Source organism: Pristiophorus japonicus, chromosome 6 (assembly GCF_044704955.1).
Source record: "Pristiophorus japonicus isolate sPriJap1 chromosome 6, sPriJap1.hap1, whole genome shotgun sequence".
NCBI lineage: Eukaryota > Metazoa > Chordata > Chondrichthyes > Pristiophoridae > Pristiophorus > Pristiophorus japonicus.
The window spans coordinates 154,195,870-154,267,204 of NC_091982.1; the positions used below are offsets into that span (position 1 = coordinate 154,195,870).

Below are 71,335 nucleotides of genomic sequence, written 5' to 3' on the forward strand. Positions count from 1 at the left end.
GGGTTCACAGGCAATGAGCAAACTGGTTCATTTTCCATCCCGCTCACCATTCAGTTAGGGACACTCAAAACCAAATGGAAGTGTGTCCCGATGAAATGGGAGCAGAAGGGAAAAGGGATCCTGGGAGCTGATTTTATCATTGGCCACCAGATCCTAGTGGATCTCAGGAACCACTGTCTATGGGGAGCCATAGTGACTGACAGGGAAGGTGAGGTGGCGGTGATCCCAGAAAAAGCGGCCAAGGGAACATTGTGTACCGTGAAGCCAAAGGAGGGTTATGACTTGGAATTACTGGTCAGTAACACCCCAGTGGAGTACCAGGCATATGTACGGGCACACCTTGCAGCATTTGCCACCCACAAAAATGACTGTGGCAGGGTAACGGGGGGGGAAGTTAGTATAGTAGGGGACCCCATGACACGACCACAAAAGCAATATAACTTCCCCAGGGAGGCAGAGGCAGACCTGACAACGGCGCTGGGATCACTGGTAGAGCAAGGGCTGTTAAGACCGATAGCAACCCATGTGAACTCTCCACTGTGGCCGGTTAAGAAACCGGACAACTCATGGAGGGCCACAGTGGACTATCGACTACTAAATAAGAATATCCCTGCCTGTGCACCTACTGTAGCAGCCGTAGCGGATCTCATAGGGAGTATTCCAGCATCTGCGACCACTTTCACGGTGCTGGATATTTCAAATGGGTTCTGGTCCATTCCTTTAAAACGGGAGGACCAGTACAAGTTCGCCTTTACCTTTAAGGGCCAACAATACACGTGGAACTGTCTTCCCCAAGGCTTCCACAATAGTCCCAGCATTTTTCACCAATGCATGGCGAACTGTTTAAAGGGCTTTAGCAGACCCCAGCAGTTGGTGCAGTATGTGGATGACCTGCTTCTGTTCACCGATCAGGGGGAGGAGCATGGCCCACTGCTGGCTGAGCTGCTGGAGCTGCTAAAAGAAGAAGGGTTTAAAGTAAAGCCCAAGAAGGCACAGATCGGCCAGAAGGAAGTCAAATTCCTGGGGCTGACTGTGCGCGCTGGGGAAAGGGCCATAGACAAGGCTAGAAGGGAGGCAGTAGAGGAGTTACCAGCCCCCAACACAGTGACAGGGGTAAGATCCTTTCTAGGGCTCACCGGGTACTGCAGAGACTTCATTGAGGATTATGCAGCCACCGCAGCCCCTCTGCTCAGGCTCCTACACAAGGGTGTAGAGTGGGACTGGGATGAGGGTTGCGAGGCAGCATTTAATCAGACCGCGCCAGCCTTAGGAGCGATAGATGTAGGAAAGGAGTTTTTCCTGGAGGTGGCAGCCAGCGGGGACAGTTTGAGCTCAGTGCTGCTTCAAGAGCGGCTCGGCCAGCTGAGACCGGTGGTTTACTCCTCCAGGATCCTCACAGATGTGGAGAAGGGGTACTCCAACTGTGAGAGACACCTCCTAGCCACACATTGGGCAGTGAAAAGATCCTTGATCTTCACGGGAGGGTCTCCTCTAAAACTCCTAACCCACCACACACCTACTCAGTTGCTCTTAGATGGGAGGATTAAGGATGGGACGGTGAGCAGTGCCAGCATTGCTCGCTGGACCCTGCTCCTCTCCCAGATGGACCTCAGAGTGGAAAGCCCCCGCAAGCTAAGGCTCGCAGCCAACCTAATCTATCCAGGGAAAGCCCACAGGTGCTCCATAGAAGGGGTATGCGAGGTAAACGTTGGCCTTCGGGCTGGGTTACACCCTACAGGCCGGGACATCTACGTGGACGGGTCCAGCAAGGTATCTGCTGGCCAATGACTCACTGGCTGCGGAGTCTATGACCCAAGGGCAGGTATTGCCCTGGTAATCAAGCTCCCCAGCACCATGAGCGCCCAGCATGCTGAACTGTCCGCCGTAATGTACGTGATGACCCACCCCGAGGAATTCCCTACCCCGTACACGATTTGCTCGGACAGTATGTTCACCTGTAATTCATGTACGGAGTACCTGGCTATCTGGTCCCGTCGCGGATACACATCCGCTGACGGGAGACCCCTGGCAATCATGACAGCGGTGGGGGAAGAAGGAAAGGCCTACATACATAAGCTGAAGGCCCATTCAAAAACCGAACCCCGTGCAGAGGGAAACCAACAGGCTGACAAACTGGCCAAAGAAGGTGCCCGCATGGGAAAGCTCTGGGACCCCTATGACACCGGCTGCATAGCAGCGGTCAAGAATAAGAACAGGGCAGCAGAGAGTACAGGGACAGCTTTGGCCCCAGACTTAAATACAGTTCAGCTACAGGACCCGGTCCTGAAAGCTGTCCTGAATGCGTTAGCTAGAGGAGAGAGAGCAGAAGGCCCGTACGGCACAGCAGCCATTACCGTTAAGGGAGGCATGCTGTTTAAAGAGGGACAATGGGTCGTGCCACAGCAGCACCAGAGGGAATTCCTAAAACTGGCCCATGAGGGTCCAGGAGTGGGACACCCCGGGCCTGAGACCACCTGGCAACGGGTGGCACAGGCAGGATGATGGCCGGGACTCAGAGAGGACGTCCGCGAGTTCTGTGCGAACTGCCTGGTGTGTGCTGCGAACAACCCTGACCCCCAGAAAAGGAAGGTGTCCCTAGGACACGTCAGGAGGGTAGAGGGACCATGGCAGTCAATCCAAATTGACTACATCGGGCCCCTACCCACTGCCCAGGGAGGCTACAAATACTGCCTAGTCCTGGTGGACGTGTTCTCAAAATGGGTTGAAGCCTTCCCCTGTCGAACAGCCACCGCACTAGGGACAGCTAAGTGAGGGAAGTGTTCTCCCGGTGGGGACTCCCACAGTATGTGGAGTCGGACCAGGGGAGCCATTTCACCGGGCAGGTAATGCAGGCAACCCTTAAGGTGCTCGGCATTGAGGGGAAATGGCACGTTGCCCACAATCCACAGTCATCGGGCATTGTGGAGCGTTTAAACCGCACCATTAAAGAAAAGCTGCGGAAGGAAACGGGAGACTCACCCCAAAAGTGGGTGGAGGTCTTACCGTTGGTCCTAATGCGGATCCGAACTAGCCAAAGAGCACGGGGTATTCCCCATACAAGCTCATGACTGGCCGAATCATGCGGACCCCCACCCATGTCCAAGCCCCGGTGCTCACAGAAGGTCAGCTCAGAGAGGTGAACCGGGACCGGTTTGTCAGGAACCTGTTTGAACACCTCAAACAGATTCACTGGCAGGCTGCTAGTAACATGGGCAGACAGCATCAGGGGAATCGATTGCTGCTAGAACCCAGCAAACACCACGAATGGGAGATAGGGGACCAGGTCATGGTGAGGAACTATGCTCGGGTCGGGGTTTTTGAAGCATTATATATGGGGCCATACAGCATTGTGGACAAGGCAAGCCCGATGGTCTATGCCATAAAGCTGCCCCGCCGTACTAAATGGTTCCACATCAACCAGTGCAAGCTGTACAACCCAGGGTCAGCCAACCACAGAGGGCAGCCGGGAGGGGTGAACCGTCCTCAGGACAGGGACCCTCCGTTGGCCGCCCCCGACGGTGGAGGGCCCACAGGGTATGGGGCAGGCTCAGAAACCGTGCCTATAGGGGCGGTGAATTGCAGTACTAGAGGGGCTATCTCACCCATCGTTTGGGATTCGGACGCACCCCCAGTAACCCAAGCCCTGAGAAGGACCCTCCGTACACCACGGCCAAAGTTACCATGTTCACCGGCATCTGAACCTCAGCGATTCTACCCTAGGAGAAGGGCAGCCCGACAGGAAAGGCCGAAGGTCAGAAGTACAGAGGCCGCTCAGAGTAGGGACCACCAGCCAGCTGCCTCCAGCGGTGAGGGGCTCACAGGAGCAGTAGCCACGAGCTGTCCCAGAGACAAGGGTCTCCAGCTCACCGGCTGCGGGGAAACCCTAGCATCCAGGCGGTTATCAGGCTGCACAAGGCATGGGCCTGACAGGGACTAACCAGGCCACCTGGAGACGGGTGGCGGTTGTACGTAGCTCTAATTTTAGTTTAAGGCAGCTGACTGCACCATTTTACATTTTAAGGTTTAGTTTAGAATTGAGGTTAATGTTGCAGTAATGTTTAGGTGATTATTTTGAGTTTGTCTTGTGTGTCAGCCAGCCTGAGAGCAGTTCTCAAGGGCAGGATCCAGACATTACCGGGTGATGGACAAACCTCAGGAGACCAATTGATGTTGTTTAGTTTTAATCTATGTTTTTTTCCTTCTGTAATGTGGTTGTACGTTGCCTATATGCTGGTGAATACAATGTTACTGAAATGAAATGTAACTGTACTGAAATGCAATTGTAGTAATTGAACCCCCTCCAAGCTGGGAGGGTATGTAAAAAGTTTGTACCTGTAAAGGGAAAAGTGTGCATCTATGGTGATGTTGCGTAAGTGTAATGCATTTTGGGTATTAGTTTAGCTAATTTACGGGGAAGGTTATCTCTTGGGAGTCAGGAACTTTGCTCACCTCGAAGAATGATACCATAAGTGATATGGTATCACTGGGGGGAATGTAGAATTTACCAATATCTCGCAAAGATTCCAGGTACCTTTCCCCTGCAGAGGAGAAAAATCCCTTTCTGGGCTTTTAAAATGAGTTTAAAGGGGCAGACGAAGCCTGCGGGGGATAAAAGGGGATGCATTCATGGAGACCCCCCCCCCCCACCCAGTGTTTGGACTCATAGGAAAGGGAATTCAAAATGGACCTAAATTACAGAAGCTTGAGATCCCCTGAACATCTATGGGAAGGAGCATATCAATTTTAAGATTCTACAACTGGCTGCAAAAAAAAAAGAGTTACCAAATACAGGAGGTGGGGCCAAATTCGTGTATTAAAGACCCCAGACTATCTGGGGGAACTATTCACCCTCTAAGAGATAATCGAATTACCCAATCAAGCACAATGGAAATCATGGTCAAGAAACTGGACAATTCTAAAACAATGCAAAACCACTGATAGCACATTCTCACACCCTAATCGAGTTACTGCTGACAAAGGAGACATTTGAAAATCAGTGGACAGTACAGTTTAAACAGAGCCCAAGAGATTTGATGGGAGATAACGGAGCCTTTTTTTTGAATATATCTATCCCCCAGTTTTACAAGGAAAGACCAGCAAGGAGCAGCACGCAGACTAGCAGAACACAGAAAGCAGGACACAGACTCGAACAGCAGAACACAGACTCAAACACAGACAGACACAAGTAGCCGGAGGTGGGGAGTGAAGAAATGGAGTAGTGAAGGAAACTACAAGAAATCATCAAGGACCGACCGAGCACGAGGCCCACGAAATGGAAGGTTGTCAGCAACCAAATTGACAACCCGGGCCACCACAACCAGCGAAACAACCAACCAAAACCAACTCAGCAAAAACCGAAGAATCGACATTTATTTCCACTCTACAATCTACTTCGGAACGACCAACGGGTGAGAAATTACAAAAAGGACTAACTAAACTATTCCTAACCAAAGAAAGTGGGTACTTACCCCATACATCCAAAACGCAACTTACCACATCAACGGACGTACCCCAACCGAAGACTACGCAGTCCGAAGTCCTCTCCTCCGACCGGGGTACGGCTCGCCAAGAAGGACAAGTGCAGCGAACCCCAAAACCGCGATTCACCCGCAACTGTCAAAAAGGGGATTGGTAAGCATGGCCCCTGAACCCACAGAGCTATAACTTAGTTAGTTAGAGGAATTGGGGGAGGGAGGCTGGGATAACTTGTGTAAATGTATCTGCATTCTCCTCTTTACCCCATTTAGAGTTTAAGCTGTATTCTTTTCCCCACAGACTGTAATTGGACAATTGATTCAATGTGTTGTACCCCTCAGTGTGTATTGGTCTGTGTGTGTTATTAAAGGTGTGCCTTTTACTTCTTTTTAAACACAATAAAGCCATACCTGCTTCCTACCTTGAAACCGATTGTCTGTCCAAGTCTGTCACAGTCCCTTCATAATTCCAGTGTCTAGAACCAAGGGTGTGGGAGCGATTCGGAACCGTTCATATAAGGTCAGAAGGGAAAGCTGACCCCCTGCAAACCACCCCTTACACGCCACATCACTAATGTGTAAACCAGTGGTATTTTAAAGTAATTTATTGCCATTTATTATAATATATGAATGATGTAATGTTATGCATGTAGCATCTGTACTCTTCTGTACTCTCATGTTAATTATATGTAACGTCTCTCCTTCAGATTTATTGCAGTAGTGTTGCTCTTCGTACATATGCCTGTGCAGCGCAATCATTCTCATGTCTCCCCTTCTCTTCTACTAACCTCAATTATGTTTTCCAGCTCCCCAGGTGCAACAGGAGACCCCTGGAGCATCACCCCAATTGCTGCAGGTCATGCTGACAACGGAGGAAGAAGATCCAACCGAGGAGGATGATGAGCAGTCGAGGAACCTGCAGTACCTGCGGCCACGTCATGCTCAACGGATGAAGTAACAGGTCCAAGCAGCTTGCAGCAGGGCACACCAAGAAGTGCAGTGCCCACGCCGACTCTGCAGAGGTTGGGTCGGCGAGGTAGGCATGAGCAGCGACAGGCAGATGTGAACAAGGACATTGTGTTTCTGTTGAGAGTGAGCGTCGACATTGGTTGAGAGCTCCTCCAAGAAATTGGTGGGTTGACCGGCAACATTGCCACACTATCTGCTCAAATCTCGGAGGAAATGGGGCAGATGGTTGCGGCAATGCGGCAAAAGGCTGGCTCCATCAATGCCATGCGGTAGGCGATGGTTTCAGGATATGGCACCGCACCCCAAGGTGTCATACCACCAACAACGTCGACAGATGCAAGTCAGAAGGAATAGGGGCGTTAGATTTGCACTGGGACCTCTCTAGACTCCAGAGAATTTTGGTAGATTACAAACAATGCATCCAGTATCTCTGCAGCCACTTCTTTTATGACCCGAGGTTGCAGGTCATCAAGTCCAGGGGACCTGTCCACCTTTAGTCCCATTGTACATTCCTGTCTGGCGTAAAAATTAAATGGGGCATGTGGCTCAACCATGGCGAACAAGAGAAATTAGGGATAGTGTTAAATCTAAGGAAGAGGAATATAAATTGGCCAGAAAAAGCAGCAAACCTGAGGATTGGGAGAAATTTAGAATTCAGCAGAGGAGGACTAAGGGTTTAATTAGGAGGGGGAAAATAGAGTATGAGTGTAAGCTTGCAGGGAACATAAAAACTGACTGCAAAAGCTTCTTTAGATATGTGAAGAGAAAAAGATTAGTGAAGACTTGCAGTCAGAATCAGGTGAATTCATAATGGGGAACAAGGAAATGGCAGACCAATTGAACAAATATTTTGCTTCTATCTTCACTAAGGAAGACATGAATAACCTCCTGAAAATACTAGGTGACCAAGGGTCTAGCGAGAAGGAGGAACTGAGGGAACTGAGGGAAATCCTTCTTCGTCAGGAAATGGTGTTCGGGAAATTGATGGGATTGAAGGCCGATAACTTCCCAGGGCCTGATAGTCTGCATCCCAGAGTACTTAAGGAAGTGGCCCTAGAAATAGTAGATGCATTGGTGGTCATTTCCAACATTCCATGGAATCTGGATCAGTTCCTATGGATTGGAGGGTAACTAATCTAACCCCACTTTTTAAAAAAGGAGGGAGCGAGAAAACAGGGAATTAGCCTGACATCGGTAGCGGGGAAAATGCTGGAATCAATTATTAAAGATGTAATAGCAGCGCATTTGGAAAGCAGTGACAGGATCGGTCCAAGTCAGCATGGATTTATGAAAGGGAAATCATGTTTGACAAATCTTCCAGAATTTTTTGAGGCTGTAACTCGTTGAGTGGATAAGGGAGAACCAGTGGATATTGTGTATTTGGACTTTCAAAAGGCTTTTGACAAGGTCCCACACAAGAGATTAGTGTGCAAAATTAAGGCACATGTGATTGGGGGTAAGGTATTGACGTGGATAGAGAACTGGGTGGCAGACAGGAAGCAAAGAGTGGGAATAAACGGGTCCTTTTCAGAATGGCAGGCAGTGACTAGTGGGGTACTGCAAGGTTCAGTGCTGGGACCCCAGCTCTTTACAATATATATTAATGATTTAGATGAAGGAATTGAATGTAATATCTCCAAGTTTGCAGATGACACTAAGCTGGGTGGCAGTGTGAGGAGGATGCTAAGAGGCTGCAGGGTGACTTGGACAGGTTAGATGAATGGGCAAATGCTTGGCAGATGCAGTATAATGTGGATAAGTGTGAGGTTATCCACTTTGGTGGCAAAAACAGGAAGGCAGATTATTATCTTCATGGCGACAGATTAGTAAAACGGGAGGTGCAACGAGACCTGGGTGTCATGGTACATCAGTCATTGAAAGTAGACAGTAAAGAAAGCAAATGTCATGTTGGCCTTCATAGCGAGAAGATTTGAGTGAGACCACACCCTGAGTATTGTGTGCAGTTTTGGTCTCCTAATCTGAGGAAGGACATTCTTGCTATTGAGGGAGTGCAGCGAAGGTTCATCAGACTGATTCCCGGGATGGCAGGACTGACATATAGAGAAAGACTGGATCGACTAGGCTTATATTCACTGGAATTAGAAGAATAAGGGGATCTCATAGAAGCCCATAAAATTCTGACGGGACTGGACAGGTTAAATGCACGAAGAATGTTCCCTATGTTGGGGAAGTTCAGAACCAGGGATCACAGTCAAAGGATAAGGGGTAAGCCATATAGGACCGAGTTGAGATTAAACTTTTTCACCCAGGGAATTGTGAACCTGTGGAATTCCCTACGACAGACAGTTGTTGAATCCAGTTTGTTGGATTTATTCAATAGGGAGTTAGATGTGGCCCTTACAGCTAAGGGGATCAGTGGGTATGGAGTGAGGACAAGAGTGGGGTACTGAAGTTGCATGATCAGCCATGTTCATATTGAATGGCGGTGCAGGCTCGGAGGACCGAATGGCCTGCTCCTGCACCTATTTTCTATGTTTCTATGTTTGCCTAGTAATTTTTCTCCAGTAATAGTGATTGCTTTAAGTCCCCTCCCCACCCACCCAGCCCCTAATAACCACTTGATTATCTATTATTGGGATGTTTTGAGTGTCTTCTATTGTGAAGACCGATATAAGCTATTTGTTCAAAGTCTCTGTCATTTCCCTGTTTCCCATTATTAATTCCCCAGTCTCATCCTCTAAGGGACCAAAGATTACTTTAGCTACTCTCTTCCTTTTTGTATACCTGCAGAAGCTCTTCCTGTCTGATTGTATATTTCTTGCTAGTTTATTCTCATAATCTATCTTCTCTTTCATTATATTTTTTTTAACTCATCCTTTGCTGGTTGCTAAAAATCTCCCAATCCTTTGGCCTTCCACTAATCTTTGCAACACTGTATGCCTTTATTTTCAATTTGATACCATCCTTAACTTCCTTAGTTAGCCACGGATGTTTCATCCTTCTCTAAGATTCTTTCTTTCTCAGTGCATGTGGGGTGATGAAGGCCCAAGTCTTTGTTTACATCCCACCTGAGAGGAGGTCTATGAGCGCCTGCCATCTTTGCATGTCTGCCAATATTCATCTACTATCTTACCCTTTAATCTCTTTTCCCAATCCACTTTAGCCAACTCTGTCATATATGTAATCTCCATGTAACCGTAAACTTCATACAACAACACTGTACATTGTATACACCTAAGAAATGCACACCTTGACCACAGGGGGCGAACTTGTGGCACACACTCCTCACCAAGTCATCCAGGTATGTAAAGGTAAATCAACACGCAGGGTCATGACTCATTGGTCCTGTGAATAAAGGTACTGGTCACAGAGTGACCTTGTCTCCAGTATGTGCCTCGTGTTGATTTACAGTAGAGTGTCAGGACACAATATTTGGCGACGAGAAATGGGAATCAATGACTCCCGAGAATGGCCGCTGGTAGCACAGAGGAACGGTATTGTGTTGGTGAGGACTGGGACGATTTCGTTGAGAGGCTCCAGCAGAGTTTTGTCACGAAGGTCTGGCTGGGAGTGGCAGCGGCTGACAAGCGAAGGGCGCATCTACTGACCAGCTGTGGACCTAAGACCTGATGAAAGACCTGCTCGCACCTGAGAAGCCGGCGGACAAGATCTCAGAGGAGTTCAGCAAACTGATCGGTGAGCACCTCAAACCGGTGAACAGTATACACATGGCCCGACACCAATTCTATACGCACCGACGTCGGGAAGAGCAGAGCATACCGGACTTTATGGCGGACCTTCGGCGCTTGGCCAGCCTCTGTAAGTCACAGACGCCTGCAGCGGGGAGATGTTATGGGATTTCTTCATTGAGGGCATTGGTCATGCCAGGATTTTTGGAAGCTAATTCAAACCAAGGACTTGACCTTGGAAGCAGCGACGTTGATGACTCAAACCTGCATGGCGGGGGAGGAGGAAACCAAGATCATATACGCACATAACTCTGCTCCCAATGTGGCGATGGAGCAGGGAATTAACATGGTAAACACGATTCAGAAAACCGCAGGCAGGCAAGGGCAATTCGACACCAACCAGGTAGTAACAGACTCTAGGGTGGGTCCTCAACAGAGACAATGGCAGGTTGGACGGACATTTACACCAGCACGAGGGACAATACGTCCCGGATGGGACCATTGACACCCACTAACAGAGTGCTCAAGGGTAATCAAAGAGACAATCAGAGAGGAATGCCTGGTAATAGCTCTTTTGTTCACAACAATCTCAACCTGCAGGTTTCAACAATTTATCTGCAGAAATTGTAACTTCAGTGGACATTTAGCCAGAATGTGCAGGAAGCCCGCAGCAAGGCTGGTTTACGAAGCGGATGAACCACGAGCAACAGCAACAGATGCTGAAGTTCAATGGGTTCAAGTGGCAAACATCCACAGCTCATACACATAAAGACGCCACCTATGATGATGAGAGTACTATTAAACGGCATCCTGGTACACATGGAGTTGGACACAGGAGCCAGCCAGTCACTTATGAGTGTCCATTAATTCGAGAAACTGTGACCACTCAGAGCTAGCAGACCCAAACTAGAACGCATTGACACGCAATTACGGACGTACACCAAAGAGATCATCCCAGTGCTCGGCAGTGCAATGTTGGTGGTCACACATAATGGATCAGAGAGCCGGCTGCCACTCTGGATTGTCCCTGGAAATGGTTCCGTGCTTTTGGGGAGGAGCTGGCTAGCCGAGATGAACTGGAAATGGGGGGATGTGCACGCCATTTCATCTGTGGGGCGAAGTTCATGCTCACAGGTCCTACAAAAGTTTGAGTCACTATTTCAACCTGGTGTCGGGACTTTCAAAGGCACCAAAGTAGTGATACGCATCACCCTGGATGCCACACCAGTGCACCATAAAGCCAGAGCTGTGCCGTATGTGATGTGGGAGAAAATTGAGAGTGAGTTGGACAGGTTGCTAAGAGAGGGCATAATTTCGCCCATTGAATTCAGTGACTGGGCAAGCCCCATCATCCCTGTCCTAAAAACGGATGGCTCGGTCAGGATCTGTGGTGACTACAAGGCCACCATCAATCGAGTGTCACTACAAGACCAATACCTGCTTCCGAGAGCGGAGGATCTTTTTGCCACACTGTCAGGTGGCAAGCTGTTCACCAAGTTGGACCTCACTTTGACCTACATGACCCAGGAAATGGCCGAAGAATCCAAGTTACTGACCACCATCACCACGCACAAGGGGCTGTTTGTTTACTACAGGTGTCCGTTTGGCATTCGTTCAGCAGCTGCTATCTTTCAAAGGATCATGGAAAGCCTGCTCAAATCCATCCCCGGAACAATCGTATTTCAGGAAGACATCCTTATCACGGGTCGAGACACCGAGGAACACCTCCACAACCCGGAGGAGGTGCCACGCCGACTGGACCAGGTAGGCCTGCGACTAAAGAAGTCCAAGTGTGTGTTTTTGGCCCCAGAGGTCGAGTTTTTGGGCAGGAGAGTTGCCGCAGACGGGATTCGGCCTACCGAATCCAAAACGGAGGCGATCCGTTGTACACCCAGGCCCGGCAACACAACGGAGTTGCATTCATTTCTGGGACTATTGAACTATTTCGGGAACTTTCTGCCGAACTTAAGCACATTGTTGGAGCCGCTACTGCGTAAGGGTTGCGATTGGTTTTGGGGTCACTGTCAGGAACGGGCTTTCAATCGGGCGCGGAACCTGCTTTGTTCTAACAAGCTGTTGACTCTGTACAACCACTGTAAGAAATTGGTTTTGACATGTGATGCATCATCCTATGAGATTGGGTGCATCTTGCAGCAGAGTAATGATGAGGGCCAACTCCAACCTGTGGCTTATGCCTCCAGGTCGCTCTCCCAAGCAGAAAGGGGATATGGGATGGTTGAAAAGGAAGCACTCGCATGGGTCTATGGGGTGAAAAAGATGCACCAATACCTTTTTGGCAGAAGGTTCAAGTTAGAAACGGACCACAAGCCGTTAACATCCCTGTTGTCCGACAGCAAAGCTGTCAATGCCAGTGCGTCAGCTCGCATACAGCTATGGGCTCTCACGCTGGCTGCGTATGACTACACCATATGGCAGGAGCCAGGCACCGAAAATTGCGCTGACGCGCTCAGCAGGCTTCCACTGGCCACCATTGAGGGAGCAGCGGAGCAAAGCGCTGAGATGGTCATGGCTATCGATGCCTTCGACAGCGCAGGCTCCCCCATCACAGCTCGCCAGATCAAAACCTGGACTAACAGAGATCCCCTTCTATCCTTGATTAAGAAATGTATCCTTACTGGGGTTTGGGCACCCGCACACGGAGCATGTCCTGAAGAGGCCAGACCATTTCACAGACGGATGGATGAACTCTCCATCCAAGCCAACTGCCTACTATGGGGTAGCCGGGTAGTCATGCCCCAGAAGGGAAGGAAGGCATTCATCAGGGAACTCCGCAGCCAGCACCCAGGCATTGTGCTAATGAAGGCCATTTCCCGGTCACATGTATGGTGGCCGGGAATTGATGCAGACCTGGAACACTGTGTTCGCAGGTGCATGACGTGTGCCCAGCTGGGCAATGCCCCCAGGGAGACCCCTCTCAGCCCGTGGCCCTGGCCCACCAAGCCATGGTCACGTATTCACGTAGACTATGCGGGCCCGTTCACGGGGAAATGTTCCTCATTGTTGTTGATACGTACTCGAAATGGATTGAGTGCATCATATTGAATTCGTGCACGACATCCACTACAGTGGAGAGTCTCCGTGCGGTCTTTGCGACCCACAGCTTGCCGGACATCCTGGTTAGTGACAACGGCCCATGCTTCACTAGCTATGAATTCCGGGAGTTTATGTCGGGGGTAATGGCATCAAACATGTCAGGACAGCACCGTTCAAGCCGGCTTCCAATGGCCAGGCGGAACGTGCGGTCCAAATCATAAAACAAGGCATGCTCCGGATTCAAGGAACCTCCCTTCAATGCCGCCTATCGCGCCTCCTGCTGGCCGACAGGTCCCGACCGCATTCGCTCACGGGAGTCCCGCCAGCGGAACTACTTATGAAACGTACACTTAAAACTCAGCTGTCCCTCATTCATCCAGTCCTGTCAGACATTGTTGAGGGCAAGCACCAGTCCCAAAATGAGTGCCATGACCATAACTCAAAGGGGAGATATATAGAAATCGATGACCCTGTATTTGTTCTTTATCACGCGGTGGGGCCCTAATGGCTTGAGGGTACTGTAATTGGTAAAGAGGGGAATAGGGTCATTGTGGTCAGACTTAACAATGGACAGATATGCCGCAAGCATCTGGACCAAGTAAAAAAAAGGTTCAGCATGGACACTGAGGAACCTGAGGAAAATCATGAGATGCTGCCCACATCACCGCCAGTGAACGAGCAACAAGAACCTTCAGCAGCATGTACAGTCCCTGCGGCCAGCCCGGACGAGCCGGAATCACCACAGGTGACAAAAACGCATGCCAAGGCTCAACAACCAAAGCCCCAACTGCGGCGCTCCACGAGAGAGCGCCGACCGGCTGAAAGACTCAATCTTTGACCCAAAGATATTGGGGGGTGGTGATGTCATGTATATAATCTCCATGTAACCATAAACTTCATATAACAACACTGTACACGGTATACACCTAAGAAATGCAAACCTTGACCACAGGGGGCGAACTTGTGGGAGACACTCCTCACCTGGTCATCCAGGTATATAAAGTAAGGTCCCACGCAGGGTCATGACTCCTTGGCCCTGTGAATAAAGGTACAGGTCACAGAGTGACCTTGTCTCCAGTATGTGCCTCGTGTTGATTTACAGTAGTGTGTAAGACAACAACAAACTCTGTCTTCATACCTTTGTAATTGTCTTTATTTAAGTTCAGGACACTAGTTTGAAACCCAAGTTTCTCACCCTCAATATGAATTTGAAATTCTAACATGCTATGATGACACTTTCCTAGAGGATCCTTTATCATGAGATCATTAATTAATCCTATCTCATTGCACGTTAACGTTTCTAATTAATCTTTTTATTCTAGCACAGGTCAATTAGCAGCCCCCTCCACTGGGTAACCAAAGGATGAAGATGACTCCTCAGAGGAACCTGCAACGTCAGCGCAGATATGCACCTCAGTGGGTCATTTGAACCACAGAGTAGAGTTGTCACTTGGTGTCTCACAAGTCACAAGTGAGAAAGAGCAGATGATGCTTACAGAGACAACAGTGGAGACTCCTTGCTGGAGGACGCAGGATGCTCCAAGCTCTGCTGAGCTGCATGCAGACGCTGAGCCTCGGGGGGCCATCGAGAAAGAGAGTGATCCTGGAGGGGCAGCAACAAATACATGAGGCTGTGGCATCTTTTTCAGCCATAATGTCTGCAAAATTTAGAGTATGGAGACGTCTACCTCCAACATGAGCACCACCATGTCGCAGGCTCTCCCATGGAAAGGATGGCCATCTGCATGAAGCAGTAAATGCATCACTCGCATGAGCACATGCTAGCTGTGGACAACAGATGGCAGGCACTCATAGACCTCCTCTCAGGAGGGATGTAAACCTAGACTTGGGCCTTCATCACCCCACTGCTGTGCAGCAAGGTGCTCGCCAGCTCCTTGCGAGCAGCGCAGTGTGGGTGGCCCATGAGAGAGATGCTGGTGAAAGGGGACATGGAAGTGGGTGCTCCTCTCAAAGCACCCCATTTCTTCCCCATTGCCTCCCGGTCAGTCATAGCCCCACATTCTTCCTCGGATCACGATGGCCAAGTCTACCTCTGCACAGTTGCAGGAGGAGCTAAAATCAGTCATGATGACCATGAAACTACCTGATTGTCGAAAAAACCCCATCTGGTTCTAATGTCCTTTAGGGAAGCAAATCTGTCGTCCTTACCCAGTCTGGCCGATCTGTGACTCCAGACCCACAGCAATGTGGTTGATTCTAAACTGCCCTCTGAAAGCCAGTATTGATGAAGGTGACTCGCCACCACCTCCTCGACGGCAATTAGGGATGGGCAATAAATGCTGGTCTTGCAGCCAATGCCCACATAATGTGAATGAATAAAAAAAATGTTGGTGGGCCATCTTAGGCTCCAAAACCTGGTGGACATCCGCCAAAAGTGTCTGCCGATTCACAGCAGGGAAGTGAGCAACCTGCAATTACCCCAGCTGAAGCCAGAGGGGTTGCACCTTGCAGAAGCACTCGGAATAGAAAAATGACACAAAGGCATGGACATGGGTGTTTCAAAAAATGTTAGTGATAAGTTTCAGTTATTTTGATCATACACATCAATGTTTTTCTTGGCACTACTTTTGCGCCTTGTCCAATCTTGCCTCAAACCTTGGAAGTGACTTTGTTACTTGGGGCCCAATTTTCCCCAACCCTTTTTTTCAGCGTACTTACCTTAAATGCGCCGACTTTGCGCGCTGGAAACGGCGTAGAAAATAAAGAGCCCCATCCTGCCTGCTCTGCTGACTCTTCGGTGTCCCAGCGTGGCGTAGCTAGTGAAGTGGGGGGCGGAGCAACAGGCCAGCGCAGAAAGCACTGCCGGCAGCTGCGCGCATGCGCAGTGAAGTCTGCGCGCATGCTCCTGTTCTCCCAGCGTGTCCTGTGGGCTGTGAGCAGGACCCGATGCTCGCAGCCCCTATCCCCAGTCGAAGGGATGCCCGATCTCGCCGCACCATATCCCTGGCCGAGTGGCCTCCCGCACCGGCCGGCCGGCTGTGTTCCTGGGCCGAGGTAGGACTTCAGTTTTATTTTTTATGTATTGATGTTTGTGCTTGAGCATTTTGTTTGGGGAGGGAGGAGAAGAGTTTTGCGGGGGGTCGGGGGGGAGAAAGAGTCTTTTGTTGGGGGACGGTGGGAGAAAGAGTGTTTTGATCGGGGCGGGGGGGATCTTTAAAAAAAAACGATTCTGGCATAAAGGTAGGACTTTTATTTTTTATTTGTTATTGATTGATTACTTATTACTTCTTGTGGTTTGTTTAGTGCTTTGTAAGTCTTGGTGCTTTAAATGTACTAACCTGAGCCGATTTCTTAACTGCCCGCGAATTTTTCAGAGCTGGCCACATACGCTGACCTAAGTCGATTTGGAGTAAGTTTTAGCTAGCCAAAGTAGCATAAATGGCCAAAACTGGCGTAAGTGTCTGGGAACGTCCCCTTTAGAAAATAAAACGGAACTAAAAAAAATCATACCTAACTGACTTACTCTGGAGCAAATTTTTTTGGGGAAAAATGGCATTTTTTAACTTATGCCAGAAAAAACAACTTACTCCAAAAAAATTGATGCAAGTCATGGCCAAATTTGGGCCCTTGGGGTGATGGTGAGACATTACTTAACCTCGAGCAATGGGGCTTTGGGTAAAAAGAATGGCTTGGTCATTGTAGGGTTGTTTTATGGTGTTGTTGTGGGTACGGGGAACTTAGTACAGCATGTGGCAGCCTTGCGGCTGCAGTGGAGCAAGTTAAGTAAATCTGGCCATGATGTGGGCATCCCGGGCCTCTCTGGCAGTAATGTGCACTGCTGCTGGTGCTATCTACACCTCAGCTTCCTCCTCTTACTCCTCCTTGTCTTCCTCCTCCTTCTCTTCCCCTGAAGAGGCTGTGCGTTGTGCACCATGCTCCTCCTGCAGCTCCACTCCTGGCTGCTGTGCTATGTTGTGCAGCATGCAGCAGCCAACGATAATTCTGGAGACCCTGTCTGGTGACTACTGAAGGGCACATCCAGATGTGTCAAGGCATCCGAGACACATCTTCCGCATGGCTATTGCTTGCTCTGTGGCGCACCTGGTGGAGATGTGGCTCTCGTTATAGCGCTCCTCGGCCTCAATGCTAGGCATCCTCAGGGGTGTCATGAATCATGTCTTCAGTGGATAGCCCTTGTCTCTAAGCAGCCGGCCGGTAATTGTGTTTGGTGGTGCGACGAGCTGAGGGAGGGTGGACTGGCGCAACATGAAAGAGTCATGACAGCTGCCAGGGAATCTGACGGAGACATGCATAATCAACTTTTTATGCTTGTAGACGATCTTCAGTAGTTTCAATAATCAAACTGGCTTCTTTAGTTCTCTAGACCTGCCCACAGACTTAATTTGTCTTGTAGGATCCCAAATTTGATTAAAGTTCATAGTTTCTTCCATGAGCATTTTAGGACTTCTAACTTTCTGGCAGATGGTTCCAATTTAAATTTCCTTTCCAATGAGTCCAAACACTGCGGTGGGGGTTCCCACGAATCTTGCCCTTCTCTTACACACACATCACTGAGAATGCTAGCAGCCTCGCCCCAGAAGCAACAAGAAATTGAACAAACAGGTCATTATGAAACTGGTTGGGTTGGACACACCCAGTATTGGCATGGATCACTGAGTACACTAGCAGCCTCTCCCCAGAAGGAATTGAACAGACTTACCTTTCCAACAGGTTCATCATTAACCCATTGTAGAAGTTGGGGAAATGCAATGGCTTGATCAGTAATAATTTTCACATGCTGGATCAAACAGAGCTAAATTTTTCTATAAAATTGTGTGTCATTTGAAGAGGCTCCAGCTCCAGTCAGGAGTCATTCACTTTCACTGTAGCTTGGTAGGTTATGGGAATTGATGTCTGCATGAGCAGAGAGGCTTTCTGTACCAGTTCATTTTCCTGTATGCATTAGGGGTTGCTGGTTAGAAAACCAAAATGTGTCAACATGGGCAACTTGAAATTTTCCAGTTAGTTGAAGTCTCTGTTCCACAAATGGGCTGAATCTAATAATTCAAAAGCACAACGATAAATGCTGGGAACCCTCCACAGGTCGGGCAGCTTCTATGGAGAAAGGTAAAAAGTTAACTTTTCAGGTATAACATTCTGTGGGAGCTGGAAGACATTACAGATAAAGAGCTTGTAAGAAGAAACAGAGCAAATGAAATGGGGATGGGGATGGGCCATAATCAGAAAGAAAGGAAAAGGATGACTGATAAAGTGATTAAGTGGAGAACATAATCTTAAAATTATATCCAGCCCATTTAGGAGGGAAATCAGCAAGCAGTTTTCTTACCACATTCTCACTCCAATCTTGGCCCATTTACGTGGGATCAGGGAGGAAGCGCACAATATCGGAAGGCAGAACTTATCCCTCTGCTCTCATTACGCACGCTGTCATTTTGATTGCGGTCTTTAGTTACTCAGCCAAGGCTCCCACTGAAAACAGGCAGGAGCCTCACTATACAATGCAATTCCTGGTCCTATAAAGCAATACCACCCTAATGTAATTTTCAAGTACCATTGGGGAGAACATATGCTGTATGCGCTCTGCACATACACATTTTTTTAGACTGAACAATCCGAATTGGTGCTTGCACTGGGCCTCTCAACCCATTAGGAGCCAAGGCTGACAAGGCAGGTTGTGAGACGTGACAGACCCAAATGAAGGGAAAGGGAACTTCAGGTGTAGGCACGAGTTTGCAGAGAAGTGACAGAGTAGCTCATTCCCCAACACCCTGCTGATGCCTACTGAGGCCAAGGTGGGGTTGCTTGGAAGGATGCCCTTATGCCTCTCCACAACACTATATTGCATATGACTGTTAATGTCCCTGCAGATTTGCAAGTGTTCTATCGCATTAACAGCAGGTGTACTTACAGCAGATGGTACACAATGGTCTTTGCCTCTCTGCTGAATTAGACCTTGAGAAGACTGGTCCCCACATCATTCCCAGCGAGGTTTGACAGTCCATACAGGAGCAGACAAATAGGCAAGACTGGATTTCAATGTCCAAGGCATGCCTTCTTCCATGCAGTACCATGTAAAGCATGACATGCTATCATTAGGGTTCTTCCGAAGAACCTTCCAACAATGGTTAGGCAGGCATTCACATATCATAGCAATGCCATCTGCTGGCACAATCTCCTTTAGAAAGAGGGGTACCCCTCTCTGCAGATGCTGGTTTCAGCTTGTGTACTCCTTGCCTCTTCAATTTCGAACTCTGGATGTCTTCAGCTCAGGACACTTAGATTGAGTGAGGGTGCATGCTAACATTTACTGGCATTGCTCGATGCTGAGGGAGCAGCAAGGGGAGCTGTGCTAACTCCTGGTCATTAATGGTAAGAAATTCCAGCACTTTGGCAGTGTGCGAGGGCAAGTCACTACAGGTGGTAGACATGCTTATTAGACTTTTGTTGACTTTGTTTACTTAGCCTCACCCAGTTATTTTTATTTATTTTTTTTTGAAATTCGTAGCCAATCGTTCCAATTCTTTGTCAAATCACAAACGCCAGAGGTCACCTTGCACACGCCAAGGATCACTCTGCGCCAATGCTCTTAACCAAAAGGCCTAGAGCCACTGCACCGTTCCTGGAAGTACTGCAATACCAGGTTCGTGCCATGGAGGTGGATGGGTCAGGTCCCCCACATACCTCCGTGGAGGTGGATGGGTCAAGCCACCCCACCCACCTCCTGTTTCCAAAAAAGCAAGCATATACCTTCCTGATCCAGGGAGAACCACCCGGAGGTCATGGTGGCTACTCCCCTGTCAGGTCAGTTACGCATGATCTTAGCCAAAGTAGCCTCACCCAGTTAGTTCTTCACTGTGCACCACACCTAGAGGGGAAAAGAGGAAGAGAGGTTAGAATGTTTTTCCAATGTGTGGAACTGACTGGTCATTTTCAGTTGTGGCGCGAGGGTTTCATGATATGGGTCATTGATAATTAATGAAGAGAACAATAACAGGAGAAGCAGAATGTTCTCGGCTGGCACGTGTCCTACTTCCAATTCCCAGCAGCCTCTCAATGGCCAAGCTCTTTTCTTCCAGACTTCCTTAACAACACGTTAGGTACATTGTGCCATGTAGTGCAAGGGTGCAGCTTCAGGCCCATCATTCTGCAGGGAGAGATCATTGGGGAGGAAACCAATTCAAACACTCTCTTACAATCCTGGTTATAGATTGGCTTCCAACAATACCTGGAGCCTCTACAAACTGGATTTGTTGGCAGAGAATGGTCTTTAGCTTAAGGAGAAGCCCCAAAGATTCGAGAAGAAAAAAGTTTAAATGAGATGAAAATGATCATGATGGATTACATTTTACTCTGTCCATTATACCACAGGTAAATACACATTTGGAAAGATATTGGCTCCATGTGCTGGCTGACGGCTGCAGGTTAGCACTGCTATGGAAATACGGTGGCATCTACCTGGATACCGACATTATATCAATGAAGCCTTTGCCATTTGCCAATTTTATCTGTACAGAAGGAGGAGCATTTTTCAGTAATGGAGCAATGGGATTTAATTACAGCCACCATTATTTTACGTGGGACTGCATGGAAGATTTTGTGGCGCATTATATTGGACACAGGTGGGCTCAACAAGGCCCTCGACTGGTAACCAGTGTTCTGCACTGTTGGTGCAAGTCTAATAACCTAGCCAGCCTCGCTGGGAAGGAATGCAATGGCACCTCTTTATGGATCACAATCCCATATTCAAGCTGGGAAAAGTATTATGGTCCCTGGAAAAAGGAAAATATAGAGAATGTCTTCTCGGGTACATATAGAGCACATGTCTGGAACTATATGAATTCCAGCATGAAAAGAAAAATAATTGCTGGAAGTGGATCATTAATGGGATATTTCTTTCAGATGTATTGTCCAACTATATGCAGAAATTTAATTTAATCTATAAATAGTTCTGAGTCACTTAGTGCCTGAGAAAGGATTGCCTAAAATGGAGAGGCGGGGGGTGGGGGGTGGGCGGGACATAGTTTGGGACAGAACATGGAAATTCCATCCTTTACACCTTCATTATGCCCAACAGAACTCTCACCAGCTGAGAGCTGGAGTGAGTTCCATTGTAAAACTAATAAAGGCTCAAAGTCACTAAAATGACCATTTGCTGCCTCAGGAGTATTTGAAAATCTGTACAGCATGTTGTTGGGTTCTATTGTGGTAGAGTTACTTTGAACTATATCTTCTGCAGTTGTGTTTTAAGGCATATTTTGGGGTTCTGGTACATTGTAAAGTATCAATGTTACCTGGGAATGCTTGATGCTAATCTAACATGGAGAGCCAAAAGTAGAAACATGTTTTAGTCTCAAACACAGATTCCCCTATATTTATGAGAACAAAGCTCAGGAATAACATTTTTGCAGTTTATAAAAAATTATTGAAAATATAAAAGAGGAAATAAATACAATCATATTTGAATATAACCTCATTAAGCACATATTTAATGAGGCGTATAAAAGCATGGCCTTACATTAAACACCCGTAAAACAAAGGTCCTTTGCCAACCTGACCCCACCGCACAGCACTGCCCCCTAATCATCAAGATCTGCAGCGCGGCCCTGGACAACGTGGACCATTTCCCACACCTCGGGAGCTTCCTATCAACAAGAGCAGACATTGACGACGCGATTCAACACTGCCTCCAGTGTGCCAGTGCAGCCTGAGGATGCCTGAGGAAAAGAATGTTTGAAGGCCAGGCCCTCAAATCTACCACTAAGCTCATCATCTACAGGGCTGTAGTAATACCCGCCCTCCTGTATGGCTCAGAGACATGGACCATGTACAGTAGACATCTCAAGTCGCTGGAGAAATACCATCAACGATGTCTCCGCAAGACCCTGCAAATCCCCTGGGAGGACAGACGCACCAACATTAGCATCCTCGACCAGGCCAACATCCCCAGCATTGAAGCACTGACCACACCTGATCAGCTCCGCTGGGCAGGCCACATTGCTCGCATGCCAGGCACGAGATGCCCAAAGCAAGCGCTCTACTCGGAACTCCTTCACGGCAAACAAGCCAAAGGTGGACAGTGGAAACATTACAAGGACACCCTCAAAGCCTCCCTGATAAAGCGCAACATCCCCACTGACACCTGGCAAAAGACCACTCTAAGTGGAGGAAGTGCATCCGGGAGGGCGCCGAGCACCTCGAGTCTCATTGCCGAGAGCATGCAGAAATCAAGCGCAGGCAGCGGAAAGAGTGTGCGGCAAACCTGTCCCACCCATCCTTTCCCTCAACAACTATCTGTCCCACCTGTGACAGGGACTATGGTTCTCGTATTGGACTGTTCAGCCACCGAAGAACTCATTTTTAGAGTGGAAGCAAGTCTTCCTTGATTCCGAGGGACTGCCTGTGATGATGATTAAGCACAATGGCAATCACGAAGCCATTCACTAATATAACTGGTTTTATAACCAACTGCTCTTACAATCAGGATACACGCCGCTTCACTTGCTGGCATTTTCCTTCAGTGACTAATACCAAGTACTGCGGCTGAGTCGGGTGTATCTTGACAATAAGAGCAATTGGTCAGTGTACCTGCTGGCAGCTGCTCCACAGTCAATTCAGTGGAGAGAAGGAAAGCACCAGCACTTTACGCATGCACTTGATAAAAGTGAGGATCTGGTGATAGCGGATACCTTTGTGAGCATTGGGGAGCGGGATTTGGGGATATTTAGTCAACCTGGAGCTTTACTGCTCTGAGGTTCGGTAGGTTGGGGTGTTAATTTAGTGCTTTTTCTCAAAGATTATTTTTGTATCTGGCAGAACAACAAAATACATCATCACCTGGGCTTATTGTGATGTCACAGCAAGGAATTCCCAATCACACATTCAGGAAGGTGCCAGGACAGAGATTCAGTGACCAAGGCTACGCAATTCAAGTCAGGATTTAGATGAATAAAAATAAAAGATATCCTGAGGAAATGAAATGTTTCCAAGGCAAGGACAAGGAAAATACCAATGCCGACATAAAGGCTGATTAAACAAAAATAACAGGGATACGATTGACAGAACAGGATGAAAGAGTAAATCAGAGGTTTAATGCTTCAGTGAAATAATTTCAAGGTATTAATGTAACAACAAATGAGTGCCGTTGGGTTATAGTTAGTGCTCCCGCTAAGCTGTATGGCCATGCAGGGGTCTGGAGGTCCCGCGCAGGCCAATCACCAGCTTTTACCCGGAAGAAACCGCGCACACACAGGCCGTGCAGTCAGTTAAAGGGACCATGCACAAAAAAATAATTAGAGGGAACACTGGTTACAATCCTGTGCTCTTTTCATTTTAGAATAACAGAACCAAATACAGGCTAAGTCAGACAATCTTTTAGTTCTAATTCACAATTCTGCTGAAGTACAATATTTCAGGAAATGAAGGAACTGGAATAAGGTTATCATCCGGTACAAATACCTGATGGGTAATGTATATCATGTTCATGAATTTGACACAATTACCTTTGGATCTACCTATATACAATCAACCTATGCCTGTAGATTGAATATAAACATACTGACTGTAGATAATGTTGTGGGGTAGATTTTACTGCTGGTGAAAGTCGGAAACTGATTGAAAAGGCTTTGGAAAATAAAGAATTATACAACTCACTGGCTTACAGGACTCTAATCCCAGGGCCCAGGTCTCTGACCCTGGGAGGGCAGGGCCCAGGACTCTAACCCTGGGAGGGCAGGGCCCAGGACTCTAATCCCATGGCCCAGGACTCTGAGCCTGGGAGGGCAGGGCCCAGGACTCTAACCCCAGGGCCAAGTACTCTAACCCTGGGAGGGCAGGTCTCAGGTCTCTGACCCTGGGAGGGCAGGGCCCAGGACTCTAACCCCAGGGCCCAGGACTCTAACCCTAGGAGGGCAGGGCCCAGGACTCTAACCCTGGGAGGGCAGGGCCCAGGACTCTAACCCCAGGGCCCAGGACTCTAACCCTGGGAGGGCAGGGCCCAGGACTCTAACCCTGGGATGGCAGGGCCCAGGACTCTAACCCTGGGATGGCAGAGCCCAGGACTCTAACCCTGGGATGGCAGGGACCAGGACTCTAACCCTGGGAGGGCAGGGCCCAGGACTCTAACCCCAGGGCCCAGGACTCTAACCCCGGGAAGGCAGGCCCAGGACTCTAACCCTGGGAGAACAGTGCCCAGGACTCTAACCCTGGGAGGGCAGGGCCCAGGACTCTAACCCCAGGACCCAGGACTCTAACCCTGGGAGGGCGGGGCCCAGGACTCTAACTCTGGGAGGGCAGGCCCCAGGACTCTAACCCTGGGAGAACAGTGCCCAGGACTCTAACCCTGGGAGGGCAGATCCCAGGATTCTAACCCTGGGAGAACAGGGCCCAGGACTCTATCCCTGGGAGGGCAGGGCCCAGGACTCTAATCCCAGGGCCCAGGTCTCTGACCCTGGGAGGGCAGGGCCCAGGACTCTAACCCCAGGGCCCAGTACTCTAACCCTGGGAGGGCAGGTCTCAGGACTCTGACCCTGGGAGGGCAGGGCCCAGGACTCTAACCCCAGGGCCCAGGACTCTAACCCTAGGAGGGCAGGGCCCAGGACTCTAACCCTGGGAGGGCAGGGCCCAGGACTCTAACCCCAGGGCCCAGGACTCTAACCCTGGGAGGGCAGGACCCAGGACTCTAACCCTGGGATGGCAGGGCCCAGGACTCTAACCCTGGGAGGGCAGAGCCCAGGACTCTAACCCTGGGATGGCAGGGACCAGGACTCTAACCCTGGGAGGGCAGGGCCCAGGACTCTAACCCTAGGGCCCAGGACTCTAACACTGGGAAGGCAGGGCCCAGGAGTCTAACCCTGGGAGAACAGTGCCCAGGACTCTAACCCTGGGATGGCAGGGCCCAGGATTCTAACCCTGGGAGAACAGGGCCCAGGACTCTATCCCTGGGAGAACAGGTCCCAGGACTCTATCCCTGGGAGGGCAGGGCCCAGGACTCTAACCCTGGGATGGCAGGGCCCAGGACTCTAACTTTGGGAGGGCAGGGCCCAGGACTCTAACCCCAGGGCCCAGGACTCTAACCCTGGGAGGGCGGGGCCCAGGACTCTAACCCCAGGGCCCAGGACTCTAACCCTGGGAGGGCAGGGCCCAGGACTCTAACCCTGGGAGAACAGGGCTCAGGACTCTAACCTTGGGAGAACAGTGCCCAGGACTCTAACCCTGGGAGGGCTGGGCTCAGGACTCTAACCCTGGGAGAACAGAGCCCAGGACTCTAACCCTGGGAGGGCAGGGCTCAGGACTCTAACCCTGGGAGGGCAGGGCCCAGGACTCTAACTCTGGGAGGGCAGGGCTCGGGACTCTATCCATGGGAGGGCAGGGCCCAGGACTCAAACGCTGGATGGCAGGGCCCAGGACTCGAAACGCTGGATGGCAGGGCCCAGGACTCTAACCCTGGGAGGGCAGGGCCCAGGACTCTAACCCCAGGACCCAGGACTCTAACCCTGGGAGGGCGGGGCCCAGGACTCTAACTCTGGGAGGGCAGGCCCCAGGACTCTAACCCTGGGAGAACAGTGCCCAGGACTCTAACCCTGGGAGGGCAGATCCCAGGATTCTAAACCTGGGAGAACAGGGCCCAGGACTCTATCCCTGGGAGGGCTGGGCCCAGGACTCAAACCCTGGATGGCAGGGCCCAGGACTCTAAACCTGTGATGGCAGGGCCCAGGACTCTAACCCTGGGAGGGCAGGGCCCAGGACTCTAATCCCAGGGCCCAGGACTCTAACCCTGGGAGGGCGGGGCCCAGGATTCTAACTCTGGGAGAACAGGGCCCAGGAATCTAACCATGGGAGATCAGGGCCCAGGAGTCTAACTTTGGGAGGGCAGAGCCCAGGATTCTAACCCTGGGAGGGCAGGGCTCAGGACTCTAACCCTGGGAGAACAGGGCCCAGGATTTTAACCCTGGGAGGGCAGGGCCCAGGACTCTGACCCTGGGAGAACAGGGCGCAGGACTCTAAACCTGGGAGAACAGGGCCCAGAACTCTAACCCTGGGAGAACAGGGCCCAGTACTCTCACCCTGGGAGGGCAGGTATCAGGACTCTGACCCAGGAGGGCAGGGCCCAGGACACTAACCCTGGGAGGGCAGGGCCCAGGACTCTAATCCCAGGGCCCAGGTCTCTGACCCTGGGAGGGCAGGGCCCAGGACTCTAACCCCAGGGCCCAGTACTCTAACCCTGGGAGGGCAGGTCTCAGGACTCTGACCCTGGGAGGGCAGATCCCAGGATTCTAACCCTGGGAGAACAGGGCCCAGGACTCTATCCCTGGGAGAGCAGGGCCCAGGACTCTAATCCCAGGGCCCAGGTCTCTGACCCTGGGAGGGCAGGGCCCAGGACTCTAACCCCAGGGCCCAGTACTCTAACCCTGGGAGGGCAGGTCTCAGGACTCTGACCCTGGGAGGGCAGGGCCCAGGACTCTAACCCCAGGGCCCAGGACTCTAACCCTAGGAGGGCAGGGCCCAGGACTCTAACCCTGGGAGGGCAGGGCCCAGGACTCTAACCCCAGGGCCCAGGACTCTAACCCTGGGAGGGCAGGACCCAGGACTCTAACCCTGGGATGGCAGGGCCCAGGACTCTAACCCTGGGAGGGCAGAGCCCAGGACTCTAACCCTGGGATGGCAGGGACCAGGACTCTAACCCTGAGAGGGCAGGGCCCAGGACTCTAACCCTAGGGCCCAGGACTCTAACACTGGGAAGGCAGGGCCCAGGAGTCTAACCCTGGGAGAACAGTGCCCAGGACTCTAACCCTGGGATGGCAGGGCCCAGGATTCTAACCCTGGGAGAACAGGGCCCAGGACTCTATCCCTGGGAGAACAGGTCCCAGGACTCTATCCCTGGGAGGGCAGGGCCCAGGACTCTAACCCTGGGATGGCAGGGCCCAGGACTCTAACTTTGGGAGGGCAGGGCCCAGGACTCTAACCCCAGGGCCCAGGACTCTAACCCTGGGAGGGCGGGGCCCAGGACTCTAACCCCAGGGCCCAGGACTCTAACCCTGGGAGGGCAGGGCCCAGGACTCTAACCCTGGGAGAACAGGGCTCAGGACTCTAACCTTGGGAGAACAGTGCCCAGGACTCTAACCCTGGGAGGGCTGGGCTCAGGACTCTAACCCTGGGAGAACAGAGCCCAGGACTCTAACCCTGGGAGGGCAGGGCTCAGGACTCTAACCCTGGGAGGGCAGGGCCCAGGACTCTAACTCTGGGAGGGCAGGGCTCGGGACTCTATCCATGGGAGGGCAGGGCCCAGGACTCAAACGCTGGATGGCAGGGCCCAGGACTCGAAACGCTGGATGGCAGGGCCCAGGACTCTAACCCTGGGAGGGCAGGGCCCAGGACTCTAACCCCAGGACCCAGGACTCTAACCCTGGGAGGGCGGGGCCCAGGACCCTAACTCTGGGAGGGCAGGCCCCAGGACTCTAACCCTGGGAGAACAGTGCCCAGGACTCTAAACCTGGGAGGGCAGATCCCAGGATTCTAAACCTGGGAGAACAGGGCCCAGGACTCTATCCCTGGGAGGGCTGGGCCCAGGACTCAAACCCTGGATGGCAGGGCCCAGGACTCTAAACCTGTGATGGCAGGGCCCAGGACTCTAACCCTGGGAGGGCAGGGCCCAGGACTCTAATCCCAGGGCCCAGGACTCTAACCCTGGGAGGGTGGGGCCCAGGACTCTAACTCTGGGAGAACAGGGCCCAGGAATCTAACCATGGGAGATCAGGGCCCAGGAGTCTAACTTTGGGAGGGCAGGGCCCAGGATTCTAACCCTGGGAGGGCAGGGCTCAGGACTCTAACCCTGGGAGAACAGGGCCCAGGAATCTAACCCTGGGAGGGCAGGGCCCAGGACTCTGACCCTGGGAGAACAGGGCGCAGGACTCTAAACCTGGGAGAACAGGGCCCAGAACTCTAACCCTGGGAGAACAGGGCCCAGTACTCTAACCCTGGGAGGGCAGGTATCAGGACTCTGACCCTGGAGGGCAGGGCCCAGGACACTAACCCTGGGAGGGCAGGGCCCAGGACTCTAATCCCAGGGCCCAGGTCTCTGACCCTGGGAGGGCAGGGCCCAGGACTCTAACCCCAGGGCCCAGTACTCTAACCCTGGGAGGGCAGGTCTCAGGACTCTGACCCTGGGAGGGCAGGGCCCAGGACTCTAACCCTGGGATGGCAGGGCCCAGGACTCTAACCCTGGGAGGGCAGAGCCCAGGTCTCTAACCCTGGGATGGCAGGGACCAGGACTCTAACCCTGGGAGGGCAGGGCCCAGGACTCTAACCCCAGGGCCCAGGACTCTAACCCTGGGAAGGCAGGGCCCAGGACTCTAACCCTGGGAGAACAGTGCCCAGGACTCTAACCCTGGGAGGGCAGGGCCCAGGATTCTAACCCTGGGAGAACAGGGCCCAGGACTCTATCCCTGGGAGAACAGGGCCCAGGACTCTATCCCTGGGAGGGCAGGGCCCAGGACTCTAACCCTGGGATGGCAGGGCCCAGGACTCTAACTTTGGGAGGGCAGGGCCCAGGACTCTAACCCCAGGGCCTGGACTCTAACCCTGGGAGGGCGGGGCCCAGGACTCTAACCCCAGGGCCCAGGACTCTAACCCTGGGAGGGCAGGGCCCAGGACTCTAACCCTGGGAGAACAGGGCTCAGGACTCTAACCCTGGGAGAACAGGGCCCAGGACTCTATCTTTGGGAATGCAGGGCCCAGGACTCTAACACTGGGTGAACAGGACGCAGGACTCTAACCCTGGGAGAACAGGGCGCAATACTCTAACCCTGGGAGGGCAGGTCTCAGGACTCTAACCCTGGGAGGGCAGGGCCCAGGACTCTCACCCTGGGAGGGCAGGGCTCAGGACTCTAACCCTGGGAGGGCAGTGCTCAGGACTCTAATCCTGGGAGAACAGGGCCCAGGATTCTAACCCTGGGAGGGCAGCACGCAGGACTCTAACCCTGGGAGAACAGGGCCCAGGACTCTAATCTTGGGAGGGCAGGGCCCAGGACACTGACCCTGGGAGAAGAGGGCGCAGGACTCTAAACCTGGGAGAACAGGGCCCAGAACTCTAACCCTGGGAGAACAGGGCCCAATACTCCAACCCTGGGAGGGCAGGTCTCAGGACTCTGACCCTGGGAGGGCAGGGCCCAGGACTCTAACCCTGGGAGGGCAGGGCCCAGGACTCTTATCCCAGGGCCCAGGTCTCTGACCCTGGGAGGGCAAAGCCCAGGACTCTAACCCCAGGGCCCAGTACTCTAACCCTTGGAGGGCAGGTCTCAGGACTCTGACCCTGGGAGGGCAGGGCCCAGGACTCTAACCCCAGGGCCCAGGACTCTAACCCTGGGAGGGCAGGGCCCAGGACTCTAACCCTGGGATGGCAGGGCCCAGGATTCTAACCCTGGGAGGGCAGGGCCTAGGACTCTAACCCTGGGATGGCAGGGCCCAGGACTCTAACCCTGGGATGGCAGGGCCCAGGACTCTAACCCTGGGAGGGCAGGGCCCAGGACTCTAACCCTGGGAGGGCAGGGCCCAGGACTCTAACCCTGCGAGGGCAGGGCCCAGGACTCTAACCCTGGGATGGCAGGGCCCAGGACTCTAACCCTGGGAGGGCAGGGCCTAGGACTCTAACCCTGGGAGGGCAGGGCCCAGGACTCTAACCCTGGGAGAACAGGGCCCAGGACTCTAATCTTGGGAGGGCAGGGCCCAGGACACTGACCCTGGGAGAAGAGGGCGCAGGACTCTAAACCTGGGAGAACAGGGCCCAGAACTCTAACCCTGGGAGAACAGGGCCCAATACTCCAACCCTGGGAGGGCAGGTCTCAGGACTCTGACCCTGGGAGGGCAGGGCCCAGGACTCTAACCCTGGGAGGGCAGGGCCCAGGACTCTTATCCCAGGGCCCAGGTCTCTGACCCTGGGAGGGCAAAGCCCAGGACTCTAAGCCCAGGGCCCAGTACTCTAACCCTTGGAGGGCAGGTCTCAGGACTCTGACCCTGGGAGGGCAGGGCCCAGGACTCTAACCCCAGGGCCCAGGACTCTAACCCTGGGAGGGCAGGGCCCAGGACTCTAACCCTGGGATGGCAGGGCCCAGGATTCTAACCCTGGGAGGGCAGGGCCTAGGACTCTAACCCTGGGATGGCAGGGCCCAGGACTCTAACCCTGGGATGGCAGGGCCCAGGACTCTAACCCTGGGAGGGCAGGGCCCAGGACTCTAACCCCAGGGCCCAGGACTCTAACCCTGGGAGGGCAGGGCCCAGGACTCTAACCCTGGGATGGCAGGGCCCAGGACTCTAACCCTGGGAGGGCAGGGCCTAGGACTCTAACCCTGGGAGGGCAGGGCCCAGGACTCTAACCCTGGGATGGCAGGGCCCAGGACTCTAACCCTGGGAGGGCAGGGCCCAGGACTCTAATCCCAGGGCCCAGGTCTCTGACCCTGGGAGGGCAGGGCCCAGGACTCTAACCCCAGGGCCCAGTACTCTAACCCTGGGAGGGCAGGTCTCAGGACTCTGACCCTGGGAGGGCAGGGCCCAGGACTCTAACCCCAGGGCCCAGGACTCTAACCCTAGGAGGGCAGGGCCCCGGACTCTAACCCTGGGAGGGCAGGGCCCAGGACTCTAACCCCAGGGCCCAGGACTCTAACCCTGGGAGGGCAGGGCCCAGGACTCTAACCCTGGGATAGCAGGGCCCAGGACTCTAACCCTGGGAGGGCAGGGCCCAGGACTCTAACCCTGGGAGGGCAGGGCCCAGGACTCTAACCCTGGGAGAACAGGGCCCAGGACTCTATCCCTGGGAGAACAGGGCCCAGGACTCTAACCCTGGGAGAACAGGGCCCAGGACTCTATCCCTGGGAGGGCAGGGGAGAGGACTCTAACCCTGGGATGGCAGGGCCCAGGACTCTAACTTTGGGAGGGCAGGGCCCAGGACTCTAACCCCAGGGCCCAGGACTCTAACCCTGGGAGAACAGGGCTCAGGACTCGAACCCTGGGAGAACAGAGCCCAGGACTCTACCCTGGGAGGGCAGGGCTCAGGACTCTAACCCTGGGAGTGCAGGGCCCAGGACTCTAACCCTGGGAGGGCAGGGCCCAGGACTCTAACCCTGGGAGGGCAGGGCCCAGGACTCTGACCCTGGGAGAACAGGGCGCAGGACTCTAAACCTGGGAGAACAGGGCCCAGGACTCTAACCCTGGGAGGGCAGGGCCCAGGACTCTAACCCTGGGAGGGCAGGGCCCAGGACTCTAACCCTGGGATAGCAGGGCCCAGGACTCTAACTTTGGGAGGGCAGGGCCCAGGACTCTAACCCCAGGGCCCAGGACTCTAACCCTGGGAGGGCAGGGCCCAGGACTCTAACCCTGGGAAGGCAGGGCTCAGGACTCTAACCCTGGGAGAACAGGGCCCAGGACTCTAAACCTGGGAGAACAGGGCCCAGAACTCTAACCCTGGGAGAACAGGGCCCAGTACTCTAACCCTGTGAGGGCAGGTCTCAGGACTCTGACCCTGGGAGGGCAGGGCCCAGGACTCTAACCCTGGGAGGGCAGGGCCCAGGACTCTAATCCCAGGTCTCAGTACTCTGACCCTGGGAGGGCAAGGCCCAGGACTCTAACCCCAGGGCCCAGGACACTAACCCTAGGAGGGCACGGCCCAGGACTCTAACCCTGGGATGGCAGGGCCCAGGACTCTAACCGTGGGAGGGCAGGGCCTAGGACTCTAACCCTGGGAGGGCAGGGCCCAGGACTCTAACCCTGGGATGGCAGGGCCCAGGACTCTAACCCTGGGAGGGCAGGGCCCAGGACTCTAATCCCAGGGCCCAGGTCTCTGACCCTGGGAGGGCAGGGCCCAGGACTCTAACCCCAGGGCCCAGTACTCTAACCCTGGGAGGGCAGGTCTCAGGACTCTGACCCTGGGAGGGCAGGGCCCAGGACTCTAACCCCAGGGCCCAGGACTCTAACCCTAGGAGGGCAGGGCCCCGGACTCTAACCCTGGGAGGGCAGGGCCCAGGACTCTAACCCCAGGGCCCAGGACTCTAACCCTGGGAGGGCAGGGCCCAGGACTCTAACCCTGGGATGGCAGGGCCCAGGACTCTAACCCTGGGAGGGCAGGGCCCAGGACTCTAACCCTGGGAGGGCAGGGCCCAGGACTCTAACCCTGGGATGGCAGGGACCAGGACTCTATCCCTGGGAGGGCAGGGCCCAGGACTCTAACCCTGGGAGAACAGGGCCCAGGACTCTATCCCTGGGAGAACAGGGCCCAGGACTCTAACCCTGGGATGGCAGGGGAGAGGACTCTAACCCTGGGAGAACAGGGCCCAGGACTCTAACCCTGGGATGGCAGGGACCAGGACTCTATCCCTGGGAGGGCAGGGCCCAGGACTCTAACCCTGGGAGGGCAGGGCCCAGGATTCTAACCCTGGGAGAACAGGGCCCAGGACTCTATCCCTGGGAGAACAGGGCCCAGGACTCTATCCCTGGGAGGGCAGGGGAGAGGACTCTAACCCTGGGATGGCAGGGCCCAGGACTCTAACTTTGGGAGGGCAGGGCCCAGGACTCTAACCCCAGGGCCCAGGACTCTAACCCTGGGAGGGCAGGGCCCAGGACTCTAACCCTGGGAGAACAGGGCTCAGGACTCTAACCCTGGGAGAACAGAGCCCAGGACTCTAACCCTGGGAGGGCAGGGCTCAGGACTCTAACCCTGGGAGGGCAGGGCCCAGGACTCTAACCCTGGGAGGGCAGGGCCCAGAACTCGAACCCTGGGAGGGCAGGGCCCAGGACTCTGACCCTGGGAGAACAGGGCGCAGGACTCTAAACCTGGGAGAACAGGGCCCAGAACTCTAAACCTGGGAGAACAGGGCCCAGTACTCTAACTCTGGGATGGCAGGGCCCAGGACTCTAACCCTGGGAGGGCAGGGCTCAGGACTCTAACCCTGGGAGAACAGGGCCCAGGACTCTAACCCTGGGAGGGCAGGGCCCAGGACTCTGACCGTGGGAGAACAGGGCGCAGGACTCTAAACCTGGGAGAACAGGGCCCAGAACGCTAACCCTGGGTGAACAGGGCCCAGTACTCTAACTCTGGGAGGGCAGGTCTCAGGACTCTGACCCTGGGAGGGCACGGCCCAGGACTCTAACCCTGGGAGGGCAGGGCCCAGGACTCTAATCCCAGGGCCCAGGTCTCTGACCCTGGGAGGGCAGGGCCCAGGACTCTAACCCCAGGGCCCAGGACTCTAACCCTGGGAGGGCAGGTCTCAGGAATCTGACCCAGGGAGGGCAGGGCCCAGGACTCTAACCCCAGGGCCCAGGACTCTAACCCTAGGAGGGCAGGGCCCAGGACTCTAAACCTGGGAGGGCAGGGCCCAGGACTATTACCCTGGGATGGCAGGGACCAGGACTCTAACCCTGGGAGGGCAGGGCCCAGGACTCTAAGCCCAGGGCCCAGGACTCTAACCCTGGGAAGGCAGGGCCCAGGACTCTAACCCTGGGAGAACAGTGCCCAGGACTCTAACCCTGGGAGGGCAGGGCCCAGGATTCTAACCCTGGGAGAACAGGGCCCAGGACTCTATCCCTGGGAGAACAGGGCCCAGGACTCAATCCCTGGGAGGGCAGGGCCCTGGACTCTAACCCTGGGATGGCAGGGACCAGGACTCTAACTTTGGGAGGGCGGGGCCCAGGACTCTAACCCCAGGGCCCAGGACTCTAACCCTGGGAGGGCAGGACCCAGGACTCTAACCCTGGGAGAACAGGGCTCAGGACTCTAACCCTGGGAGAACAGGGCCCAGGACTCTAACTTTTGGAGTGCAGGGCCCAGGACTCTAACCCTGGGAGGGCAGGGCTCAGGACTCTAACCCTGGGAGAACAGGGCCCAGGACTCTAACCCTGGGAGGGCAGGGCCCAGGACTCTGACCCTGGGAGAACAGGGCGCAGGACTCTAAACCTGGGAGAACAGGGCCCAGAACTCTAACCCTGGGAGAACAGGGCCCAGTACTCTAACCCTGGGAGGGTAGGTCTCAGGACTCTGACCCTGGGAGGGCAGGGCCCAGGACTCTAACCCTGGGAGGGCAGGGCCCAGGACTCTAATCCCAGGGCCCAGGTCTCTGACCCTGGGAGGGCAGGGCCCAGGACTCTAACCCCAGGGCCCAGGACTCTAACCCTGGGAGGGCAGGTCTCAGGACTCTGACCCTGGGAGGGCAGGGCCCAGGACTCTAACCTCAGGGCCCAGGACTCTAACCCTGGGAGGGCAGGGCCCAGGACTCTAACCGTGGGATGGCAGGGCCCAGGACTCTAACCCTGGCAGGGCAGGGCCAAGGACTCTAACCCCAGGGCCCAGGACTCTAACCCTGGGAGGGCAGGGCCCAGGATTCTAACCCTGGGAGAACAGGGCCCAGGACTCTATCCCTGGGAGGGCAGGGGAGAGGACTCTAACCCTGGGATGGCAGGGCCCAGGACTCTAACTTTGGGAGGGCAGGGCCCAGGACTCTAACCCTGGGAGGGCAAGGCCCAGGACTCTAACCCCAGGGCCCAGGACACTAACCCTAGGAGGGCAGGGCCCAGGACTCTAACCCTGGGAGGGCAGGGCCCAGGACTCTAACCCCAGGGCCCAGGACTCTAACCCTGGGAGGGCACGGCCCAGGACTCTAACCCTGGGATGGCAGGGCCCAGGACTCTAACCGTGGGAGGGCAGGGCCTAGGACTCTAACCCTGGGAGGGCAGGGCCCAGGACTCTAACCCTGGGATGGCAGGGCCCAGGACTCTAACCCTGGGAGGGCAGGGCCCAGGACTCTAATCCCAGGGCCCAGGTCTCTGACCCTGGGAGGGCAGGGCCCAGGACTCTAACCCCAGGGCCCAGTACTCTAACCCTGGGAGGGCAGGTCTCAGGACTCTGACCCTGGGAGGGCAGGGCCCAGGACTCTAACCCCAGGGCCCAGGACTCTAACCCTGGGAGGGCAGGGCCCAGGACTCTAACCCTGGGATGGCAGGGCCCAGGACTCTAACCCTGGGAGGGCAGGGCCCAGGACTCTAACCCTGGGAGGGCAGGGCCCAGGACTCTAACCCTGGGATGGCAGGGACCAGGACTCTATCCCTGGGAGGGCAGGGCCCAGGACTCTAACCCTGGGAGAACAGGGCCCAGGACTCTATCCCTGGGAGAACAGGGCCCAGGACTCTAACCCTGGGATGGCAGGGGAGAGGACTCTAACCCTGGGAGAACAGGGCCCAGGACTCTAACCCTGGGATGGCAGGGACCAGGACTCTATCCCTGGGAGGGCAGGGCCCAGGACTCTAACCCTGGGAGGGCAGGGCCCAGGATTCTAACCCTGGGAGAACAGGGCCCAGGACTCTATCCCTGGGAGAACAGGGCCCAGGACTCTATCCCTGGGAGGGCAGGGGAGAGGACTCTAACCCTGGGATGGCAGGGCCCAGGACTCTAACTTTGGGAGGGCAGGGCCCAGGACTCTAACCCCAGGGCCCAGGACTCTAACCCTGGGAGGGCAGGGCCCAGGACTCTAACCCTGGGAGAACAGGACTCAGGACTCTAACCCTGGGAGAACAGAGCCCAGGACTCTAACCCTGGGAGGGCAGGGCTCAGGACTCTAACCCTGGGAGGGCAGGGCCCAGGACTCTAACCCTGGGAGGGCAGGGCCCAGAACTCGAACCCTGGGAGGGCAGGGCCCAGGACTCTGACCCTGGGAGAACAGGGCGCAGGACTCTAAACCTGGGAGAACAGGGCCCAGAACTCTAAACCTGGGAGAACAGGGCCCAGTACTCTAACTCTGGGATGGCAGGGCCCAGGACTCTAACCCTGGGAGGGCAGGGCTCAGGACTCTAACCCTGGGAGAACAGGGCCCAGGACTCTAACCCTGGGAGGGCAGGGCCCAGGACTCTGACCGTGGGAGAACAGGGCGCAGGACTCTAAACCTGGGAGAACAGGGCCCAGAACGCTAACCCTGGGTGAACAGGGCCCAGTACTCTAACTCTGGGAGGGCAGGTCTCAGGACTCTGACCCTGGGAGGGCACGGCCCAGGACTCTAACCCTGGGAGGGCAGGGCCCAGGACTCTAATCCCAGGGCCCAGGTCTCTGACCCTGGGAGGGCAGGGCCCAGGACTCTAACCCCAGGGCCCAGGACTCTAACCCTGGGAGGGCAGGTCTCAGGAATCTGACCCAGGGAGGGCAGGGCCCAGGACTCTAACCCCAGGGCCCAGGACTCTAACCCTAGGAGGGCAGGGCCCAGGACTCTAAACCTGGGAGGGCAGGGCCCAGGACTATTACCCTGGGATGGCAGGGACCAGGACTCTAACCCTGGGAGGGCAGGGCCCAGGACTCTAAGCCCAGGGCCCAGGACTCTAACCCTGGGAAGGCAGGGCCCAGGACTCTAACCCTGGGAGAACAGTGCCCAGGACTCTAACCCTGGGAGGGCAGGGCCCAGGATTCTAACCCTGGGAGAACAGGGCCCAGGACTCTATCCCTGGGAGAACAGGGCCCAGGACTCAATCCCTGGGAGGGCAGGGCCCTGGACTCTAACCCTGGGATGGCAGGGACCAGGACTCTAACTTTGGGAGGGCGGGGCCCAGGACTCTAACCCCAGGGCCCAGGACTCTAACCCTGGGAGGGCAGGACCCAGGACTCTAACCCTGGGAGAACAGGGCTCAGGACTCTAACCCTGGGAGAACAGGGCCCAGGACTCTAACTTTTGGAGTGCAGGGCCCAGGACTCTAACCCTGGGAGGGCAGGGCTCAGGACTCTAACCCTGGGAGAACAGGGCCCAGGACTCTAACCCTGGGAGGGCAGGGCCCAGGACTCTGACCCTGGGAGAACAGGGCGCAGGACTCTAAACCTGGGAGAACAGGGCCCAGAACTCTAACCCTGGGAGAACAGGGCCCAGTACTCTAACCCTGGGAGGGTAGGTCTCAGGACTCTGACCCTGGGAGGGCAGGGCCCAGGACTCTAACCCTGGGAGGGCAGGGCCCAGGACTCTAATCCCAGGGCCCAGGTCTCTGACCCTGGGAGGGCAGGGCCCAGGACTCTAACCCCAGGGCCCAGGACTCTAACCCTGGGAGGGCAGGTCTCAGGACTCTGACCCTGGGAGGGCAGGGCCCAGGACTCTAACCTCAGGGCCCAGGACTCTAACCCTGGGAGGGCAGGGCCCAGGACTCTAACCGTGGGATGGCAGGGCCCAGGACTCTAACCCTGGCAGGGCAGGGCCAAGGACTCTAACCCCAGGGCCCAGGACTCTAACCCTGGGAGGGCAGGGCCCAGGATTCTAACCCTGGGAGAACAGGGCCCAGGACTCTATCCCTGGGAGAACAGGGCCCAGGACTCTATCCCTGGGAGGGCAGGGCCCAGGACTCTAACCCTGTGATGACAGGGCCCAGGACTCTAACTTTGGGAGGGCAGGGCCGAGGACTCTAACCCCAGGGCCCAGGACTCTAACCCTGGGAGGGCGGGGCCCAGGACTCTAACCCCAGGGCCCAGGACTCTAACCCTGGGAGGGCAGGGCCCAGGACTCTAACCCTGGGAGAACAGGGCTCAGGACTCTAACCTTGGGAGAACAGGGCCCAGGACCCTAACCCTGGGAGGGCTGGGCTCAGGACTCTAACCCTGGGAGAACAGAGCCCAGGACTCTAACCCTGGGAGGGCAGGGCTCAGGACTCTAACCCTGGGAGGGCAGGGCCCAGGACTCTAACCCTGGGAGGGCAGGGCCCAGGACTCTAACCCTGGGAGGGCAGGGCCCAGGACTCAAACCCTGGATGGCAGGGCCCAGGACTCTAAACCTGTGATGGCAGGGCCCAGGACTTAACCCTGGGAGGGCAGGGCCCAGGACTCTAACCCCAGGACCCAGGACTCTAACCCTGGGAGGGCGGGGCCCAGGACTCTAACTCTGGGAGGGCAGGCCCCAGGACTCTAATCCCAGGGCCCAGGTCTCTGACCCTGGGAGGGCAGGGCCCAGGACTCTAACCCCAGGGCCCAGTACTCTAACCCTGGGAGGGCAGGTCTCAGGACTCTGACCCTGGGAGGGCAGGGCCCAGGACTCTAACCCCAGGGCCCATTACTCTAACCCTAGGAGGGCAGGGCCCAGGACTCTAACCCTGGGAAGGCAGGGCCCAGGACTCTAACCCCAGGGCCCAGGACTCTAACCCTGGGAGGGCAGGACCCAGGACTCTAACCCTGGGATGGCAGGGCCCAGGACTCTAACCCTGGGAGGGCAGAGCCCAGGACTCTAACCCTGGGATGGCAGGGACCAGGACTCTAACCCTGGGAGGGCAGGGCCCAGGACTCTAACCCTAGGGCCCAGGACTCTAACACTGGGAAGGCAGGGCCCAGGACTCTAACCCTGGGAGAACAGTGCCCAGGACTCTAACCCTGGGAGGGCAGGGCCCAGGATTCTAACCCTGGGAGAACAGGGCCCAGGACTCTATCCCTGGGAGAACAGGGCCCAGGACTCTATCCCTGGGAGGGCAGGGCCCAGGACTCTAACCCTGGGATGGCAGGGCCCAGGACTCTAACTTTGGGAGGGCAGGGCCCAGGACTCTAACCCTGGGAGGGCGGGGCCCAGGACTCTAACCCCAGGGCCCAGGACTCTAACCCTGGGAGGGCAGGGCCCAGGACTCTAACCCTGGGAGAACAGGGCTCAGGACTCTAACCTTGGGAGAACAGAGCCCAGGACTCTAACCCTGGGAGGGCAGAGCCCAGGACTCTAACCCTGGGAGGGCAGGGCCCAGGACTCTAACCCTGGGAGGGCAGGGCCCAGGACTCAAACCCTGGATGGCAGGGCCCAGGACTCGAAACCTGTGATGGCAGGGCCCAGGACTCTAACCCTGGGAGGGCAGGGCCCAGGACTCTAACCCCAGGACCCAGGACTCTAACCCTGGGAGGGCGGGGCCCAGGACTCTAACTCTCGGAGGGCAGGCCCCAGGACTCTAACCCTGGGAGAACAGTGCCCAGAACTCTAACCCTGGGAGGGCAGATCCCAGGATTCTAACCCTGGGAGAACAGGGCCCAGGACTCTATCCATGGGAGGGCAGGGCCCAGGACTCAAACCCTGGATGGCAGGGCCCAGGACTCTAAACCTGTGATGGCAGGGCCCAGGACTCTAACCCTGGAAGGGCAGGGCCCAGGACTCTAACTCCAGGGCCCAGCACTCTAACCCTGGGAGGGCGGGGCCCAGGACTCGAACTCTGGGAGAACAGGGCCCAGGAATCTAACCATGGGAGATCAGGGCCCAGGAGTCTAACTTTGGGAGGGCAGGGCCCAGGATCCAACCTGGGAGGGCAGGGCTCAGGACTCTAACCCTGGGAGAACAGGGCCCAGGACTCTAACCCTGGGAGGGCAGGGCCCAGGACTCTGACCCTGGGAGAAGAGGGCGCAGGACTCTAAACCTGGGAGAACAGGGCCCAGAACTCTAACCCTGGGAGAACAGGGCCCAATACTCCAACCCTGGGAGGGCAGGTCTCAGGACTCTGACCCTGGGAGGGCAGGGCCCAGGACTCTAACCCTAGGAGGGCAGGGCCCAGGACTCTTATCCCAGGGCCCAGGTCTCTGACCCTGGGAGGGCAAAGCCCAGGACTCTAACCCCAGGGCCCAGTACTCTAACCCTGGGAGGGCAGGTCTCAGGACTCTGACCCTGGGAGGGCAGGGCCCAGGACTCTAACCCCAGGGCCCAGGACTCTAACCCTGCGATGGCAGGGCCCAGGACACTAACCCTAGGAGGGCAGGGCCCAGGACTCTAACCCTGGGAGGGCAGGGATCAGGACTCTAACCCCAGGGCCCAGGACTCTAACTTTGGGAGGGCAGGGCCCAGGACTCTAAACCTGGGAGAACAGTGCCCAGGACTCCAACCCTGGGAGGGCAGAGCCCAGGACTCTAACCCTGGGAGAACAGTGCCCAGGACTCTAACCCTGGGAGGGCAGAGCCCAGGATTCTAACCCTGGGAGAACAGGGCCCAGGACTCTAACCCTGGGAAGGCAGGGCTCAGGACTCTAACCCTGGGAGAACAGGGCCCAGGACTCTAAACCTGGGAGAACAGGGCCCAGAACTCTAACCCTGGCAGAACAGGGCCCAGTACTCTAACCCTGGGAGGGCAGGTCTCAGGACTCTGACCTTGGGAGGGCAGGGCCCAGGACTCTAACCCTGGGAGGGCAGGGTCCAGGACTTTAATCCCAGGTCTCAGGACTCTGACCCAGGAAGGGCAGGGCCCAGGACTCTAACCCCAGGGCCCAGGACTCTAACCCTAGGAGGGCAGGGCCCAGGACTCTAACCCTGGGAGGGCAGGGCCCAGGACTCTAACCCCAGGGCCCAGGACTCTAACCCTGGGAGGGCAGGGCCCAGGACTCTAACCCTGGGATGGCAGGGCCCAGGATTCTAACCCTGGGAGGGCAGGGCCTAGGACTCTAACCCTGGGATGGCAGGGCCCAGGACTCTAACCCTGGGATGGCAGGGCCCAGGACTCTAACCTTGGGAGGGCAGGGCCCAGGACTCTAATCCCAGGGCCCAGGTCTCTGACCCTGGGAGGGCAGGGCCCAGGACTCTAACCCCAGGGCCCAGTACTCTAACCCTGGGAGGGCAGGTCTCAGGACTCTGACCCTGGGAGGGCAGGGCCCAGGACTCTAACCCCAGGGCCCAGGACTCTAACCCTGCGATGGCAGGGCCCAGGACACTAACCCTAGGAGGGCAGGGCCCAGGACTCTAACCCTGGGAGGGCAGGGATCAGGACTCTAACCCCAGGGCCCAGGACTCTAACCTTGGGAGGGCAGGGCCCAGGACTCTAAACCTGGGAGAACAGTGCCCAGGACTCCAACCCTGGGAGGGCAGAGCCCAGGACTCTAACCCTGGGAGAACAGTGCCCAGGACTCTAACCCTGGGAGGGCAGAGCCCAGGATTCTAACCCTGGGAGAACAGGGCCCAGGACTCTAACCCTGGGAAGGCAGGGCTCAGGACTCTAACCCTGGGAGAACAGGGCCCAGGACTCTAAACCTGGGAGAACAGGGCCCAGAACTCTAACCCTGGCAGAACAGGGCCCAGTACTCTAACCCTGGGAGGGCAGGTCTCAGGACTCTAACCTTGGGAGGGCAGGGCCCAGGACTCTAACCCTGGGAGGGCAGGGTCCAGGACTTTAATCCCAGGTCTCAGGACTCTGACCCTGGGAGGGCAGGGCCCAGGACTCTAACCCCAGGGCCCAGGACTCTAACCCTAGGAGGGCAGGGCCCAGGACTCTAACCCTGGGAGGGCAGGGCCCAGGACTCTAACCCCAGGGCCCAGGACTCTAACCCTGGGAGGGCAGGGCCCAGGACTCTAACCCTGGGATGGCAGGGCCCAGGATTCTAACCCTGGGAGGGCAGGGCCTAGGACTCTAACCCTGGGATGGCAGGGCCCAGGACTCTAACCCTGGGATGGCAGGGCCCAGGACTCTAACCTTGGGAGGGCAGGGCCCAGGACTCTAACCCCAGGGCCCAGGACTCTAACCCTGGGATGGCAGGGCCCAGGACTCTAACCCTGGGATGGCAGGGCCCAGGACTCTAACCTTGGGAGGGCAGGGCCCAGGACTCTAACCCCAGGGCCCAGGTCTCTGACCCTGGGAGGGCAGGGCCCAGGACTCTAACCCCAGGGCCCAGTACTCTAACCCTGGGAGGGCAGGTCTCAGGACTCTGACCCTGGGAGGGCAGGGCCCAGGACTCTAACCCCAGGGCCCAGGACTCTAACCCTGCGATGGCAGGGCCCAGGGCACTAACCCTAGGAGGGCAGGGCCCAGGACTCTAACCCTGGGAGGGCAGGGATCAGGACTCTAACCCCAGGGCCCAGGACTCTAACCTTGGGAGGGCAGGGCCCAGGACTCTAAACCTGGGAGAACAGTGCCCAGGACTCCAACCCTGGGAGGGCAGAGCCCAGGACTCTAACCCTGGGAGAACAGTGCCCAGGACTCTAACCCTGGGAGGGCAGAGCCCAGGATTCTAACCCTGGGAGAACAGGGCCCAGGACTCTAACCCTGGGAAGGCAGGGCTCAGGACTCTAACCCTGGGAGAACAGGGCCCAGGACTCTAAACCTGGGAGAACAGGGCCCAGAACTCTAACCATGGGAGAACAGGGCCCAGTACTCTAACCCTGGGAGGGCAGGTCTCAGGACTCTGACCCTGGGAGGGCAGGGCCCAGGACTCTAACCCTGGGAGGGCAGGGCCCAGGACTCTAATCCCAGGTCTCAGGACTCTGACCCTGGGAGGGCAGGGCCCAGGACTCTAACCCCAGGGCCCAGGACTCTAACCCTAGGAGGGCAGGGCCCAGGACTCTAATCCTGGGAGGGCAGGGCCCAGGACTCTAACCCCAGGGCCCAGGACTCTAACCCTGGGAGGGCAGGGCCCAGGACTCTAACCCTGGGATGGCAGGGCCCAGGACTCTAACCCTGGGAGGGCAGGGCCTAGGACTCTAACCCTGGGAGGGCAGGGCCCAGGACTCTAACCCTGGGATGGCAGGGCCCAGGACTCTAACCCTGGGAGGGCAGGGCCCAGGACTCTAATCCCAGGGCCCAGGTCTCTGACCCTGGGAGGGCAGGGCCCAGGACTCTAACCCCAGGGCCCAGTACTCTAACCCTGGGAGGGCAGGTCTCAGGACTCTGACCCTGGGAGGGCAGGGCCCAGGACTCTAACCCCAGGGCCCAGGACTCTAACCCTAGGAGGGCAGGGCCCCGGACTCTAACCCTGGGAGGGCAGGGCCCAGGACTCTAACCCCAGGGCCCAGGACTCTAACCCTGGGAGGGCAGGGCCCAGGACTCTAACCCTGGGATAGCAGGGCCCAGGACTCTAACCCTGGGAGGGCAGGGCCCAGGACTCTAACCCTGGGAGGGCAGGGCCCAGGACTCTAACCCTGGGAGAACAGGGCCCAGGACTCTATCCCTGGGAGAACAGGGCCCAGGACTCTAACCCTGGGAGAACAGGGCCCAGGACTCTAACCCTGGGAAGGCAGGGCTCAGGACTCTAACCCTGGGAGAACAGGGCCCAGGACTCTAAACCTGGGAGAACAGGGCCCAGAACTCTAACCCTGGCAGAACAGGGCCCAGTACTCTAACCCTGGGAGGGCAGGTGTCAGGACTCTGACCTTGGGAGGGCAGGGCCCAGGACTCTAACCCTGGGAGGGCAGGGTCCAGGACTTTAATCCCAGGTCTCAGGACTCTGACCCTGGAAGGGCAGGGCCCAGGACTCTAACCCCAGGGCCCAGGACTCTAACCCTAGGAGGGCAGGGCCCAGGACTCTAACCCTGGGAGGGCAGGGCCCAGGACTCTAACCCCAGGGCCCAGGACTCTAACCCTGGGAGGGCAGGGCCCAGGACTCTAACCCTGGGATGGCAGGGCCCAGGATTCTAACCCTGGGAGGGCAGGGCCTAGGACTCTAACCCTGGGATGGCAGGGCCCAGGACTCTAACCCTGGGATGGCAGGGCCCAGGACTCTAACCTTGGGAGGGCAGGGCCCAGGACTCTAATCCCAGGGCCCAGGTCTCTGACCCTGGGAGGGCAGGGCCCAGGACTCTAACCCCAGGGCCCAGTACTCTAACCCTGGGAGGGCAGGTCTCAGGACTCTGACCCTGGGAGGGCAGGGCCCAGGACTCTAACCCCAGGGCCCAGGACTCTAACCCTGCGATGGCAGGGCCCAGGACACTAACCCTAGGAGGGCAGGGCCCAGGACTCTAACCCTGGGAGGGCAGGGATCAGGACTCTAACCCCAGGGCCCAGGACTCTAACCTTGGGAGGGCAGGGCCCAGGACTCTAAACCTGGGAGAACAGTGCCCAGGACTCCAACCCTGGGAGGGCAGAGCCCAGGACTCTAACCCTGGGAGAACAGTGCCCAGGACTCTAACCCTGGGAGGGCAGAGCCCAGGATTCTAACCCTGGGAGAACAGGGCCCAGGACTCTAACCCTGGGAAGGCAGGGCTCAGGACTCTAACCCTGGGAGAACAGGGCCCAGGACTCTAAACCTGGGAGAACAGGGCCCAGAACTCTAACCCTGGCAGAACAGGGCCCAGTACTCTAACCCTGGGAGGGCAGGTCTCAGGACTCTGACCTTGGGAGGGCAGGGCCCAGGACTCTAACCCTGGGAGGGCAGGGTCCAGGACTTTAATCCCAGGTCTCAGGACTCTGACCCTGGGAGGGCAGGGCCCAGGACTCTAACCCCAGGGCCCAGGACTCTAACCCTAGGAGGGCAGGGCCCAGGACTCTAACCCTGGGAGGGCAGGGCCCAGGACTCTAACCCCAGGGCCCAGGACTCTAACCCTGGGAGGGCAGGGCCCAGGACTCTAACCCTGGGATGGCAGGGCCCAGGATTCTAACCCTGGGAGGGCAGGGCCTAGGACTCTAACCCTGGGATGGCAGGGCCCAGGACTCTAACCCTGGGATGGCAGGGCCCAGGACTCTAACCTTGGGAGGGCAGGGCCCAGGACTCTAATCCCAGGGCCCAGGTCTCTGACCCTGGGAGGGCAGGGCCCAGGACTCTAACCCCAGGGCCCAGTACTCTAAACCTGGGAGGGCAGGTCTCAGGACTCTGACCCTGGGAGGGCAGGGCCCAGGACTCTAACCCCAGGGCCCAGGACTCTAACCCTGCGATGGCAGGGCCCAGGGCACTAACCCTAGGAGGGCAGGGCCCAGGACTCTAACCCTGGGAGGGCAGGGATCAGGACTCTAACCCCAGGGCCCAGGACTCTAACCTTGGGAGGGCAGGGCCCAGGACTCTAAACCTGGGAGAACAGTGCCCAGGACTCCAACCCTGGGAGGGCAGAGCCCAGGACTCTAACCCTGGGAGAACAGTGCCCAGGACTCTAACCCTGGGAGGGCAGAGCCCAGGATTCTAACCCTGGGAGAACAGGGCCCAGGACTCTAACCCTGGGAAGGCAGGGCTCAGGACTCTAACCCTGGGAGAACAGGGCCCAGGACTCTAAACCTGGGAGAACAGGGCCCAGAACTCTAACCATGGGAGAACAGGGCCCAGTACTCTAACCCTGGGAGGGCAGGTCTCAGGACTCTGACCCTGGGAGGGCAGGGCCCAGGACTCTAACCCTGGGAGGGCAGGGCCCAGGACTCTAATCCCAGGTCTCAGGACTCTGACCCTGGGAGGGCAGGGCCCAGGACTCTAACCCCAGGGCCCAGGACTCTAACCCTAGGAGGGCAGGGCCCAGGACTCTAATCCTGGGAGGGCAGGGCCCAGGACTCTAACCCCAGGGCCCAGGACTCTAACCCTGGGAGGGCAGGGCCCAGGACTCTAACCCTGGGATGGCAGGGCCCAGGACTCTAACCCTGGGAGGGCAGGGCCTAGGACTCTAACCCTGGGAGGGCAGGGCCCAGGACTCTAACCCTGGGATGGCAGGGCCCAGGACTCTAACCCTGGGAGGGCAGGGCCCAGGACTCTAATCCCAGGGCCCAGGTCTCTGACCCTGGGAGGGCAGGGCCCAGGACTCTAACCCCAGGGCCCAGTACTCTAACCCTGGGAGGGCAGGTCTCAGGACTCTGACCCTGGGAGGGCAGGGCCCAGGACTCTAACCCCAGGGCCCAGGACTCTAACCCTAGGAGGGCAGGGCCCCGGACTCTAACCCTGGGAGGGCAGGGCCCAGGACTCTAACCCCAGGGCCCAGGACTCTAACCCTGGGAGGGCAGGGCCCAGGACTCTAACCCTGGGATAGCAGGGCCCAGGACTCTAACCCTGGGAGGGCAGGGCCCAGGACTCTAACCCTGGGAGGGCAGGGCCCAGGACTCTAACCCTGGGAGAACAGGGCCCAGGACTCTATCCCTGGGAGAACAGGGCCCAGGACTCTAACCCTGGGAGAACAGGGCCCAGGACTCTATCCCTGGGAGGGCAGGGGAGAGGACTCTAACCCTGGGATGGCAGGGCCCAGGACTCTAACTTTGGGAGGGCAGGGCCCAGGACTCTAACCCCAGGGCCCAGGACTCTAACCCTGGGAGAACAGGGCTCAGGACTCGAACCCTGGGAGAACAGAGCCCAGGACTCTAACCCTGGGAGGGCAGGGCTCAGGACTCTAACCCTGGGAGTGCAGGGCCCAGGACTCTAACCCTGGGAGGGCAGGGCCCAGGACTCTAACCCTGGGAGGGCAGGGCCCAGGACTCTGACCCTGGGAGAACAGGGCGCAGGACTCTAAACCTGGGAGAACAGGGCCCAGAACTCTAACCCTGGGAGAACAGGGCCCAGTACTCTAACTCTGGGAGAGCAGGGCCCAGGACTCTAACCCTGGGAGGGCAGGGCTCAGGACTCTAACCCTGGGAGAACAGGGCCCAGGACTCTAACCCTGGGAGGGCAGGGCCCAGGACTCTGAACCTGGGAGAACAGGGCGCAGGACTCTAACTTTGGGAGGGCAGGGCCCAGGACTCTAACCCCAGGGCCCAGGACTCTAACCCTGGGATGGCAGGGCCCAGGACTCTAACCCTGGGAAGGCAGGGCTCAGGACTCTAACCCTGGGAGAACAGGGCCCAGGACTCTAAACCTGGGAGAACAGGGCCCAGAACTCTAACCCTGGGAGAACAGGGCCCAGTACTCTAACCCTGGGAGGGCAGGTCACAGGACTCTGACCCTGGGAGGGCAGGGCCCAGGACTCTAACCCTGGGAGGGCAGGGCCCAGGACTCTAATCCCAGGTCTCAGGACTCTGACCCTGGGAGGGCAAGGCCCAGGACTCTAACCCCAGGGCCCAGGACTCTAACCCTAGGAGGGCAGGGCCCAGGACTCTAACCCTGGGAGGGCAGGGCCCAGGACTCTAACCCCAGGGCCCAGGACTCTAACCCTGGGAGGGCAGGGCCCAGGACTCTAACCCTGGGATGGCAGGGCCCAGGACTCTAACCCTGGGAGGGCAGGGCCTAGGACTCTAACCCTGGGAGGGCAGGGCCCAGGACTCTAACCCTGGGATGGCAGGGCCCAGGACTCTAACCCTGGGAGGGCAGGGCCCAGGACTCTAACCCTGGGAGGGCAGGGCCCAGGACTCTAACCCTGGGATGGCAGGGACCAGGACTCTATCCCTGGGAGGGCAGGGCCCAGGACTCTAACCCTGGGAGAACAGGGCCCAGGACTCTATCCCTGGGAGAACAGGGCCCAGGACTCTAACCCTGGGATGGCAGGGGAGAGGACTCTAACCCTGGGAGAACAGAGCCCAGGACTCTAACCCTGGGATGGCAGGGACCAGGACTCTATCCCTGGGAGGGCAGGGCCCAGGACTCTAACCCTGGGAGGGCAGGGCCCAGGATTCTAACCCTGGGAGAACAGGGCCCAGGACTCTATCCCTGGGAGAACAGGGCCCAGGACTCTATCCCTGGGAGGGCAGGGCAGAGGACTATAACCCTGGGATGGCAGGGCCCAGGACTCTAACTTTGGGAGGGCAGGGCCCAGGACTCTAACCCCAGGGCCCAGGACTCTAACCCTGGGAGGGCAGGGCCCAGGACTCTAACCCTGGGAGAACAGGGCTCAGGACTCTAACCCTGGGAGAACAGAGCCCAGGACTCTAACCCTGGGAGGGCAGGGCTCAGGACTCTAACCCTGGGAGGGCAGGGCCCAGGACTCTAACCCTGGGAGGGCAGGGCCCAGAACTCTAACCCTGGGAGGGCAGGGCCCAGGACTCTGACCCTGGGAGAACAGGGCGCAGGACTCTAAACCTGGGAGAACAGGGCCCAGAACTCTAAACCTGGGAGAACAGGGCCCAGTACTCTAACTCTGGGATGGCAGGGCCCAGGACTCTAACCCTGGGAGGGCAGGGCTCAGGACTCTAACCCTGGGAGAACAGGGCTCAGGACTCTAACCCTGGGAGGGCAGGGCCCAGGACTCTGACCCTGGGAGAACAGGGCGCAGGACTCTAAACCTGGGAGAACGGGGCCCAGAACGCTAACCCTGGGAGAACAGGGCCCAGTACTCTAACTCTGGGAGGGCAGGTCTCAGGACTCTGACCCTGGGAGGGCACGGCCCAGGACTCTAACCCTGGGAGGGCAGGGCCCAGGACTCTAATCCCAGGGCCCAGGTCTCTGACCCTGGGAGGGCAGGGCCCAGGACTCTAACCCCAGGGCCCAGGACTCTAACCCTAGGAGGGCAGGGCCCAGGACTCTAACCCTGGGAGGGCAGGGCCCAGGACTCTTACCCTGGGATGGCAGGGACCAGGACTCTAACCCTGGGATGGCAGGGACCAGGACTCTAAGCCCAGGGCCCAGGACTCTAACCCTGGGAAGGCAGGGCCCAGGACTCTAACCCTGGGAGAACAGTGCCCAGGACTCTAACCCTGGGAGGGCAGGGCCCAGGATTCTAACCCTGGGAGAACAGGGCCCAGGACTCTATCCCTGGGAGAACAGGGCCCAGGACTCAATCCCTGGGAGGGCAGGGCCCTGGACTCTAACCCTGGGATGGCAGGGACCAGGACTCTAACTTTGGGAGGGCGGGGCCCAGGACTCTAACCCCAGGGCCCAGGACTCTAACCCTGGGAGGGCAGGACCCAGGACTCTAACCCTGGGAGAACAGGGCTCAGGACTCTAACCCTGGGAGAACAGGGCCCAGGACTCTAACTTTTGGAGTGCAGGGCCCAGGACTCTAACCCTGGGAGGGCAGGGCTCAGGACTCTAACCCTGGGAGAACAGGGCCCAGGACTCTAACCCTGGGAGGGCAGGGCCCAGGACTCTGACCCTGGGAGAACAGGGCGCAGGACTCTAAACCTGGGAGAACAGGGCCCAGAACTCTAACCCTGGGAGAACAGGGCCCAGTACTCTAACCCTGGGAGGGTAGGTCTCAGGACTCTGACCCTGGGAGGGCAGGGCCCAGGACTCTAACCCTGGGAGGGTAGGGCCCAGGACTCTAATCCCAGGGCCCAGGTCTCTGACCCTGGGAGGGCAGGGCCCAGGACTCTAACCCCAGGGCCCAGGACTCTAACCCTGGGAGGGCAGGTCTCAGGACTCTGACCCTGGGAGGGCAGGGCCCAGGACTCTAACCTCAGGGCCCAGGACTCTAACCCTGGGAGGGCAGGGCCCAGGACTCTAACCGTGGGATGGCAGGGCCCAGGACTCTAACCCTGGCAGGGCAGGGCCAAGGACTCCAACCCCAGGGCCCAGGACTCTAACCCTGGGAGGGCAGGGCCCAGGATTCTAACCCTGGGAGAACAGGGCCCAGGACTCTATCCCTGGGAGAACAGGGCCCAGGACTCTATCCCTGGGAGGGCAGGGCCCAGGACTCTAACCCTGTGATGACAGGGCCCAGGACTCTAACTTTGGGAGGGCAGGGCCCAGGACTCTAACCCCAGGGCCCAGGACTCTAACCCTGGGAGGGCGGGGCCCAGGACTCTAACCCCAGGGCCCAGGACTCTAACCCTGGGAGGGCAGGGCCCAGGACTCTAACCCTGGGAGAACAGGGCTCAGGACTCTAACCTTGGGAGAACAGGGCCCAGGACCCTAACCCTGGGAGGGCTGGGCTCAGGACTCTAACCCTGGGAGAACAGAGCCCAGGACTCTAACCCTGGGAGGGCAGGGCTCAGGACTCTAACCCTGGGAGGGCAGGGCCCAGGACTCTAACCCTGGGAGGGCAGGGCCCAGGACTCTAACCCTGGGAGGGCAGGGCCCAGGACTCAAACCCTGGATGGCAGGGCCCAGGACTCTAAACCTGTGATGGCAGTGCCCAGGACTTAACCCTGGGAGGGCAGGGCCCAGGACTCTAACCCCAGGACCCAGGACTCTAACCCTGGGAGGGCGGGGCCCAGGACTCTAACTCTGGGAGGGCAGGCCCCAGGACTCTAATCCCAGGGCCCAGGTCTCTGACCCTGGGAGGGCAGGGCCCAGGACTCTAACCCTGGGGGCCCAGTACTCTAACCCTGGGAGGGCAGGTCTCAGGACTCTGACCCTGGGAGGGCAGGGCCCAGGACTCTAACCCCAGGGCCCAGGACTCTAACCCTAGGAGGGCAGGGCCCAGGACTCTAACCCTGGGAAGGCAGGGCCCAGGACTCTAACCCCAGGGCCCAGGACTCTAACCCTGGGAGGGCAGGACCCAGGACTCTAACCCTGGGATGGCAGGGCCCAGGACTCTAACCCTGGGAGGGCAGAGCCCAGGACTCTAACCCTGGGATGGCAGGGACCAGGACTCTAACCCTGGGAGGGCAGGGCCCAGGACTCTAACCCTAGGGCCCAGGACTCTAACACTGGGAAGGCAGGGCCCAGGACTCTAACCCTGGGAGAACAGTGCCCAGGACTCTAACCCTGGGAGGGCAGGGCCCAGGATTCTAACCCTGGGAGAACAGGGCCCAGGACTCTATCCCTGGGAGAACAGGGCCCAGGACTCTATCCCTGGGAGGGCAGGGCCCAGGACTCTAACCCTGGGATGGCAGGGCCCAGGACTCTAACTTTGGGAGGGCAGGGCCCAGGACTCTAACCCCAGGGCCCAGGACTCTAACCCTGGGAGGGCGGGGCCCAGGACCCTAACCCCAGGGCCCAGGACTCTAACCCTGGGAGGGCAGGGCCCAGGACTCTAACCCTGGGAGAACAGGGCTCAGGACTCTAACCTTGGGAGAACAGAGCCCAGGACTCTAACCCTGGGAGGGCAGAGCCCAGGACTCTAACCCTGGGAGGGCAGGGCCCAGGACTCTAAACCTGGGAGGGCAGGGCCCAGGACTCAAACCCTGGATGGCAGGGCCCAGGACTCGAAACCTGTGATGGCAGGGCCCAGGACTCTAACCCTGGGAGGGCAGGGCCCAGGACTCTAACCCCAGGACCCAGGACTCTAACCCTGGGAGGGCGGGGCCCAGGACTCTAACCCTGGGAGAACAGTGCCCAGGACTCTAACCCTGGGAGGGCAGATCCCAGGATTCTAACCCTGGGAGAACAGGGCCCAGGACTCTATCCCTGGGAGGGCAGGGCCCAGGACTCAAACCCTGGATGGCAGGGCCCAGGACTCTAAACCTGTGATGGCAGGGCCCAGGACTCTAACCCTGGAAGGGCAGGGCCCAGGACTCTAACTCCAGGGCCCAGCACTCTAACCCTGGGAGGGCGGGGCCCAGGACTCGAACTCTGGGAGAACAGGGCCCAGGAATCTAACCATGGGAGATCAGGGCCCAGGAGTCTAACTTTGGGAGGGCAGGGCCCAGGATCCAACCCTGGGAGGGCAGGGCTCAGGACTCTAACCCTGGGAGAACAGGGCCCAGGACTCTAACCCTGGGAGGGCAGGGCCCAGGACTCTGACCCTGGGAGAACAGGGCGCAGGACTCTAAACCTGGGAGAACAGGGCCCAGAACTCTAACCCTGGGAGAACAGGGCCCAGTACTCTAACCCTGGGAGGGCAGGTCTCAGGACTCTGACCCTGGGAGGGCAGGGCCCAGTACACTAACCCTGGGAGGGCAGGGCCCAGGACTCTAATCCCAGGGCCCAGGTCTCTGACCCTGGGAGGGCAGGGCCCAGGACTCTAACCCCAGGGCCCAGTACTCTAACCCTGGGAGGGCAGGTCTCAGGACTCTGACCCTGGGAGGGCAGGGCCCAGGACTCTAACCCCAGGGCCCAGGATTCTAACACTAGGAGGGCAGTGCCCAGATCTCTAACCCTGGGAGGGCAGGGCCCAGGACTCTAACCCTGGGATGGCAGGGCCCAGGACTCTAACCCTGGGAGTGCAGAGCCCAGGTCTCTAACCCTGGGATGGCAGGGACCAGGACTCTAACCCTGGGAGGGCAGGGCCCAGGACTCTAACCCCAGGGCCCAGGACTCTAACCCTAGGAAGGCAGGGCCCAGGACTCTAACCCTGGGAGAACAGTGCCCAGGACTCTAACCCTGGGAGGGCAGGGCCCAGGATTCTAACCCTGGGAGAACAGGGCCCAGGACTCTATCCCTGGGAGAACAGGGCCCAGGACTCTATCCCTGGGAGGGCAGGGCCCAGGACTCTAACCCTGGTATGGCAGGGCCCAGGACTCTAACTTTGGGAGGGCAGGGCCCAGGACTCTAACCCCAGGGCCTGGACTCTAACCCTGGGAGGGCGGGGCCCAGGACTCTAACCCCAGGGTCCAGGACTCTAACCCTGGGATGGCAGGGCCCAGGACTCTAACCCTGGGAGGGCAGGGCCTAGGACTCTAACCCTGGGAGGGCAGGGCCCAGGACTCTATCCCTGGGATGGCAGGGCCCAGGACTCTAACCCTGGGAGGGCAGGGCCCAGGACTCTAATCCCAGGGCCCAGGTCTCTGACCCTGGGAGGGCAGGGCCCAGGACTCTAACCCCAGGGCCCAGTACTCTAACCCTGGGAGGGCAGGTCTCAGGACTCTGACCCTGGGAGGGCAGGGCCCAGGACTCTAACCCCAGGGCCCAGGACTCTAACCCTAGGAGGGCAGGGCCCCGGACTCTAACCCTGGGATGGCAGGGCCCAGGACTCTAACCCTGGGAGGGCAGGGCCCAGGACTCTAACGCTGGGATGGCAGGGACCAGGACTCTATCCCTGGGAGGGCAGGGCCCAGGACTCTAACCCTGGGAGAACAGGGCCCAGGACTCTATCCCTGGGAGAACAGGGCCCAGGACTCTAACCCTGGGATGGCAGGGGAGAGGACTCTAACCCTGGGAGAACAGGGCCCAGGACTCTAACCCTGGGATGGCAGGGACCAGGACTCTATCCCTGGGAGGGCAGGGCCCAGGACTCTAACCCTGGGAGGGCAGGGCCCAGGATTCTAACCCTGGGAGAACAGGGCCCAGGACTCTATCCCTGGGAGAACAGGGCCCAGGACTCCATCCCTGGGAGGGCAGGGGAGAGGACTCTAACCCTGGGATGGCAGGGCCCAGGACTCTAACTTTGGGAGGGCAGGGCCCAGGACGCTAACCCCAGGGCCCAGGACTCTAACCCTGGGAGGGCAGGGCCCAGGACTCTAACCCTGGGAGAACAGGGCTCAGGACTCTAACCCTGGGAGAACAGAGCCCAGGACTCTAACCCTGGGAGGGCAGGGCTCAGGACTCTAACCCTGGGAGGGCAGGGCCCAGGACTCTAACCCTGGGAGGGCAGGGCCCAGGACTCTAACCCTGGGAGGGCAGGGCCCAGGACTCTGACCCTGGGAGAACAGGGCGCAGGACTCTAAACCTGGGAGAACAGGGCCCAGAACTCTAAACCTGGGAGAACAGGGCCCAGTACTCTAACTCTGGGATGGCAGGGCCCAGGACTCTAACCCTGGGAGGGCAGGGCTCAGGACTCTAACCCTGGGAGAACAGGGCCCAGGACTCTAACCCTGGGAGGGCAGGGCCCAGGACTCTGACCCTGGGAGAACAGGGCGCAGGACTCTAAACCTGGGAGAACAGGGCCCAGAACGCTAACCCTGGGAGAACAGGGCCCAGTACTCTAACTCTGGGAGGGCAGGTCTCAGGACTCTGACCCTGGGGGCACGGCCCAGGACTCTAACCCTGGGAGGGCAGGGCCCAGGACTCTAATCCCAGGGCCCAGGTCTCTGACCCTGGGAGGGCAGGGCCCAGGACTCTAACCCCAGGGCCCAGGACTCTAACCCTGGGAGGGCAGGTCTCAGGACTCTGACCCTGGGAGGGCAGGGCCCAGGACTCTAACCTCAGGGCCCAGGACTCTAACCCTGGGAGGGCAGGGCCCAGGACTCTAACCGTGGGATGGCAGGGCCCAGGACTCTAACCCTGGCAGGGCAGGGCCAAGGACTCTAACCCCAGGGCCCAGGACTCTAACCCTGGGAGGGCGGGGCCCAGGACTCTAACCCTAGGGCCCAGGACTCTAACCCTGGGAGGGCAGGGCCCAGGACTCTAACCCTGGGAGAACAGGGCTCAGGACTCTAACCTTGGGAGAACAGGGCCCAGGACCCTAACCCTGGGAGGGCTGGGCTCAGGACTCTAACCCTGGGAGAACAGAGCCCAGGACTCTAACCCTGGGAGGGCAGGGCTCAGGACTCTAACCCTGGGAGGGCAGGGCCCAGGACTCTAACCCTGGGAGGGCAGGGCCCAGGACTCTAACCCTGGGAGGGCAGGGCCCAGGACTCAAACCCTGGATGGCAGGGCCCAGGACTCTAAACCTGTGATGGCAGGGCCCAGGACTTAACCCTGGGAGGGCAGGGCCCAGGACTCTAACCCCAGGACCCAGGACTCTAACCCTGGGAGGGCGGGGCCCAGGACTCTAACTCTGGGAGGGCAGGCCCCAGGACTCTAATCCCAGGGCCCAGGTCTCTGACCCTGGGAGGGCAGGGCCCAGGACTCTAACACCAGGGCCCAGTACTCTAACCCTGGGAGGGCAGGTCTCAGGACTCTGACCCTGGGAGGGCAGGGCCCAGGACTCTAACCCCAGGGCCCAGGATTCTAACCCTAGGAGGGCAGTGCCCAGATCTCTAACCCTGGGAGGGCAGGGCCCAGGACTCTAACCCTGGGATGGCAGGGCCCAGGACTCTAACCCTGGGAGGGCAGAGCCCAGGTCTCTAACCCTGGGATGGCAGGGACCAGGACTCTAACCCTGGGAGGGCAGGGCCCAGGACTCTTACCCCAGGGCCCAGGACTCTAACCCTAGGAAGGCAGGGCCCAGGACTCTAACCCTGGGAGAACAGTGCCCAGGACTCTAACCCTGGGAGGGCAGGGCCCAGGATTCTAACTTTGGGAGGGCAGGGCCCAGGACTCTAACCCCAGGGCCCAGGACTCTAACCCTGGGATGGCAGGGCCCAGGACTCTAACCCTGGGAGGGCAGGGCCTAGGACTCTAACCCTGGGAGGGCAGGGCCCAGGACTCTAACCCTGGGATGGCAGGGCCCAGGACTCTAACCCTGGGAGGGCAGGGCCCAGGACTCTAATCCCAGGGCCCAGGTCTCTGACCCTGGGAGGGCAGGGCCCAGGACTCTAACCCCAGGGCCCAGTACTCTAACCCTGGGAGGGCAGGTCTCAGGACTCTGACCCTGGGAGCGCAGTGCCCAGGACTCTAACCCCAGGGCCCAGGACTCTAACCCTAGGAGGGCAGGGCCCCGGACTCTAACCCTGGGAGGGTAGGGCCCAGGACTCTAACCCCAGGGCCCAGGACTCTAACCCTGGGAGGGCAGGGCCCAGGACTCTAACCCTGGGATGGCAGTGCCCAGGACTCTAACCCTGGGAGGGCAGGGCCCAGGACTCTAACCCTGGGAGGGCAGGGCCCAGGACTCTAACCCTGGGATGGCAGGGACCAGGACTCTATCCTTGGGAGGGCAGGGCCCAGGACTCTAACCCTGGGAGAACAGGGCCCAGGACTCTATCCCTGGGAGATCATGGCCCAGGACTCTAACCCTGGGATGGCAGGGGAGAGGACTCTAACCCTGGGAGAACAGGGCCCAGGACTCTACCCCTGGGATGGCAGGGACCAGGACTCTATCCCTGGGAGGGCAGGCCCCAGGACTCTAACCCTGGGAGGGCAGGGCCCAGGATTCTAACCCTGGGAGAACAGGGCCCAGGACTCTATCCCTGGGAGAACAGGGCCCAGGACTCCATCCCTGGGAGGGCAGGGGAGAGGACTCTAACCCTGGGATGGCAGGGCCCAGGACTCTAACTTTGGGAGGGCAGGGCCCAGGACTCTAACCCCAGGGCCCAGGACTCTAACCCTGGGAGGGCAGGGCCCAGGACTCTAACCCTGGGAGAACAGGGCTCAGGACTCTAACCCTGGGAGAACAGAGCCCAGGACTCTAACCCTGGGAGGGCAGGGCTCAGGACTCTAACCCTGGGAGGGCAGGGCCCAGGACTCTAACACTGGGAGGGCAGGGCCCAGGACTCTAACCCTGGGAGGGCAGGGCCCAGGACTCTGACCCTGGGAGAACAGGGCGCAGGACTCTAAACCTGGGAGAACAGGGAACAGAACTCTAAACCTGGGAGAACAGGGCCCAGTACTCTAACTCTGGGATGGCAGGGCCCAGGACTCTAACCCTGGGAGGGCAGGGCTCAGGACTCTAACCCTGGGAGAACAGGGCCCAGGACTCTAACCCTGGGAGGGCAGGGCCCAGGACTCTGACCCTGGGAGAACAGGGCGCAGGACTCTAAACCTGGGAGAACAGGGCCCAGAACGCTAACCCTGGGAGAACAGGGCCCAGTACTCTAACTCTGGGAGGGCAGGTCTCAGGACTCTGACCCTGGGAGGGCACGGCCCAGGACTCTAACCCTGGGAGGGCCGGGCCCAGGACTCTAATCCCAGGGCCCAGGTCTCTGACCCTGGGAGGGCAGGGCCCAGGACTCTAACCCCAGGGCCCAGGACTCTAACCCTGGGAGGGCAGGTCTCAGGACTCTGACCCTGGGAGGGCAGGGCCCAGGACTCTAACCTCAGGGCCCAGGACTCTAACCCTGGGAGGGCAGGGCCCAGGACTCTAACCGTGGGATGGCAGGGCCCAGGACTCTAACCCTGGCAGGGCAGGGCCAAGGACTCTAACCCCAGGGCCCAGGACTCTAACCCTGGGAGGGCAGGGCCCAGGATTCTAACCCTGGGAGAACAGGGCCCAGGACTCTATCCCTGGGAGAACAGGGCCCAGGACTCTATCCCTGGGAGGGCAGGGCCCAGGACTCTAACCCTGTGATGACAGGGCCCAGGACTCTAACTTTGGGAGGGCAGGGCCCAGGACTCTAACCCCAGGGCCCAGGACTCTAACCCTGGGAGGGCGGGGCCCAGGACTCTAACCCTAGGGCCCAGGACTCTAACCCTGGGAGGGCAGGGCCCAGGACTCTAACCCTGGGAGAACAGGGCTCAGGACTCTAACCTTGGGAGAACAGGGCCCAGGACCCTAACCCTGGGAGGGCTGGGCTCAGGACTCTAACCCTGGGAGAACAGAGCCCAGGACTCTAACCCTGGGAGGGCAGGGCTCAGGACTCTAACCCTGGGAGGGCAGGGCCCAGGACTCTAACCCTGGGAGGGCAGGGCCCAGGACTCTAACCCTGGGAGGGCAGGGCCCAGGACTCAAACCCTGGATGGCAGGGCCCAGGACTCTAAACCTGTGATGGCAGGGCCCAGGACTTAACCCTGGGAGGGCAGGGCCCAGGACTCTAACCCCAGGACCCAGGACTCTAACCCAGGGAGGGCGGGGCCCAGGACTCTAACTCTGGGAGGGCAGGCCCCAGGACTCTAATCCCAGGGCCCAGGTCTCTGACCCTGGGAGGGCAGGGCCCAGGACTCTAACCCCAGGGCCCAGTACTCTAACCCTGGGAGGGCAGGTCTCAGGACTCTGACCCTGGGAGGGCAGGGCCCAGGACTCTAACCCCAGGGCCCAGGATTCTAACCCTAGGAGGGCAGTGCCCAGATCTCTAACCCTGGGAGGGCAGGGCCCAGGACTCTAACCCTGGGATGGCAGGGCCCAGGACTCTAACCCTGGGAGGGCAGAGCCCAGGTCTCTAACCCTGGGATGGCAGGGACCAGGACTCTAACCCTGGGAGGGCAGGGCCCAGGACTCTAACCCCAGGGCCCAGGACTCTAACCCTAGGAAGGCAGGGCCCAGGACTCTAACCCTGGGAGAACAGTGCCCAGGACTCTAACCCTGGGAGGGCAGGGCCCAGGATTCTAACTTTGGGAGGGCAGGGCCCAGGACTCTAACCCCAGGGCCCAGGACTCTAACCCTGGGATGGCAGGGCCCAGGACTCTAACCCTGGGAGGGCAGGACCTAGGACTCTAACCCTGGGAGGGCAGGGCCCAGGACTCTAACCCTGGGATGGCAGGGCCCAGGACTCTAACCCTGGGAGGGCAGGGCCCAGGACTCTAATCCCAGGGCCCAGGTCTCTGACCCTGGGAGGGCAGGGCCCAGGACTCTAACCCCAGGGCCCAGTACTCTAACCCTGGGAGGGCAGGTCTCAGGACTCTGACCCTGGGAGCGCAGTGCCCAGGACTCTAACCCCAGGGCCCAGGACTCTAACCCTAGGAGGGCAGGGCCCCGGACTCTAACCCTGGGAGGGCAGGGCCCAGGACTCTAACCCCAGGGCCCAGGACTCTAACCCTGGGAGGGCAGGGCCCAGGACTCTAACCCTGGGATGGCAGTGCCCAGGACTCTAACCCTGGGAGGGCAGGGCCCAGGACTCTAACCCTGGGAGGGCAGGGCCCAGGACTCTAACCCTGGGATGGCAGGGACCAGGACTCTATCCTTGGGAGGGCAGGGCCCAGGACTCTAACCCTGGGAGAACAGGGCCCAGGACTCTATCCCTGGGAGAACAGGGCCCAGGACTCTAACCCTGGGATGGCAGGGGAGAGGACTCTAACCCTGGGAGAACAGGGCCCAGGACTCTAACCCTGGGATGGCAGGGACCAGGACTCTATCCCTGGGAGGGCAGGCCCCAGGACTCTAACCCTGGGAGGGCAGGGCCCAGGATTCTAACCCTGGGAGAACAGGGCCCAGGACTCTATCCCTGGGAGAACAGGGCCCAGGACTCCATCCCTGGGAGGGCAGGGGAGAGGACTCTAACCCTGGGATGGCAGGGCCCAGGACTCTAACTTTGGGAGGGCAGGGCCCAGGACTCTAACCCCAGGGCCCAGGACTCTAACCCTGGGAGGGCAGGGCCCAGGACTCTAACCCTGGGAGAACAGGGCTCAGGACTCTAACCCTGGGAGAACAGAGCCCAGGACTCTAACCCTGGGAGGGCAGGGCTCAGGACTCTAACCCTGGGAGGGCAGGGCCCAGGACTCTAACACTGGGAGGGCAGGGCCCAGGACTCTAACCCTGGGAGGGCAGGGCCCAGGACTCTGACCCTGGGAGAACAGGGCGCAGGACTCTAAACCTGGGAGAACAGGGCCCAGAACTCTAAACCTGGGAGAACAGGGCCCAGTACTCTAACTCTGGGATGGCAGGGCCCAGGACTCTAACCCTGGGAGGGCAGGGCTCAGGACTCTAACCCTGGGAGAACAGGGCCCAGGACTCTAACCCTGGGAGGGCAGGGCCCAGGACTCTGACCCTGGGAGAACAGGGCGCAGGACTCTAAACCTGGGAGAACAGGGCCCAGAACGCTAACCCTGGGAGAACAGGGCCCAGTACTCTAACTCTGGGAGGGCAGGTCTCAGGACTCTGACCCTGGGAGGGCACGGCCCAGGACTCTAACCCTGGGAGGGCAGGGCCCAGGACTCTAATCCCAGGGCCCAGGTCTCTGACCCTGGGAGGGCAGGGCCCAGGACTCTAACCCCAGGGCCCAGGACTCTATCCCTGGGAGGGCAGGTCTCAGGACTCTGACCCAGGGAGGGCAGGGCCCAGGACTCTAACCCCAGGGCCCAGGACTCTAACCCTAGGAGGGCAGGGCCCAGGACTCTAACCGTGGGATGGCAGGGCCCAGGACTCTTACCCTGGGATGGCAGGGACCAGGACTCTAACCCTGGGAGGGCAGGGCCCAGGACTCTAAGCCCAGGGCCCAGGACTCTAACCCTGGGAAGGCAGGGCCCAGGACTCTAACCCTGGGAGAACAGTGCCCAGGACTCTAACCCTGGGAGGGCAGGGCCCAGGATTCTAACCCTGGGAGAACAGGGCCCAGGACTCTATCCCTGGGAGAACAGGGCCCAGGACACAATCCCTGGGAGGGCAGGGCCCTGGACTCTAACCCTGGGATGGCAGGGACCAGGACTCTAACTTTGGGAGGGCGGGGCCCAGGACTCTAACCCCAGGGCCCAGGACTCTAACCCTGGGAGGGCAGGACCCAGGACTCTAACCCTGGGAGAACAGGGCTCAGGACTCTAACCCTGGGAGAACAGGGCCCAGGACTCTAACTTTTGGAGTGCAGGGCCCAGGACTCTAACCCTGGGAGGGCAGGGCTCAGGACTCTAACCCTGGGAGAACAGGGCCCAGGACTCTAACCCTGGGAGGGCAGGGCCCAGGACTCTGACCCTGGGAGAACAGGGCCCAGGACTCTAACCCTGGGAGAACAGGGCTCAGGACTCTAACCTTGGGAGAACAGAGCCCAGGACTCTAACCCTGGGAGGGCAGAGCCCAGGACTCTAACCCTGGGAGGGCAGGGCCCAGGACTCTAACCCTGGGAGGGCAGGGCCCAGGACTCAAACCCTGGATGGCAGGGCCCAGGACTCGAAACCTGTGATGGCAGGGCCCAGGACTCTAACCCTGGGAGGGCAGGGCCCAGGACTCTAACCCCAGAACCCAGGACTCTAACCCTGGGAGGGCGGGGCCCAGGACTCTAACTCTGGGAGGGCAGGCCCCAGGACTCTAACCCTGGGAGAACAGTGCCCAGGACTCTAACCCTGGGAGGGCAGATCCCAGGATTCTAACCCTGGGAGAACAGGGCCCAGGACTCTATCCCTGGGAGGGCAGGGCCCAGGACTCAAACCCTGGATGGCAGGGCCCAGGACTCTAAACCTGTGATGGCAGGGCCCAGGACTCTAACCCTGGAAGGGCAGGGCCCAGGACTCTAACTCCAGGGCCCAGCACTCTAACCCTGGGAGGGCGGGGCCCAGGACTCGAACTCTGGGAGAACAGGGCCCAGGAATCTAACCATGGGAGATCAGGGCCCAGGAGTCTAACTTTGGGAGGGCAGGGCCCAGAACTCTAACCCTGGGAGGGCAGGGCTCAGGACTCTAACCCTGGGAGAACAGGGCCCAGGACTCTATCCCTGGGAGAACAGGGCCCAGGACTCTATCCCTGGGAGGGCAGGGCCCAGGACTCTAACCCTGGGATGGCAGGGACCAGGACTCTAACCCTGGGAGGGCAGGGCCCAGGACTCTAACCCCAGGGCCCAGGACTCTAACCCTAGGAAGGCAGGGCCCAGGACTCTAACCCTGGGAGAACAGTGCCCAGGACTCTAACCCTGGGAGGGCAGGGCCCAGGATTCTAACTTTGGGAGGGCAGGGCCCAGGACTCTAACCCCAGGGCCCAGGACTCTAACCCTGGGATGGCAGGGCCCTGGACTCTAACCCTGGGAGGGCAGGGCCTAGGACTCTAACCCTGGGAGGGCAGGGCCCAGGACTCTAACCCTGGGATGGCAGGGCCCAGGACTCTAACCCTGGGAGGGCAGGGCCCAGGACTCTAATCCCAGGGCCCAGGTCTCTGACCCTGGGAGGGCAGGGCCCAGGACTCTAACCCCAGGGCCCAGTACTCTAACCCTGGGAGGGCAGGTCTCAGGACTCTGACCCTGGGAGCGCAGTGCCCAGGACTCTAACCCCAGGGCCCAGGACTCTAACCCTAGGAGGGCAGGGCCCCGGACTCTAACCCTGGGAGGGCAGGGCCCAGGACTCTAACCCCAGGGCCCAGGACTCTAACCCTGGGAGGGCAGGGCCCAGGACTCTAACCCTGGGATGGCAGTGCCCAGGACTCTAACCCTGGGAGGGCAGGGCCCAGGACTCTAACCCTGGGAGGGCAGGGCCCAGGACTCTAACCCTGGGATGGCAGGGACCAGGACTCTATCCTTGGGAGGGCAGGGCCCAGGACTCTAACCCTGGGAGAACAGGGCCCAGGACTCTATCCCTGGGAGAACAGGGCCCAGGACTCTAACCCTGGGATGGCAGGGGAGAGGACTCTAACCCTGGGAGAACAGGGCCCAGGACTCTAACCCTGGGATGGCAGGGACCAGGACTCTATCCCTGGGAGGGCAGGCCCCAGGACTCTAACCCTGGGAGGGCAGGGCCCAGGATTCTAACCCTGGGAGAACAGGGCCCAGGACTCTATCCCTGGGAGAACAGGGCCCAGGACTCCATCCCTGGGAGGGCAGGGGAGAGGACTCTAACCCTGGGATGGCAGGGCCCAGGACTCTAACTTTGGGAGGGCAGGGCCCAGGACTCTAACCCCAGGGCCCAGGACTCTAACCCTGGGAGGGCAGGGCCCAGGACTCTAACCCTGGGAGAACAGGGCTCAGGACTCTAACCCTGGGAGAACAGAGCCCAGGACTCTAACCCTGGGAGGGCAGGGCTCAGGACTCTAACCCTGGGAGGGCAGGGCCCAGGACTCTAACACTGGGAGGGCAGGGCCCAGGACTCTAACCCTGGGAGGGCAGGGCCCAGGACTCTGACCCTGGGAGAACAGGGCGCAGGACTCTAAACCTGGGAGAACAGGGCCCAGAACTCTAAACCTGGGAGAACAGGGCCCAGTACTCTAACTCTGGGATGGCAGGGCCCAGGACTCTAACCCTGGGAGGGCAGGGCTCAGGACTCTAACCCTGGGAGAACAGGGCCCAGGACTCTAACCCTGGGAGGGCAGGGCCCAGGACTCTGACCCTGGGAGAACAGGGCGCAGGACTCTAAACCTGGGAGAACAGGGCCCAGAACGCTAACCCTGGGAGAACAGGGCCCAGTACTCTAACTCTGGGAGGGCAGGTCTCAGGACTCTGACCCTGGGAGGGCACGGCCCAGGACTCTAACCCTGGGAGGGCAGGGCCCAGGACTCTAATCCCAGGGCCCAGGTCTCTGACCCTGGGAGGGCAGGGCCCAGGACTCTAACCCCAGGGCCCAGGACTCTATCCCTGGGAGGGCAGGTCTCAGGACTCTGACCCAGGGAGGGCAGGGCCCAGGACTCTAACCCCAGGGCCCAGGACTCTAACCCTAGGAGGGCAGGGCCCAGGACTCTAACCCTGGGAGGGCAGGGCCCAGGACTCTTACCCTGGGATGGCAGGGACCAGGACTCTAACCCTGGGAGGGCAGGGCCCAGGACTCTAAGCCCAGGGCCCAGGACTCTAACCCTGGGAAGGCAGGGCCCAGGACTCTAACCCTGGGAGAACAGTGCCCAGGACTCTAACCCTGGGAGGGCAGGGCCCAGGATTCTAACCCTGGGAGAACAGGGCCCAGGACTCTATCCCTGGGAGAACAGGGCCCAGGACACAATCCCTGGGAGGGCAGGGCCCTGGACTCTAACCCTGGGATGGCAGGGACCAGGACTCTAACTTTGGGAGGGCGGGGCCCAGGACTCTAACCCCAGGGCCCAGGACTCTAACCCTGGGAGGGCAGGACCCAGGACTCTAACCCTGGGAGAACAGGGCTCAGGACTCTAACCCTGGGAGAACAGGGCCCAGGACTCTAACTTTTGGAGTGCAGGGCCCAGGACTCTAACCCTGGGAGGGCAGGGCTCAGGACTCTAACCCTGGGAGAACAGGGCCCAGGACTCTAACCCTGGGAGGGCAGGGCCCAGGACTCTGACCCTGGGAGAACAGGGCCCAGGACTCTAACCCTGGGAGAACAGGGCTCAGGACTCTAACCTTGGGAGAACAGAGCCCAGGACTCTAACCCTGGGAGGGCAGAGCCCAGGACTCTAACCCTGGGAGGGCAGGGGAGAGGACTCTAACCCTGGGAGAACAGGGCCCAGGACTCTAACCCTGGGATGGCAGGGCCCAGGACTCTAACCCTGGGAGGGCAGAGCCCAGGACTCTAACCCTGGGATGGCAGGGACCAGGACTCTAACCCTGGGAGGGCAGGGCCCAGGACTCTAACCCTAGGGCCCAGGACTCTAACACTGGGAAGGCAGGGCCCAGGACTCTAACCCTGGGAGAACAGTGCCCAGGACTCTAACCCTGGGAGGGCAGGGCCCAGGATTCTAACCCTGGGAGAACAGGGCCCAGGACTCTATCCCTGGGAGAACAGGGCCCAGGACTCTATCCCTGGGAGGGCAGGGCCCAGGACTCTAACCCTGGGATGGCAGGGCCCAGGACTCTAACTTTGGGAGGGCAGGGCCCAGGACTCTAACCCCAGGGCCCAGGACTCTAACCCTGGGAGGGCGGGGCCCAGGACCCTAACCCCAGGGCCCAGGACTCTAACCCTGGGAGGGCAGGGCCCAGGACTCTAACCCTGGGAGAACAGGGCTCAGGACTCTAACCTTGGGAGAACAGAGCCCAGGACTCTAACCCTGGGAGGGCAGAGCCCAGGACTCTAACCCTGGGAGGGCAGGGCCCAGGACTCTAAACCTGGGAGGGCAGGGCCCAGGACTCAAACCCTGGATGGCAGGGCCCAGGACTCGAAACCTGTGATGGCAGGGCCCAGGACTCTAACCCTGGGAGGGCAGGGCCCAGGACTCTAACCCCAGGACCCAGGACTCTAACCCTGGGAGGGCGGGGCCCAGGACTCTAACCCTGGGAGAACAGTGCCCAGGACTCTAACCCTGGGAGGGCAGATCCCAGGATTCTAACCCTGGGAGAACAGGGCCCAGGACTCTATCCCTGGGAGGGCAGGGCCCAGGACTCAAACCCTGGATGGCAGGGCCCAGGACTCTAAACCTGTGATGGCAGGGCCCAGGACTCTAACCCTGGAAGGGCAGGGCCCAGGACTCTAACTCCAGGGCCCAGCACTCTAACCCTGGGAGGGCGGGGCCCAGGACTCGAACTCTGGGAGAACAGGGCCCAGGAATCTAACCATGGGAGATCAGGGCCCAGGAGTCTAACTTTGGGAGGGCAGGGCCCAGGATCCAACCCTGGGAGGGCAGGGCTCAGGACTCTAACCCTGGGAGAACAGGGCCCAGGACTCTAACCCTGGGAGGGCAGGGCCCAGGACTCTGACCCTGGGAGAACAGGGCGCAGGACTCTAAACCTGGGAGAACAGGGCCCAGAACTCTAACCCTGGGAGAACAGGGCCCAGTACTCTAACCCTGGGAGGGCAGGTCTCAGGACTCTGACCCTGGGAGGGCAGGGCCCAGTACACTAACCCTGGGAGGGCAGGGCCCAGGACTCTAATCCCAGGGCCCAGGTCTCTGACCCTGGGAGGGCAGGGCCCAGGACTCTAACCCCAGGGCCCAGTACTCTAACCCTGGGAGGGCAGGTCTCAGGACTCTGACCCTGGGAGGGCAGGGCCCAGGACTCTAACCCCAGGGCCCAGGATTCTAACACTAGGAGGGCAGTGCCCAGATCTCTAACCCTGGGAGGGCAGGGCCCAGGACTCTAACCCTGGGATGGCAGGGCCCAGGACTCTAACCCTGGGAGTGCAGAGCCCAGGTCTCTAACCCTGGGATGGCAGGGACCAGGACTCTAACCCTGGGAGGGCAGGGCCCAGGACTCTAACCCCAGGGCCCAGGACTCTAACCCTAGGAAGGCAGGGCCCAGGACTCTAACCCTGGGAGAACAGTGCCCAGGACTCTAACCCTGGGAGGGCAGGGCCCAGGATTCTAACCCTGGGAGAACAGGGCCCAGGACTCTATCCCTGGGAGAACAGGGCCCAGGACTCTATCCCTGGGAGGGCAGGGCCCAGGACTCTAACCCTGGTATGGCAGGGCCCAGGACTCTAACTTTGGGAGGGCAGGGCCCAGGACTCTAACCCCAGGGCCTGGACTCTAACCCTGGGAGGGCGGGGCCCAGGACTCTAACCCCAGGGTCCAGGACTCTAACCCTGGGATGGCAGGGCCCAGGACTCTAACCCTGGGAGGGCAGGGCCTAGGACTCTAACCCTGGGAGGGCAGGGCCCAGGACTCTATCCCTGGGATGGCAGGGCCCAGGACTCTAACCCTGGGAGGGCAGGGCCCAGGACTCTAATCCCAGGGCCCAGGTCTCTGACCCTGGGAGGGCAGGGCCCAGGACTCTAACCCCAGGGCCCAGTACTCTAACCCTGGGAGGGCAGGTCTCAGGACTCTGACCCTGGGAGGGCAGGGCCCAGGACTCTAACCCCAGGGCCCAGGACTCTAACCCTAGGAGGGCAGGGCCCCGGACTCTAACCCTGGGATGGCAGGGCCCAGGACTCTAACCCTGGGAGGGCAGGGCCCAGGACTCTAACGCTGGGATGGCAGGGACCAGGACTCTATCCCTGGGAGGGCAGGGCCCAGGACTCTAACCCTGGGAGAACAGGGCCCAGGACTCTATCCCTGGGAGAACAGGGCCCAGGACTCTAACCCTGGGATGGCAGGGGAGAGGACTCTAACCCTGGGAGAACAGGGCCCAGGACTCTAACCCTGGGATGGCAGGGACCAGGACTCTATCCCTGGGAGGGCAGGGCCCAGGACTCTAACCCTGGGAGGGCAGGGCCCAGGATTCTAACCCTGGGAGAACAGGGCCCAGGACTCTATCCCTGGGAGAACAGGGCCCAGGACTCCATCCCTGGGAGGGCAGGGGAGAGGACTCTAACCCTGGGATGGCAGGGCCCAGGACTCTAACTTTGGGAGGGCAGGGCCCAGGACGCTAACCCCAGGGCCCAGGACTCTAACCCTGGGAGGGCAGGGCCCAGGACTCTAACCCTGGGAGAACAGGGCTCAGGACTCTAACCCTGGGAGAACAGAGCCCAGGACTCTAACCCTGGGAGGGCAGGGCTCAGGACTCTAACCCTGGGAGGGCAGGGCCCAGGACTCTAACCCTGGGAGGGCAGGGCCCAGGACTCTAACCCTGGGAGGGCAGGGCCCAGGACTCTGACCCTGGGAGAACAGGGCGCAGGACTCTAAACCTGGGAGAACAGGGCCCAGAACTCTAAACCTGGGAGAACAGGGCCCAGTACTCTAACTCTGGGATGGCAGGGCCCAGGACTCTAACCCTGGGAGGGCAGGGCTCAGGACTCTAACCCTGGGAGAACAGGGCCCAGGACTCTAACCCTGGGAGGGCAGGGCCCAGGACTCTGACCCTGGGAGAACAGGGCGCAGGACTCTAAACCTGGGAGAACAGGGCCCAGAACGCTAACCCTGGGAGAACAGGGCCCAGTACTCTAACTCTGGGAGGGCAGGTCTCAGGACTCTGACCCTGGGGGCACGGCCCAGGACTCTAACCCTGGGAGGGCAGGGCCCAGGACTCTAATCCCAGGGCCCAGGTCTCTGACCCTGGGAGGGCAGGGCCCAGGACTCTAACCCCAGGGCCCAGGACTCTAACCCTGGGAGGGCAGGTCTCAGGACTCTGACCCTGGGAGGGCAGGGCCCAGGACTCTAACCTCAGGGCCCAGGACTCTAACCCTGGGAGGGCAGGGCCCAGGACTCTAACCGTGGGATGGCAGGGCCCAGGACTCTAACCCTGGCAGGGCAGGGCCAAGGACTCTAACCCCAGGGCCCAGGACTCTAACCCTGGGAGGGCGGGGCCCAGGACTCTAACCCTAGGGCCCAGGACTCTAACCCTGGGAGGGCAGGGCCCAGGACTCTAACCCTGGGAGAACAGGGCTCAGGACTCTAACCTTGGGAGAACAGGGCCCAGGACCCTAACCCTGGGAGGGCTGGGCTCAGGACTCTAACCCTGGGAGAACAGAGCCCAGGACTCTAACCCTGGGAGGGCAGGGCTCAGGACTCTAACCCTGGGAGGGCAGGGCCCAGGACTCTAACCCTGGGAGGGCAGGGCCCAGGACTCTAACCCTGGGAGGGCAGGGCCCAGGACTCAAACCCTGGATGGCAGGGCCCAGGACTCTAAACCTGTGATGGCAGGGCCCAGGACTTAACCCTGGGAGGGCAGGGCCCAGGACTCTAACCCCAGGACCCAGGACTCTAACCCTGGGAGGGCGGGGCCCAGGACTCTAACTCTGGGAGGGCAGGCCCCAGGACTCTAATCCCAGGGCCCAGGTCTCTGACCCTGGGAGGGCAGGGCCCAGGACTCTAACACCAGGGCCCAGTACTCTAACCCTGGGAGGGCAGGTCTCAGGACTCTGACCCTGGGAGGGCAGGGCCCAGGACTCTAACCCCAGGGCCCAGGATTCTAACCCTAGGAGGGCAGTGCCCAGATCTCTAACCCTGGGAGGGCAGGGCCCAGGACTCTAACCCTGGGATGGCAGGGCCCAGGACTCTAACCCTGGGAGGGCAGAGCCCAGGTCTCTAACCCTGGGATGGCAGGGACCAGGACTCTAACCCTGGGAGGGCAGGGCCCAGGACTCTAACCCCAGGGCCCAGGACTCTAACCCTAGGAAGGCAGGGCCCAGGACTCTAACCCTGGGAGAACAGTGCCCAGGACTCTAACCCTGGGAGGGCAGGGCCCAGGATTCTAACTTTGGGAGGGCAGGGCCCAGGACTCTAACCCCAGGGCCCAGGACTCTAACCCTGGGATGGCAGGGCCCAGGACTCTAACCCTGGGAGGGCAGGGCCTAGGACTCTAACCCTGGGAGGGCAGGGCCCAGGACTCTAACCCTGGGATGGCAGGGCCCAGGACTCTAACCCTGGGAGGGCAGGGCCCAGGACTCTAATCCCAGGGCCCAGGTCTCTGACCCTGGGAGGGCAGGGCCCAGGACTCTAACCCCAGGGCCCAGTACTCTAACCCTGGGAGGGCAGGTCTCAGGACTCTGACCCTGGGAGCGCAGTGCCCAGGACTCTAACCCCAGGGCCCAGGACTCTAACCCTAGGAGGGCAGGGCCCCGGACTCTAACCCTGGGAGGGTAGGGCCCAGGACTCTAACCCCAGGGCCCAGGACTCTAACCCTGGGAGGGCAGGGCCCAGGACTCTAACCCTGGGATGGCAGTGCCCAGGACTCTAACCCTGGGAGGGCAGGGCCCAGGACTCTAACCCTGGGAGGGCAGGGCCCAGGACTCTAACCCTGGGATGGCAGGGACCAGGACTCTATCCTTGGGAGGGCAGGGCCCAGGACTCTAACCCTGGGAGAACAGGGCCCAGGACTCTATCCCTGGGAGATCATGGCCCAGGACTCTAACCCTGGGATGGCAGGGGAGAGGACTCTAACCCTGGGAGAACAGGGCCCAGGACTCTACCCCTGGGATGGCAGGGACCAGGACTCTATCCCTGGGAGGGCAGGCCCCAGGACTCTAACCCTGGGAGGGCAGGGCCCAGGATTCTAACCCTGGGAGAACAGGGCCCAGGACTCTATCCCTGGGAGAACAGGGCCCAGGACTCCATCCCTGGGAGGGCAGGGGAGAGGACTCTAACCCTGGGATGGCAGGGCCCAGGACTCTAACTTTGGGAGGGCAGGGCCCAGGACTCTAACCCCAGGGCCCAGGACTCTAACCCTGGGAGGGCAGGGCCCAGGACTCTAACCCTGGGAGAACAGGGCTCAGGACTCTAACCCTGGGAGAACAGAGCCCAGGACTCTAACCCTGGGAGGGCAGGGCTCAGGACTCTAACCCTGGGAGGGCAGGGCCCAGGACTCTAACACTGGGAGGGCAGGGCCCAGGACTCTAACCCTGGGAGGGCAGGGCCCAGGACTCTGACCCTGGGAGAACAGGGCGCAGGACTCTAAACCTGGGAGAACAGGGCCCAGAACTCTAAACCTGGGAGAACAGGGCCCAGTACTCTAACTCTGGGATGGCAGGGCCCAGGACTCTAACCCTGGGAGGGCAGGGCTCAGGACTCTAACCCTGGGAGAACAGGGCCCAGGACTCTAACCCTGGGAGGGCAGGGCCCAGGACTCTGACCCTGGGAGAACAGGGCGCAGGACTCTAAACCTGGGAGAACAGGGCCCAGAACGCTAACCCTGGGAGAACAGGGCCCAGTACTCTAACTCTGGGAGGGCAGGTCTCAGGACTCTGACCCTGGGAGGGCACGGCCCAGGACTCTAACCCTGGGAGGGCCGGGCCCAGGACTCTAATCCCAGGGCCCAGGTCTCTGACCCTGGGAGGGCAGGGCCCAGGACTCTAACCCCAGGGCCCAGGACTCTAACCCTGGGAGGGCAGGTCTCAGGACTCTGACCCTGGGAGGGCAGGGCCCAGGACTCTAACCTCAGGGCCCAGGACTCTAACCCTGGGAGGGCAGGGCCCAGGACTCTAACCGTGGGATGGCAGGGCCCAGGACTCTAACCCTGGCAGGGCAGGGCCAAGGACTCTAACCCCAGGGCCCAGGACTCTAACCCTGGGAGGGCAGGGCCCAGGATTCTAACCCTGGGAGAACAGGGCCCAGGACTCTATCCCTGGGAGAACAGGGCCCAGGACTCTATCCCTGGGAGGGCAGGGCCCAGGACTCTAACCCTGTGATGACAGGGCCCAGGACTCTAACTTTGGGAGGGCAGGGCCCAGGACTCTAACCCCAGGGCCCAGGACTCTAACCCTGGGAGGGCGGGGCCCAGGACTCTAACCCTAGGGCCCAGGACTCTAACCCTGGGAGGGCAGGGCCCAGGACTCTAACCCTGGGAGAACAGGGCTCAGGACTCTAACCTTGGGAGAACAGGGCCCAGGACCCTAACCTTGGGAGGGCTGGGCTCAGGACTCTAACCCTGGGAGAACAGAGCCCAGGACTCTAACCCTGGGAGGGCAGGGCTCAGGACTCTAACCCTGGGAGGGCAGGGCCCAGGACTCTAACCCTGGGAGGGCAGGGCCCAGGACTCTAACCCTGGGAGGGCAGGGCCCAGGACTCAAACCCTGGATGGCAGGGCCCAGGACTCTAAACCTGTGATGGCAGGGCCCAGGACTTAACCCTGGGAGGGCAGGGCCCAGGACTCTAACCCCAGGACCCAGGACTCTAACCCAGGGAGGGCGGGGCCCAGGACTCTAACTCTGGGAGGGCAGGCCCCAGGACTCTAATCCCAGGGCCCAGGTCTCTGACCCTGGGAGGGCAGGGCCCAGGACTCTAACCCCAGGGCCCAGTACTCTAACCCTGGGAGGGCAGGTCTCAGGACTCTGACCCTGGGAGGGCAGGGCCCAGGACTCTAACCCCAGGGCCCAGGATTCTAACCCTAGGAGGGCAGTGCCCAGATCTCTAACCCTGGGAGGGCAGGGCCCAGGACTCTAACCCTGGGATGGCAGGGCCCAGGACTCTAACCCTGGGAGGGCAGAGCCCAGGTCTCTAACCCTGGGATGGCAGGGACCAGGACTCTAACCCTGGGAGGGCAGGGCCCAGGACTCTAACCCCAGGGCCCAGGACTCTAACCCTAGGAAGGCAGGGCCCAGGACTCTAACCCTGGGAGAACAGTGCCCAGGACTCTAACCCTGGGAGGGCAGGGCCCAGGATTCTAACTTTGGGAGGGCAGGGCCCAGGACTCTAACCCCAGGGCCCAGGACTCTAACCCTGGGATGGCAGGGCCCAGGACTCTAACCCTGGGAGGGCAGGACCTAGGACTCTAACCCTGGGAGGGCAGGGCCCAGGACTCTAACCCTGGGATGGCAGGGCCCAGGACTCTAACCCTGGGAGGGCAGGGCCCAGGACTCTAATCCCAGGGCCCAGGTCTCTGACCCTGGGAGGGCAGGGCCCAGGACTCTAACCCCAGGGCCCAGTACTCTAACCCTGGGAGGGCAGGTCTCAGGACTCTGACCCTGGGAGCGCAGTGCCCAGGACTCTAACCCCAGGGCCCAGGACTCTAACCCTAGGAGGGCAGGGCCCCGGACTCTAACCCTGGGAGGGCAGGGCCCAGGACTCTAACCCCAGGGCCCAGGACTCTAACCCTGGGAGGGCAGGGCCCAGGACTCTAACCCTGGGATGGCAGTGCCCAGGACTCTAACCCTGGGAGGGCAGGGCCCAGGACTCTAACCCTGGGAGGGCAGGGCCCAGGACTCTAACCCTGGGATGGCAGGGACCAGGACTCTATCCTTGGGAGGGCAGGGCCCAGG

General features: G+C 59.1%; 1 pseudogene; it reads left to right on the forward strand.

Moving 5' to 3' along the window:
- Positions 1-20,133: 20,133 nt before the first annotated feature.
- LOC139266200 (alpha-1,4-N-acetylglucosaminyltransferase-like) lies at positions 20,134-21,097 on the forward strand (annotated as a pseudogene).
- The last annotated feature ends 50,238 nt before the right edge of the window (positions 21,098-71,335 follow it).